The sequence below is a fragment of the Dermacentor silvarum genome, chromosome 4, assembly GCF_013339745.2.
Source record: "Dermacentor silvarum isolate Dsil-2018 chromosome 4, BIME_Dsil_1.4, whole genome shotgun sequence".
In the NCBI taxonomy this organism is placed as follows: domain Eukaryota; kingdom Metazoa; phylum Arthropoda; class Arachnida; order Ixodida; family Ixodidae; genus Dermacentor; species Dermacentor silvarum.
In genome coordinates this window covers 169997983-170069379 of record NC_051157.2, presented here as the reverse complement: position 1 = coordinate 170069379, position 71397 = coordinate 169997983, and the positions used below count along the sequence as shown (strand labels likewise).

The window sequence follows — 71397 nt, the reverse complement described above, 5'->3', positions numbered from 1 at the left end:
CCGTGCTTCTGTCCGGATCGATATACCACTGTGACGTCGTACTCCTGAAGGCGGAGGCTCCAACGAGCGAGGCGGCCTGAAGGGTCCCTAAGACTCGCAAGCCAACACAGTGAGTGGTGGTCACTTATTACGCGAGAAGGGCGGCCGTAAAGGTAGGGTCGGAACTTGCCGATGGCCCAAACGACAGCTAGACACTCCTTTTCAGTCGTGGAATAGTTGACCTCTGCCTTTGTGAGGCTGCGGCTCGCGTAGGCTAGTACTCGTTCGGCGCCGTCTTGCCACTGAACGAGTATAGCACCGAGCCCCACGTTGCTGGCGTCTGTGTGGATTTCTGTGTCGGCCTTGTCGTCGAAATGCGCGAGTACGGGGGCTGTTTGCAGTCGCTTCCGCAATTCTGTAAAGGCTTCCTGTTGTTCTTCCGTCCACTCGAAGGGTACATCTTGGCGTGTGAGTCTCGTTAATGGTTCGGCGATCCTTGAAAACCCCTCGACAAAACGACGGTAGTAGGCGCAGAGACCTAAGAATCGCTGAACTGCCTTCTTGTCTGTTGGACGCGGGAACTCAGCGACGGCAGCTAGCTTCTCGGGGTCTGGCCGAACACCGCGGGGGCTGACTACGTGTCCGAGAAACTTTAGCTCCTGAAAGCCAAAATGACATTTCTCAGGCTTGATAGTCAGATTTGCTTTGCTGATTGCGAGGAGTACACTCTTGAGTCGTTCGAGATGTTCATCAAACGTTCTGGAAAACACCACAACGTCGTCTAAGTAGACTAAGCACGTCTGCCATTTCAGTCCAGAGAGAACAGTGTCCATCATCCGCTGAAATGTGGCAGGTGCGGAACACAGGCCGAATGGGAGGACTTTAAATTCATATAATCCATCAGGAGTCACAAATGCCGTTTTTTCGCGGTCACGCTCATCTACTTCGATCTGCCAGTACCCAGACTTAAGATCCAACGAGGTGAAAAATTGGGCGTGGCGTAGACGGTCCAGAGCGTCATCGATCCGTGGCAGAGGATAAACGTCGCGTTTGGTGACACTGTTAAGCCGTCTGTAGTCTACGCAGAAGCGTAGTGTGTTGTCCTTCTTTTTGACTAAAACGACGGGTGACGCCCATGGACTTATGGATGGCTGAATCACGTCAGCATCTAACATTTCTTGAACCTGGCGCTTTATCAGCTCCCTTTCCGTAGGCGCAACGCGGTAAGGATGCTGACGAACGGGGCGTGCTGACTCGTCCGTAGGAATGCGATGCTTCGTAACGGAGGTGCGCCGTACTTTAGACTCGGTAGAGAAACAGCCAGAGAAGTCGTTGATAAGGTCCAGTAGCTGTTGTTTCTGTCGTTCCGATAAGCCCGGGTTAATCTGAATGCGATCGCTCAGGTTGGCCTCTATCGATGAATTAGGGGAAGCAGTTTCTAGCGAGGCGACATCAGTGAAGGCAGCAATTTGATGGAGGAAGGCGACAGCTGTGCCTTGCGGTAAGTGCTGGTATTCGTTGCTGAAGTTTGTCAGCAGGACTAATGAGCGTCTGTGCTGAAGCTGAACGAGGCCCCGTGCAATGCAGATGTTCCGCTCAAGCATTAACGGAATGTTTGCCTCGGCGATGCCCTCATAGCCGTCGAATGCGTCGCACGTTACCAGGGTCAGTAGGCTGCTTCTTGGCGGTACCGTTATGCTGTCTTCGACGATGCGCAAGGCGTGTTCGGTGGGATTCTCGTCGCCAGCGTCGCTTGCTATAGCTTTTGCCGTAGAGAACGTCACGCTCGATTTTTCCAGGTTAATTATGGCTCCATTCGCCTGTAGAAAGTCCATGCCGAGTATCAAGTCCCTCGAGCAGCTGGGCAGAATAATGAAGACCCCGACGTACGTAAATCCACAAATATTTACCCGAGCGGTGCATCTGCCCACAGGAATTAATAGATGCCCTCCAGCAGTACGGACATGCGACCCAGTCCACTGCGTAAAAACTTTCTTTAACTTTGACGCAAGCTCTCTGCTCATAATCGAGCTGTCCGCACCAGTGTCAATTAAAGCAGTAACTTCTTCGTCGTCTATGGTAACCAGTATGTCTGACGTTACCACTTGCCTTTGGGCACTGGAGTGTGACTGAACGTCGGTGCTTTGTCGTCGTTGTCGTCGTGATGGAGGATATTCGAAGCGCTCGGCGTCAGCGGCCTCACCTCCGGAGGTCGCTGGACTCAGTTTTCCGGGTTTGCAGGGCTGGGTGAACGACGCCTACGAGCGTCTCGATGAAATGAGGGACTTGGCGATCGGTATCGAGCAGGCGATGCAGAACGGGGCTCGTGCCTTCGCTGCTCGAATGAACTGTCGCGACTCGCGATGAAGTTCTCTATCTCCATCGGGCGCTGACCAGGTCGTGGACGAGGTGCACCTGGAGGGAACCCGCGGAGGCCCACTCGTCGATAGGGGCACATCCTGTAGACGTGGCCAGCCTCTCCGCAATGAAAACATAGGGGCCTGAGGTCAGGAGCCCGCCAAACGTCGCTTTTTCGGGGCCTCGACTCCTCGATGGACGATGGACTGCGACGCCTGAACACTACTTCAGTCTGTTCGGAGGGGCGCATGACGTTTGAGGGGCCGTACAGCGACGGTCGTCGTACGGCGTCCGCATAAGTCATTCGGACTGGTTCCCGCTGTTGTGGTACCTCGTAGCGTTCAGGGGCTTGGACGGCTTGCCTAATCTCGTCGCGCACTATCTCCGCCACAGAAATTCGGGCTGTCGGCGCGTCGGTTAGCTGCATTTTGTGGAGCTCTTCTCTTACCACAGCCCTGATCAATTCGCGTAAGTCCTCGAGGTGGTTTTCCGAGGTCATGCTAGAGGGGCTGTGTGAAAGTTCCATCACGTTGCGGTTGTATTGTCTGGCACGCTGTCGAAGGGCCCTTTCCATTGCTGTCGCTTCAGCAAGGAAGTCTGCAAGTGTTGTGGGCGGATTCCGAATAAGTCCAGCAAAGATCTCTTGCTTCACACCTCGCATCAAATGTCGCACCTTCTTGTCTTCGGCCATTGAGGCATCCGCACGTCTGAACAGCCGAGCCATGTCTTCAGTATACGTGGTGACGCTCTCGTTCGGGGCTTGGAATCTTGCCTGTATTGCCAGCTCCGCTCGCTCCTTCCTGTCCATGTTGGAGTATGTGGCGACCAGCTGCTGTCGGAATTCGTGCCACGAAGTCAATGTCGTTTCATGGTTATGGAACCACGTCCTCGCGGAGTCTTGGAGCGCGAAGTACACGTTGCGCAACTTGCGGTCTTCGTTCCATCCGTTGCATTCGGCGACCCGCTCGAAATGGTCTAGCCAATCTTCCACGTCTTCAGTAGCATCTCCGTGGAACGCAATCGGCGTCTGTGGCTGGTTGAAGATGATCTGCGCCGGCGAAACAGCCGCAGCAGCAGGAGGCTGTGGGCTCAGGTTCATCGTCCGGATACGATCGGGCAACAGACCGTGCTCAGGTTGGAGCCCTTGAAGACGGCGGCTGGTGCGTACGTGCACAGGAGTAATCTCTCCCGGACTACTCACTGGGGATGAGTCAGGGGTACGCTGCGTCTCCGGCAATGGTATCATTTACCCAGCACCTCCACCAGTAAAATGTCACGAAGATAATTATAACGAGCTTGCCGAAAGAGAACAGCCTTCTTTTATGATGGCCGACACTCAAGAGAACGCGCGCACACCTGCGCCCTTCGTCGTCTTCTCTCTGGCGATCTTGTGCCTGTAGTGGGCAGCTGACTTATCACGATCGGTGCCTGTAGTGGGCAGCTTACTTCGCGTCAATATGATAAAGAAAACGGAATTGAAAGCGGTCGAAACAACTTGCCTGTAGGTGTGAGCGGAACACATATCTTGCGCAAAAGTTGGGAGGATGCTCAAGCTTCGCCTTTAAAAGTGGAACGCGATAGCATTCAAAGATCACTGACGGATTCTCACGCTTCCCGGCAACTGCAGCTTACGTAACCGTAATGTTTTCCGGGAAGCGCTGGCAGCGAACGCTATGCACGAAGGCGAGATTTCTGGTAGAAACGCGTCTCCTTGCGTGGGCCGATCCCGGAGGTAGTACACAGCCGCGCCAAAATAGATCACATGATTTTCAGGTTTCTGTTATTGTTTCGAACTTTTAATATTTCAGTCTGAGAAGAATTAACACCGAAGGCATGCGCTGTCGGAGTTTTGTTTCAAGATATTTGTTTGTGAGCTGTTATTGTATCAAAATTCTGACGAATAACACATGTCAAGAAAGTAAGACGAGGTATGAACAACTTTAGTAATAGAATGGTGTGGCAATATACCGCATGTCATATAGCAAGGCGTGGCATATACATATACCTAAATATATACGGAAATTTTCGCTCACGACCGGGACGCCGGACGCCGACGCCGGATTTTCTACGACTCGGGGCCCTTAACGCTATCGCGTTAATACGCGTGTGGTGTTCTTCCACTCAGCTACCGCAGGGACCTTCATCCCGTTCATCTCGTAGATGAGTACTTGCTCTGAAAGTACTCATCTACGAGGGCGAAGTCTTTGCCCCTATTTTTATTACCCAAAATAAGGCACATACAGGTAATTACAAATATGCGTACTATTCTATGTACCTTTTATACCCCAGTCACACGGGCATACCGAAGGTCCTTTGATGTTAAGGAGCATAGAGCTTTCAAAGGAACATTAGTTCAAGGGATATGTATCAGTGCTACACGGTCGCCGCTGTAGCTTTTGACAGAAACCGGAACGTACTCTAAAACGCAAAAGGGACGAAAAAAAATGTGGTTGATCCCTCTTATATAGGAATCGGTATAGAACACGAAAGTGAAACGTGTCTTCACAGAAGTAGTGTAATGTTTATTGCACATTGATATATAATGTCTATTGGTGTTTTGTGGCTAAAGCGCCCTTAGGCGTTGATGCACCCACGCTGACACCTGGTGGCACGTCTCCTCCATCACGACTACCAACGTCGATGACCATGAGCAACCGTCGTGCATATGGAAGCTGCACTACGCTGCACACGCTAGCACAACGCGAAAGACGAAGCACGTAACTGACACACTAATACAACGCGCAAGACAAAGCACGTAACTGAATCGTCACCGAGTCAAATCAGCGCGTACAGCGCGTCGTAATTGCAGCCTCCGCGATCAACTTCAGAAACATTTTCAGAGCTAATTGCGGAGGCCACGCTCCGCTGTGCTGAGTACGGTGAACGCCACCTAGGTGGCGTTGGTAGTGCTTCTTGATGCCAGCGTCCCTTCGAATGCTGGCATCGAGGCGTCGTAGTACTGAGACCACCGAAGCGTTCACTGTCGGTGCGCGTTAAGGCCGGAATACATGGAGCGAATAACCGGCGTCCGAGCGAAGAACTTCGTCGGGCGGCGAACGTCCGACGGCCGGCGTCAAGAAATTTGCCGTCCGCAGCCGATCTGCCTGTCCAAACATTTTATTGCGATAGCAATTATATGGACACTCAAAAGCAGATTTCTGCCGTCGGCGTCGCCGTCGCCGTCGCCGTCGCCGTCGCCGTGAGGTTCCGTATGACGTTATTTGGAGATGAAATCGTCGCCGCGCGCCGAACGCTGTATGTGCGAGTGAAAGGGCGCGAGGGGCGCGTCTTTCACGGGGAGTGAACGCACGGCGGAGAACAAACGCGCGTTCTGCGCCGTGCTCGCTTAAGGGCTGCAGAAGTAGGCGTCTCTTTTCTCCTTTACAATCACCATATATGTAGAGCAAACGCGCCTTCTTCGGACGCGCGAGAGGCCGTGGGGGAGGGGGAGGGAAGGGAGGCGACGTTTAGCTGCGGCACCAAGTGCCTATTTATATCAGAGGCTCCAGCAACAGTCACCAACGCCGCACGCATTTTGAGCTAACGCGGGCAAAACGCCGATGGCGTCGACAACAGTTCTGCGTGTTGTTGCTACCAAAGCCGCTCACCTTACTTCGTATGACATTGCTGTGTTGCTATCGCATTCATTGCTTCGCCCTTAGGGCGAAACTGTGACATTTTTCGTCGGGCGAACGCCGCCGCCGGAAGCGTCTAGCGCGCAGCGGTGGACGACAGCCAATCAGGAGGCACTAGTTCCGGTCGCATTGCATGCTGGTGTTTCGCGCGCGCGCGCCTTTTCGCGTCGTCTGCAATCGCGTTGGTGTTGCCGTGTCTGCATGTCTCTGCACCGATTGAGTAGTTCCTAGTATGATCTCTCAGGAATCGCGTTGTATTTGTACATCCCATATCCGCTGATCTGCGAGGAAACAGACAAGCAGTGCAAGCTCTCTACAACAACCTTCAACAGAAATCTTCTGATCTCAGAGGCCACATGCTGTCGTCATGCCTATCTCCCGACTTCCCCGATAGATGGCGTTGGCATCGGATATTTCTTTCGCTAGGCTTAGACGCGTTCGAAACGAGAAGCGATCTCGAAAACTACTCAAGGTTATCCATAATACTCTGTCGTCGAAGCGGCCTGAGACTAAGCGAAAGCCGTTTACGCAGTCATTTGCTTCCAACTAAGTGAATTCTACAAGGACAACGCCAAATTCAGTTCGAAGCGGGCGGCCGGGACCGCCGCCAACACGGCGGCCAACGCGCGGCGGCGTTCGCCGCATGTATTGCAACACAGCAAACATCCTGCGTCGTGTCGCCGCGTCGTTACTTGACGCGTGAAGTTCGTCGAGAAAGTTCGCTCCATGTATCCCGGGCTTTAGTGTCATAATGCAGTACTTCTCTTTTCTGCTCATAGGCGGCGGCACCGCCCCGAGCAAGAGCGCGGGTACACGGAGGAGTGTTAGATATATAAGGCGCGTCTGTGTAGCTCTCTGCGAATGCGTTTGTGGCGCAATGGGTTAAACGCTCGGCGATCTATCGTCGCGGACCGAGAGGTCGTGGGTTCGATTCCCAAATTTTGCATGTTTGTGGAACTTTTTCTTCTGGTTTCTTTCTTTGTATTATGTTCTATGACGTATTTCCGTGACGGAAATACGTCAGTGAAGTCTTGGTGGACCCCGGAATAAAACACTTTCGTGTTAAAAACGGAAAAAAAAAAAACACGAGGACACATCGATGCGTAGCAGCCGATAACCAAATCGCACATGGCACTCATTTTGCTCACGAGGGTTGCAATGTGGGCTTGTTGGTAACGCATCTTGGAGGGTTAACGGCAGCGCGATTAAAAGTATGAACTGAACTTCGATAACAAACACTGTTGGAAGCTATAGCGCCGTGTCTTTTAATCGCGCTACCGTAAACCCTCCACCCGTCGGTGTTGCTGGTTGTGACGGGCCGTGCCGACGCTCTTGTACCGTCGGATTCATCATTGAGACTGCGGGTGTCACGAAAGTGTTTAGTGCTTTTAAACTTCTATAATATAGTGAAACTTCTTTTAACACGTAAAAATTGAACTTTCGTATTTATAGAGAATTTTGTTTTCTTCGGTCGGACACCCTCTAGGCTCAAAAGTATTCCTTTGAGATTTCAAAGGACAAACACGGACTCCCTTGACTCACAGCTCCCTTCAACTAGGCCTCCTTTGATACGCCCATGTGACAGCGCTCGTCTTCCCTTGAAGTAAAGGATCTTTGATTCAAAGGACTTCGAAAATGCCTGTGTGACTGGGGTATTACGCTATTTTTCCACATAGTCCCCACACCGGTTCAGACACTTAATTGTCCCGTCTCATCGGTAAATTTGAGATGCCCCTGTGGTAGAAGTCGTCCGGCTGACTGTGGAACCACCGTCGGACTAGTGGCTTGGCTTCATCGTTGCACGTGAATCGCTGTCCTGCCAGGAACTTCTTCAGCGGAGCGATAACGTGGAAAACGCCTTTCCCCATACGTGGGCTGCATTTCCCTGTGGATTTAGATGGGTGTTCGTCCTTGCTCCATTGAAAACTATTCGCACTTTGTTGCTCGTACGCTGTGAACATGTGAAGCACAACGGCCATCTTCAACAACTGACAACAGCGCCTTGTTTGGAGCTACCGGCAGATCAGGCCGGGCGGGTCCTAAGCTCCACCGCTGGGAATGGATATGTTTACTTCGCATTTACAGCCGTAATTTGGCTAAAAAAATAGGGGCAGGCTCTCTGATTCGCCCTCGTAATTAATAATTAATGAATGTGGCAGTCGCCTGATCCGTTGCGATTCCATGTTATGTTTACGAGCGCTTCGCACGTGCGTAGGCGGGGAAACCTTTAACGGCGCACTAATACTCCTTCCCCGAGTCAGCAGTAAGAAAAATGTCTTGCAGGATACGACCTTGGAGGAAACAAAAACAAGGGCTTCCCTCGGAAGCCGTTGCAGCCAGCCATAACCGGTACTCGTCGGAGTCAACACTTTCCGTAGACACTCAAGACGCCTTGCGACACGCGTGACCTTGGCCGGTTGTCTGCCCGCGTGCTGCCACTGAAACGGAATGAGGATGAATATGCGCAAAGTGACCATCATGATGAGTTCGCATTATTGTTGTATGTAATGAACTGGCGAAGAAAAAAACGAATGACACGTGGGCCCATAATTGCCCAGTGTGAAATGAAGTACTACCTATATTCTTTATCGCTTACTGCGACAACGCGTTGCTTCTGGACTTCACTACTAGCATTGCGATCTCCATTACTTTTTTAACAGCCTAGCTGTTTAAGCCGGCCGTAATGTGTGCCGCCTGCCACTTCGTTGCCTAGCAACCACCTGGCGGAGCGGCGTGTGCTTCGCCTCCTCTCCGTGCCGTGCACATGTTGCCTTGACATGGGACGTTAAGAAGAGGGAAGGAGGGCGTGCGCGCGTCGCGCGCTATGTTCGGGAAAAAGAAAGAGAAAACGAGAGCGAGAGAGAGAGACAAAAACAAATTGTAGCAGCACCAACGAAACAGCGTGCCGACGCCATCCGCGTTTCTCCGTTCGTACGATCCGCACCGCAGTCTCTCGCTTTCTGTCGCACACGGAGCTAAGCGTAGACGAGTTCGTGTCGAACCACAGCCTATCTCACACTCGGCAACTGTGTCCAAACTCAGTGTTCAGAAACTCGCGGGCAAACCATCCATCGGCACCACCTGTGGCTCTCCGCACTTGCCGCTGGAAATTAACCAGGACTCGCAGGCCCGGATCGTTCTGGTTGCTCAAACGGGTTTGCTCCCTATCGCGGACTCGAAACGCTGGATCTTCTGCCATTCGCTGTCGTTTAGTCGCCACTTCGCCGGCGCGATACTCCGGATCGGCCCGAAGTCGTCATTCGCTCTCGAGTAGCGGCGCGCTGTCTTTCGCGCCGCGCTTCCTCTTCCACGGGAGTGACGATCGTCTTCGGTCGCCCCATTCCCTTCCGCAGCGATGTCGACGCGGCATCGACGCGCCGCGGGACCCTGACGTCACGGCGGCGACCAATCCGCACGGCGTGGTGACGTCATGGCTAGGCAGAGCAAATTTCACATGCTGCGACTGGATCGAAAAAAATCGGTGCGGATCGCACGCGTCGCAATGCGATGTTTTCAAGCGATGCGGCGCGCGCAATGACGTCATGGCTCGGCTCCCGCAGCTGTTGCGAGGCTCAGCGCAGCTGGTGCGAGGCGTTGCTAGGCGACGCATGTGACGCAATCGCTAGGCGAGGCTTTTTCGGCGTACACCTAACGGCGCGGCCACCGGCTTAAACAGCTTCGCTGTTAGAAATCCTTTGTATCATCAAAATGGGCCAAAACAGCTCTGGATGCCTCAACTTTCTGTTCACTGTTCAAAGATTTTGGCAACCAGTTCGCTGAAAGCTTGCGCATGTGTAGGATACTGGTAGTATTGAAACCAGCACGCTCCCGAATCAAGTCCAGTAACTGGGCTATCTTTTTGGCGAATAGAATCGGCTCCCGCAGCTGTTGCGAGGCTCGGCGCAGCTGGTGCGAGGCGTTGCTAGGCGACGCATGTGACCCAATCGCTCGCATGCAACAAACAGCATCGTTTGTTGCCGGATCTGTTGAGGACGTGGGGCGCATACTGCGGACTTCATCTTCAAAGGTAAAATGCCCTGTCTTGAAACCAGAAACCTTGGTTTTTATTGTGCTGTAGGAAGGACACTTCTCCCCTAATGTTTGCGATATCTCAGTGTGAATGTCCTTTGCAGACTTTCTCTGGAGAAACAAAAACTTTATGACGCCCGTAACTCCACAGACGTGACACTTGCTTCTGCCTCTGCCATCTCAGATTCTAACTGAAATTAACATAGTTATGAAAATCAAACAAATCTCATATTTTCACCATATTGCTTAACAAGATATCTAGCTTTTATCGACCCTTTTCGCGGAGCAATGTGTTCACGAGAAACGAGGTGGCACTTTCGGCGGTGCGCCATACGTTGCTTCAGCAAAAGCGCACGAATACGAAACCATAACCGCTTCTGCCCTGATTCTGTGCGATCAGCTGCCGGAAATGCAACTGGGTTCGATCACGCACTGTGCTCAGTTCATGCTGCAAAATGTGGAGCGACGAATTGAAGACGTGTGCAGTAGTTGGCTGCAGAAATAGTAACTGGCAGATTAAGGAATGGAATGAGCATGTGTGACCAATTAAGTTCACGGACCGTTGCTACATACGGACAGCCTCTGTTGCCGCCCTTCTCGATGTACGACTTTCCTTGTGGATAAAAAAAAATCACTTATTCGCCAGTGTTGTATCGCTAACCTCCAGAGAAAAGACTTCAACCCCGGAACGCCGGCAATAGTGAGTACCGCTCGTTAAACAATGACAAAAGGATTATACAGCGCCACTTCATGGCATACGTTTCGCGCACGTTATCTATATACACACATCGACCCCAACTCGCACACAAGCTTCCGCACACTCCATCGCCAACGTATTAAGAATATGCGAATGGGCGCACACTTGAATCAGTGCGCCAAAGCATGGGTGACCGCGACCACACCGACAGCACACGAATGGTCGAAGCTGAATGTGTCGTGACGGTCCACAGGAGTAAGCGAGTTATACTAGCGATAATACATCTTTGCTACAAGCTATTAGAGAGAGAGAGAGAGAGAGGAACGTGGTGGGAAAGGCCGGGAGGTTAACCGGAAAAGATTCTGGTTTGCTACCCTGCACTGGGAGAAGGGGAAGGGGAAATGAAAGGTGGGAAGAATAGGGAAGAGAAAAAGCAGTCACGAAAAAAAAATAAAAAATCAAGGAATTTAAAAAAAGAAAAAGAAAAAGAAAAGAAAAGGAGGAGGTTGAAACGTCTGTCAGAACTATAGTCTGTCAGATAGTCCACTCGATCGCAAAAACTTCAAGAGTGCCTTGACTGACTTATTGTGTGACGACTGTATAGGAAGCTATTAGAAAGTACAGAACAGCTACGTTCCAAGCCTTGTGTGCAGCAAGACTAAAGCTATTGCAACTGAGCACACCTGCGAGCGATTAGGCAGAAAATAATCAGGTAGTCACCGGCACCGACGAACTTCAACTGAGTCAAAGACGTGACAAACAACTGCTTCAAAGTGTTTGCCAAATAAAGAACGAAGAGCAAACCACACAGATCCTGATTCAATTCATAATCGGAAAGCTTGGATAGCTTGAAATACATTTTTAGCCTCGTTTTTAGAACAAGCACCATATACGCTGCTCGCGCCGTTTGGGCATAGCTTAATAATGAGCTTCGAAAGCGCTTTTACATGTCCTCTGAAGCTGTCGCCAAAGCTTCGTGTCGACCACCCAGTCAGTGTCTGCGATATCTTCCGAGACAGAGATTTCCCGAGCCACTCCTCCAGGTGTCATGTGCACCCATTGTAAACACGGAGACATTAAGCAAAATAATGGACGCGTCACCACGTGATCTAACATGGCAGCGCCCACGGGATCGCCGCGAAAAGGGTCAATGTGGTACCACGTTTATGTTTGAATTCTAAATTCAAGGTGGCAAAGCTTCCTCCATGTGGCAAAGCCAGGAACTTTTCAGCGCCCCCACGTATACTGAAAGGGTATGGCAAACCAGTTATGCAAAAGCCCACAAGGAATTAAGGTTCACGGAAGAGAAAATTGTCATCCATTACGACTGTAGCATGGACCTACGGACGAAACCAATATGGATTCCTCACTGAGCAAAGAAGCTTCTCACTTCACGAAAGAATCGGACTGGCCCGAGGATCGAACCCGGGCCAACGATTTTCCGGTGGTGATCGCTCTACCATCTGAGCATATAGCAGCAGGCTAGCATATAGGAAAATGAGGCCGAACTCATCGACATCTTCATTATGGCCATTTAATGACATTGTTTCCCTTTCATGATTGTTCCTCAACCTCTCGCGCTTCGGGAAAACTTATGTGCCATATGTCAATGTGTTTATTTGTATCACGTACAGTCCTCATTCATAAAAGTACTTTCCTCGTGTTTATCTGAAGGATGTCTCGTGCTTCCGCACACTTGGGCACTTTGCACTTCACCTACACCACCCACTACTGCGCCTTATTTTCGCCAAATATTAATAAGATGCCTCGATCGTTTGTTTCATTGAAGGCCCCAGGGAAGCCAATAGCTACACTCTACGAGAAGCCTGCAAACTATGGGTGTTAGCTTGTTTCGCAACGATAATCGTCATCTATCTTGCCCGCATTTCCTTTCTTTAACGCTGCGCGCCCATACTTCCATGTCGCGCAGGTCAGGAACGGAATGCGCGTTATCAGCGTGCAGGGGCGTAGCCAGAAATTTTTTCGGCGGGGGGGGGGGGGGGGGGGCAAGCTTCTGCTTTCTTCTACGTCACATGATCGATAATAAATATCGGTAGTTTAAGCAGACTCTATTCATGTATATCAAAGACATGGGACCGCCCCTCCCCCCCCCCCCCCCCCCTCGCGTGTGCGTGTGCTTGTGCAGAAATTAAGTACAAAGTAAAGTATATAAGCTCAGTAAATACCGTAAGTACGGCAGGTACAGTGGGCGTTTGGATCAACGGTCCCTCATCGCGCCACTGAATGGACCAGTCTTCGAAAACGCATCATTGAGACGACCCGCCCGATTGGAGAAGACATCATTAATTGTTAATTTCTGTTAAGCGTAGATGGCGTCGTCCTTGTCGGGGCGAAGTGCGTTTCACAAGTCAAGGACGGCTATACGCAGTGAAAAGTGCATGCGTGACCAGGCTTATACCTCCCATAGCAATAGCTTGTTCGCTGTGTCTTAGCGCTAGAAAACTTAAATACGTGCAAAAACGCGTAAGGCTTTTTTTTTTTTTTTTTCGAAACTTTCGTCGCCCAGCTCCCTCATACGAGAGGGTTGCATTTCCTGCGGCAAGTGCATGGGCCGCTGTGTCTTCCGCTGTGTGCGAACGTGCAGCCGTCATTTGCCTATACGTCAACAGAGCCAGAATTGTAAAGAATATTTCACCGCACAGCATAGATATGGTATGTGTACATATTTTAAGTACTGCGTGCAACTCATTTCTGCTTCACTTCGCCGGTGCAAACAGGAAGCGGCCTTGTACCTCACAGAATCTCGACTGATCGGTGTACTAGTGATGCAGGAATGAACTCTGGTCTTGTTCAGTGCATAGTGCACATAATCAATTTCTCAGGACGCGTGAACTCCGACGAGAACTGTCAGCGCCTGCAACAAGAGTTTACTTACGCTGTACTGCGCACAGCAGTAATTCATGCTTGTCAGCTGTCTGTTTCGTGCATTCTGTTGCGAGTCGGTGGAATTTCACTGCTGTCATCAACCCCTTCGTGTGTACATTGCTGGTTTGGGATTTCACAATAAAACAGCAACTACCAGCCTTCCGTAATTGCTGGTTTGGGATTCAACAACACAACAGTAATTACCAGCCGTCCGTAGGGGCGAAATCGCAAACAAGAGACGTTTCTCGCGCAGACTAAGATCCTGCGCGAGCGCGGCCTAACCGGCACCTGAAGGGAAGCGGCGGAAATGTATATCGGAGATTTCGACCACCTGGGGTCTTTAACCTGCACCTAAATCTAAGTAAACGGGCCTCGAGCGTTTTCGCCATCATCTAAAATGCGGCTGCCGCATTTTTTGCTTCATTTGTTGCGCATTTGTTGCTTCAGAATGCGGCCCGCCACATTCTCGCCCAATTTTCATTCTCGCCCAACTTCACAGAGTGTCAAAGCCTTGACAAACACCGTGACAGTTTTTTCCATATGCAGACATGATTCGCTGTAAATTACTAACCCAAACGGAAGCGCCCAGGAATAAAATTGTGATAGTAGCACCGGTTTCATGAATTATGTCAGCGCGAAGCGACGAGAACAAAGGGTGGGCATAGAATGGGTGGGCATAGAATAAAGACCAACTTGGGTGGGTACGTAAGGGGGGGGACGGGGGAATTCGGGGGGGGGGGGGGGTTGAACCCCCCTGGCTACGCCCCTGTCAGCGTGACATAGCATTTTTGACAGGAAAGTAGCGAGCGCAGAGTTTCCAAGAGATTAAATGCAATTGCAAGACTGATGAGGGATGATTATTTTTGTGGCACAGAGATGCACTCCAAATGGTGCAAGCGTTTACAGAGTATACTAACTTCGTAACGCATAAAACCACGGCCGCTGTAAACAAAAAAAAAAAAAAAAAAAAAAAAGAACGAAAAAAAAAAAAAAAAACATGGAGGGCGCTTAAGCTTCTCTCTTAAGAGTGGAACGCGATAGCATTCAAAGATCCCTGAATGCATGCTCCTCACGCTTCCAGACATCTGCAGCTTATGCAACCGTAATGGTTACCGCATTGGTGCCGTTTACATAGATGCCATGCTCTAGGAAGGCGATACGATGCACTATTTCTCGCATTCATGCAAACGCGACTTGCTTAGCCGCGTTTACATGAAGGATATGTTTACACGAACGATATATGCACGAAGGCGAGCTTTCTGGTAGAAACGCGGCCTCGTGCGTGGGCCGATCCCGGAGATTGTGCACAATCAAAAAAATTACATCATTTTCAGGTTTCCGTTCTTGTTTCACACTTTTAATATTTCAGTCTGAGAAGGTTTAATAGGTTTGTGCACCATGGATTGTAAGACAATGGATTGTAGAATGTAACACAAGGTATGAGCAACATTAGTGATAGAATGGTGTGGCCTCGCATACACCGCACGTCATATAAGAAGGCATGGAATATGCACATACTTGAATATATTCGGAGGGCCTGCGTGGTTGGGGATGATTTTCTTGGACGGTGGACACCGGCGCCGACGCCGGATTTTCTGCGACACGGGGCCCTCAACGCTATCGCGTTAAAACACACCTGTGCTTTAATACACCAGCCGTGAATGTAGTACAAGACATCGCGATTTCTCCTAGCGGCTTTTGACCAGTGCAATGACCGAAATAGACCAAACGTTGCGCAATAACGCATTTTATCTACCACCAACTGCTACGCTGAAGTCGTCGGCGTCGGTGGTTCAGTGGTAGAATACTCGCCTGCCACGCGGGTGGCCCGGGTTCGATTCCCGGCCGACGCATTTTCTTTTCTCCCTTCCCCCTCATCCTTTTCTTTTTTTTTTTTTTTTTCGCCCATATCAACTTTTTTTATCTAACAAAAGCACAGATGTATATATTTAATTACCCGGGGAAATGTAGCACGGCGAATCGTGGCTATCAGAGCGCGCGAAACTGGGAGGCTGCAGTGCGCGCTAGGCCGTTGAAGTGACGTTCTGCGGAGCCTCTCAATCTGTGTGTCGCGCGCAATCGTGGTGTCCGCAGAACCAATAGGAGGCATTGGCAGAACGCAGACGCAGCTCGTCGTGTCCACGACGAGCTGTGTCTCCTCTATAAAGTGCGAAAGATTGGCAATTTATAGAGGAGATCGTGGTCGTGTCACAGTATTTGCATTTCTTTTTCGGAAAAAAAAAAAAAAAGTTCATACGCAGAGCTCGCTTCTCCCAATTACGATGAGCCCACTGAAATAAAAAAGTTCGAAAGTTCATTATTGAATTTTCTTTAATTAGCGATTAATTAACACTTTTCAACCGTCGCCCCGTGGTAGCCACCGCTGACGGTATGTCCTTGCATTCCGAAACGGCGGTTTTTGATTATTACTTGTAGAAACACCTTTGTAGGAGAGGATCGGGGATAAAGCATCAACGGGGAATATCCTATTAAATTGCGCTTCGTAGATGACACTGCCCTGTTCAACAACCCGCAGCGGATGACTTGCAATTAGTGAATGAGCACTTGAACCGGCAAAGATAGGGTTTCGGGATTAATATGCAAATCACCAAGGTAATTTCAACAGCCTAGCAAGTGGGAAAAAAATAATAAGAGTTTGTGACTAGTCGGCGTCTTAGCAGCTAGCAAGAGCACCTTTATCTAGTTATATAGTTACCGTTATCTAGTATATAGTTAGAGAACATACAGGGCACCGTGATGCAGGCGTTACGGATCATGAGAAGGAATTTTCCGAAAGAACGAACGAAAGAAAGACGGCCCTCAAGTCTTGAACGACGGGTATTTTTTTTTTTTTCTTGCAGTGGAATATGGTAAATATATTTCGTAAATAGGTGTTACAGCAGTAACGCTTAAGTACGAACGTGGTAAAATTCTAGGCATTGATGATTGTTGATGGCGGCCTCCTTATAATGCTTCAAACGTGCCACTATCTACTTTCACCCAGTGCTCTCCCTCTCTCTCTCTCTCTCTCTCTCTCATGTACGTTATTCGACGCAAACGCGGGCGTGGAGGTTTTGTTGACAAACAAAGCTCGTGCTTCCTGAAAGTTAACGTTGGTCATACGATGTCAACACAGCTCGATGCGCTACACGCACCGCCTAATCCTGTTAGTAGTCATTGTCGTCGCTTTGTTCTCTTTACGCGTCCTTTACCGACGGACAGACCGCACGGGCTGTGTCTCCGCCTCCATACGGAACTGGTGGGCTGGCGACATCGTGGACTTCGATAATGCCGACAACGTGACAGGCTTCGACTGGCCCATCGTGCCCAACGTCGTGCACTTCGTACGCCTGGGCAACGCGTCGCTCACCTTCACTGAAGCTGTCTGCATCCGAGCCGCGTGGATACAACAGCGGCCCAGCTCGCTCGTCGTGCATTGCGACCGGTGCGACGAGTCGACGCGCTCGAGTCCGCACTGGCCGCTGGTCGCCGGGATCCCCGGCCTGCGGCTCGCGACTGTCAAGAGGCCGCGCCACATATTCGGCAAACGGCTCAGCTCCATCTACCACGCGTCAGACATCGCGAGGCTCCGAATTCTGCGCAAGTACGGAGGCATCTTCCTCGACGGCGACTCGTACCTCGTGCGCTCCTTGGAGCCGTTCCGGCGCTTCGAAATGGCGCTGGGATGGTACCCGAATCAAGCACTCGGCACTCAGGTGGGTGGAATGATGCCAGCGAGACCGACAGCATTCGCATAAAGCAACGTTTCGACAAAGAAATCTGTCTTCGTCACGGCGAATCACGACAACTTCCGACAACGGGCCCACATGCGAAGAAAAGTTTCCTTGTCTAAACGTTGGCTTCCTGCAGTGATGTCCTTTATTCGAACACTGTTGATCACATCCCCGTCTCCTCCTTCCTGTGGGCCTCTGTGGTGTTTGGATTTATGTGCAGGTTTTCGTGAGCAAAGGGCAGCATCACCTTGATACGGATTCTATACGTAACTGTATTGTTGTGAGGAATTTCTGGCCTTTGACAACGTAGGTGATATTTGAAGCAACAGCTAGGTCATTGCTTACTTTACAGAAGAGACCTCGCCAGTCATTGCATAGGAGTGGGGATGCAAGAATAATAAAGACATTGATTTTAAGCTAAGTCGAACCCGGTTACAACGAACAGGCCTTTTTGTCAAAAACAAAAGAAAAGTAGTTTGATATATTGATTAATATTCTACATATCCAAATTAGCTTATCACGAACTTAAGTAACATTTTGTGATGCATTGTGTTAGTCGTCAGTAGTATGAAGAACAACATAGATGTCGAAAAGTATAAAAATTTATTAAAGATTAAACTGGGTTAAAAGTTGTTTACATATGCCCGCTACGAAGTGGAATAGCAATCACCACTGCCATCTACCAGTTGTCTCGTCCTTAACTTGAAATTCCCGCCTCCCTCTCCGCACACCTGTGCTACTCGTGCTCACTATTGCAGTCCATGCTCATTCTCAACTCTGCATGCCGTGCTTCTTCTCTATAACAGATGGCACTAGCATTTCTTGATTACATTATAGATGCGCACAATGCAGAAATTTAACTGTTACCAGTTCTGTATGTAGGATGTTATCTTCTGTGGAGAAGCACAGTTGACCAAGACCGAGCTAACCTCGTGCCTGTTTGTTGTCAGTTCATTGTCCTAGTCACACAGCCACTTCTTGAACAAGAATCCAGTCATCCATGCCTTGCTGTTGAAACTATAGATCACTGGAAAGATACACACCCCCAGAAACACTTTGGCAACTATAGCTCAAACTGCGCTTGTAACAAACGGTCATCTTGCCTTCTCGGAGAACACCAGGCATGCAGCTTCTTTATCTTCATCTTGGAAAAGCTCTGCTTGCCGCACCAAGCGCCACCAAGCTGTGTCGTCAAACAGAACTAACTGCGCTAGTGCGTTTGCACACCCCAGCAGCCCGACTCTCAAATTGGCACATGTGTGAGCGACTTGATAGGTATCCAAGTCGGGCTAGTTGGTTGACATGCATGGTATACCTAAACTGCACTAATCCACACGGACAAAGACGAGGCAGACGTGCACAGACTCGCAACTGAATGTTTAATGGGTGAAAATGACATATATACAGAGGAAAAATAAATACGTCTGATAGGCCATCCAACCATGGATAAGTTGACGTCACAAAGTAGCTTCTAAAAACCCTATCTCGCAATCAGCTAGTGACACCGAAGGTTTGCTTACACACCCACGTGTAGTTTTTATCTTAAATGCCTCAAACAGCTCCCTAGTACTATGGTCCCTATGACGGTACAAAATTCTAGTTTGTTTAAGAAGTGGAAGGCAAGTTTCCTTGTTTAGTTTTTTACTGTCATTGCAATGCTTAGTCACGTGGGAATAACCATCTGAAGTGCTATTTTTTTTATGTTCTTTCAGCCAAACATTAATACACCTAGCCATCTGACCGATGTATACACACCCACAAGAAAAAGGAAATTCGTACACTACTGCGCAGGCGCAGGGGACAAAGGTTGACCCTTGCTTATGCTCAATCTTGCAGACAAAAGGGCTGTGGTTAGATGCCCTGTCAATCGCATTCATTACTCTAGCACATAAACGGAACATTTTCTGAGGGGCTGAGAATCTACGCTGACCCCATACCGCTGCGCTACATTCTTCAAATTGTGTTCAACTTTGCGCTGGTATGGAATCACAGCAAACACTCTTTTTTCTTTATTAGTGCGCGGTGTGTGCACACCGCTACTTTTAACTTTCCTTACTAATTTATCACAGGTTGCTCCAATTACAGATTTTGGGTGTCCAGCATTCATCAGCCTAGTCACTTGGAAACTAACACTTTCCGTTACTACGGGGGAGCATGACTTCTGTAGTGCTGCATCTATGCACAACCAAGGTCCCATAAGTCCCCCTCAATTTTTCCTCGAGGCATTCAAAGATTGTAAACAGTGAAATTGCCTTGTCGTGCATAGATGCAGCAGCCCTTTTGTCTGCAAGATTGAGCATACGCAAGGGTCAACCATTGTCCCCTGCGCCTGCGCAGTAGTGAATGAATTTCCTTTTTCTTGTGGGTGTGTATACATCGGTCAGACGGCTAGGTGTGTTAATGTTCGGCTGAAAGAACATTAAAAAAATAGCAGTTCATATGGTTATTCCCACGTGGCTAAGGATTGCAATGACTGTAAAAAACTAAACAAGGAAACTTGCATTCCACTTTTTAAGCAAACTAGAATTTTGTACCGTCATAGGGACCGTAGTATTATGGAGCTGTTTGAGGCATTTAAGATAAAAACTACACGTGGGTGTGTAAGCGAAGCTTCGGTGTCACTAGCTGATTGCGAGATTGTGTTTTTAGAAGCTACTGTGTGACATCAACTTATCCATGGTTGGATGGCCAATCAGATGTATTAATTTTTCCTCTGTATATATGTCATTTTCACCCATTAAACATTCAGTTGCGAGTCTGCGCACGTCTTGTCTGCCTCGTCTTTGTCCGTGTGGGTTAGCGCAGTTTAAGTATACCATGCAGACTTGATAGGATCTTCCTTTAATATGCTCCAAGTATTCTTGCATGCATGGTCAAGAAAACAGCATGCCAAAAAAAAAACAGAGCTATAAAAATAACTTCCCGGATCACATAGTTCACGGGATGGAAGTGGCTTTGCGGTGCTGGCAGCAGATGCCTTGAGTTTGATGTATCCAGTGTCCAGTTCATTATGAGGGAGTTATGTAACATGAGTATTGGTCACTGAGTTTTGCATGTACTATATAAAAAATTAATTGCTTTATCCTGGTTCGTTATATTCGTGTTTCACAGTGTCGTAAATGTAATCAGTCAAATAGCGTGAATAGAGAATGAAAATTCATGATTGATAGTCAGCCTCTAGAATATGTGCAAGAGTATGTTTATCTACGCCAATTACTCACATGGGACCCAGATGATGTGAGATAAATTTACAGAACAAAATTGGTTGTAGCGCATACTAGAGCACTGCACGGGCCGGATTTTTCGGCCCGAGCCTGGCCCAGGCCCGCTTTACAAGGCCCGAGCCCAGCCCGGGCCCGTAATACAGAGCCCGAGCCCGGCCCGGGCCCGGGCGTACATGACCGAGACCAGCCCGGGCCCGGGCGTTCATTACTAAGCTTAGCTAGGGCCCGCGTGTGCATGACCAGGCCCGGCCTGTAAGAGAAAAAAAATATTTTTTTTACTTGCAGATTGTACCGTATCTTTCAGCCTCACGTTCTCGAGGTTTAATCAGCTGCAGTATATAAGCAATAAAAGGCCGAAATCTTTGTTTATCCCACGGCAACGACAGTAATCCGGCCCATTGCCTGTGCTGCTATTTTTCCGCTGGTGCCCATGCACTTACCTTCATTTGTACGATATGGTTCTATGATGTCATTTAGCATGCAAATATACAGGGCGTTTCATTTTAGCTGAACCAAATTTTCAAAGATTGCCTGTGGCAGATAGCACAGTTATAATCCTTAATCTAAACTACTCGATGAGGCGGCCATTACTTCCACGAGAAAACAGAACGCCTAATTGAAGAATTAACATAATTACGCTAATTAACTTTTTCATTAATTATTTTACGGCACATCTTTCAATCTACGAATTATAGCCGCTGAGTTCGCAGGCGTACCCACTTGGAACGAATTCTCAGGACTGAACCAGTTTCGAGATAATAATTTTCAAAGTGTCCGACGAAATCAATCAAATCAAATCAATTTATTCTCCAATTTACATGCTTGACGGTCATTTTGGAATAAAAGCTACATACGTAGCTTGACGTGACCCAAAACACCAGCCAAGGCAATAGTACGTCAGCAAACAGTGTGCGCACATGTACAATAATTCACATATATTTCCAGCTGTCGCTGGAATTCCTCACGGACGAAATAGTTATGAACGGAAAAACAGAATATTTCCGTCACGGCGAGTTAAGAGAATTGGGAAAAGTTTTAACAGAATGCATTTTAAACCACACTACAATAGCAGTCATCATCATCACCAGCCTATATAAAATATACAATAGCAATACTAGCTATACAAAACAAGGCAACACCAGCTATACAACATAGCATGAGACTGAATTTTACAAGATTAACATTTGCTAATAAAACGAAACAAGATGTACATTATATACTCAGAGCCATACACGAAGGCAGAATAATAATCACATCAGATATATTACAAGCTACCAACGTATGGGCTGAGTTCTTTCTTACTGAAATGATCGACATTTTTGTATTTGTTCAAAGGGAATGGTAGGTTATGTATTAATGACTGATGCTTATAGAGTGTTCTCAGGATTTCTTGTGTTCGCTATAATGCGACGACGCTCTAAGGAGGATAATTGTTTTATGTAGTTCCAAGCTAATTCTGACGCGGCTGGCCTAATGGATGGTCAAATCGTGTAATTTAATATTTAACATAATTACGCTAATTAACTTTTTAATTATTCATTATACGGCACATCTTTCAATCTACGAATTATAGCCGCTGAGTTCGCAAGGCGTATCCACTTGGAATTAATTCTCAGGACTGAACCAGTTTCGACATATTAATTTTCAAAGTGTCCGACGAAATGAATGGGCATTCCAGTTAACTTTTTGAGGAAAAAGCTCTTTTATGCATTGAAGCACAACAGTAACTGGCCTTAACGCTAAAATAATGCAATAGTATCGACACTGGTAATAGTGTAATCGCAAAAGCGGTAACATGGAAATGGTTTAAGGAGTGGTTCTTTGTATAATTTATTTTTCCTTACGCGGAAACAATGTTTGTTTTTGTGGAAAATAAAAATAGCGTAGCACTGCCTGCGCAATGCTAAAGAGACAGCGGACCTGATGGGCACCTAGCAAGTCCTGGCTTTTGGGCTAGGCTAAGCACTACCAAGTCATCCCCAGCATTCCCCATAATTTATTTATAATTGATTGATTATCGATTAGCTATTTACTGGCTTTCGATTTTCTATCGCAAGATATTAGCCACGTATTTGGGCTAGGCTAAGCACTACCAAGTCACCTACAAAAGTTTCCGGAATTTATTGGTTATTGATCAATTATCGACTAGCTATTGATTGGCTATCAATTGCCTATCGATGACTGACTAAGTTTAAGTAGTCCCCACCATTCTTAGCTAGACTTGTCCAGGCTCAGCTTTGCTAGTTCGCAGGTGTATGTGCCATTGCGCTTGGACCCTTTCTACACTGCTACCAGGATCGGCACACTTTTTTTGGGTTCAGCAGACACATTGCGCCCGGCTGAAACAGCTCGGCTGTTAAAATGAGAACATCATCTTTTTTACTATTTTCTTCGATAAGATATACAGTCATCCGATAAGATATACTGTCAAGAGAGCGGTGTGGATCAGAGAACGGGGATAACCGATATTCTAGTTGACATTAAGCGGAAAAAATGAAGCTGGGCAGGCCATGTAATACGTAGTATGGATAACCGATGGACCATTAGAGCTACAGAATGGATACGAAGAGAAGGGAAGCGCAGTCTAGGACGGCAGAAAACTAGGTGGGGTGATAAAGTTACCAAATCTGCAGGAGGAAGTTGGAAGCAGCCAGCGCAAGACAGGGGTAATTGGAGATCGCAGGGTCCTGCAGTGGTCATAAATATAGGCTGATGATGATGATGACAGTCATTTTTCATGTGTGACTTCAGCTTGGCACAGAATGCATTGAACCATGCAATGCATAACAGTTGCTCGAAGGCCTACTTAAATAATTTGATGAGCGGGCCCGAGTCTGGCCCGGGCCCGTGGCTTCAAGCCCGAGTCCGGCCCGGGCCCGCGGCCTCAAGCCCGAGCCCGGCCCGTCCCGAGCCCGCCAAAAAAACGCTTCGGACGGCCCGGCCCGCAAGCCGGGCCGGGCCCGGGCTTTCGGGCCGGCCCGGGCCCGTGCAGAGCTCTAGCGCATACCAGTGCTACCAGTTTTGTTTGCGATTGTATGGGTAACTAAGTCACTTATACCATTGTATACCACTGAACAACTGTATAATAATGACCATGCTGTTTATTGATGCCTTTTGCCTCCCAGCTTATATGGTATATCCTGAACGGGGTCTTTAAGGGACAATAAATGATGATGATACAGCAGGCATCATCAGTTAAATCATTACTGGCAGCTCACTGCTGCCCTTGAAAACAAAAGTGTGCAATCATTCCATTCTACTGGTACTAGCATAAAGAGTAGAAACTTTGAGGTTCACAAAGAAGCTTAAGAATAAGTTGAGGACTGCGCAACGAGTGATGAAACAAAAAACGTTAGGTATGACTAGGAAAACAGTGGTGTGGATTAGAAAGAAAATGGGGTTAGCCAACATTCTAGTGGACATTAAGAGGAAGAAATGGAGTTGGGCAGGCAGTGTAATATGCATAGAGCAGATAACCTGCAGTCTGTGAGCGTTGCAGAATGGGTACCAAAAGAAGGAAAGCAGTGTCGAGCACGACAGAGAATTAGGGGGTGTGAAAAAATGAGGGAATTTACAGGCATAAGATGGGGTCAGCTGGCACAAGACAGGGTAAATTCACTGGGAGAGGCCTTTGTCTTGCATTGCTTATGAATAGACTGACGATGATGGAAATTTATTCTAAAGAAAGCAAAAGCTGTATACGACGTTCAGAGCAGCAAAACCAGCAGCAACAACAGTTTCCAGAAAAACTAATGTTCACACACTGAATAACATTAAATGTGAGTTTTGTTTTTCAACCGAGCTATAGAGGCAGGTACATGAATTTAGGCAAGTTCCATTCATTAACAATTATTTCTGGAAATTCGTTCTGTTCTTTTCTCGCATTAGACAAACATTACTAATTCAAAGAATTTGTTGTAAGAATTTGAAGGGTGGTATCCATTAAATAGGCACAGTCGGACAACTTTGCGGCAACTTGCCAACAAGTTGAAGTTAAGCGATGATGACCTAATGTCACTAACACTGTGATGACAGCTGTACTGGAATGTGGATGATTCCGGCTGCACAGTTTTGTATTCTTTCTGTATTCGGCAACATTTTATGATACATGAGACATCCCCCCCCCCCCCCGGTAATGTTTGATGCTACCTGCCTTTCATCTTTTCACAATTCATCACCTTAGGTGTGTGCCATGTTTAGAGAGAGACCAACCTAAACTGCAATCCGCCTTTTTCATTTTCCTGTGCTGCCCTCTGCCGCGCGCCGCTGGAAACGTTTTGGTAGGGTGCTGGGGCTTTCGCCGGTTGAATTGTGAACCTGCGCCCGTGTTAAGTGCGCATCGGTTGTGCGTTTCGTGGATTGCGAATAATTATTAATGGCTTCTGGGGGGCAGCATGTCGTTCCTGGAAGCCATGTAACGCTCACCAACTATATACATGTAGGCATGTAGGGTGAGCAGGCCTGAGTGTGCTGTTTTGTTTACAGTGCGGCCGATAAAGGCACGCTGAGTTCCCTCGGCCGTAGCGGCTGCTTTGGAGTTTGTTGGCGCTAACTCCTGCACTTGCACCTCGCTTTTTTTTTTAATTCTTTTTACACATTCTTTAGACATTTCGCATAAATAAGATGTTTTGGAGTGCGCAGCCTTCCGCGTCGGATTTAGCAAAGCGATGCACTTGTTTACATCCGCATCTACAGCCACAGATCGTTGTTAGCGTCAAAAAATGGGGGAAAGGTGCATATATGAAAAGGCGCTGATATGAAAGAATGTCGAAAAGTAGAATAAAACACACATATCTGCTCATATGAGCCGCGTTGTTCCATCGTGAGACGAGTCAGTATGAGCGGCTGAGCCACTTAAACAATGGCGGCTGTGATCCAGTTACAAATATTGGGCTGCTAATTTATTACTGATTCTAGCTTTTCTTTAACTTCGCGATAGTTAGTTTGCGCGTGTGATAAAACATTATTAGAGCAAACTGTGCTCGCATAAGCGCTCATTTAAAGGCCGTGTTGTTCTGCAAAAACGCGGATGCCATCGCTGACACCGTTGGTATATAACTGAGCGAGGCGGCTGTTTATGCTGCTGTACCGAATGTACCGTCTCTTGTTTCGGGTTTGACGCAGAGATAAAGAGTACATCTCAGGAATTAAGAAATGTGTCAGCATGCCAACACGTAAAAACCCACCCATCTACGTTGCGAATACGACCGGCAGCCTACGGGAATGGTGACGTACAGATGTTGGCACAGGCGTTGGGCACAGCGCTGTGTCCCCGCTTGCAGCTTATTGTGTACGCGGCGATCGAAGCGAAGGGTAGTTTATTTCAAATCGCTAAGGCTAGAATTGGACTATAAAAGCAGTTTCCTTCATTATAACTTGCTTACTTTTCAGTACAGGTCCTCCGGTAGCGGGTGCGCGAACTCGACGGCGCCAGGCCTAACTTCCGCTGAACAGGATCAACATTGGCTCAAACTTATGTGCACGGATTGAGAGGGTCCAATCTTGTGCATTTCAACTTCGTAGGCATGTCTTGACTCACTTTGAGCGCGATTATTTATATATACCAACGAAGGCGTTGCGGCTATCGCGTTATCGGTTCGACGGCCGATCGCGCGGGGTTCGGTCGAATGATGGTCGGCACGCTGATTTTATCGGTGCCGTCGACAAGAAAGCCCGTCGCAGTACAACTCGCGCTCGTCGGTTACGTCTTGTAGGCCTGGTATGATAAAATGGTCTCCGCGACACAGTGCTGAATGGTCGGCCAATCGTAAGCGTCCGCGTCTTGTCGGTCTCGTATCGACCCAGTGTTACCGCGTCTTGAACGAGTACGTGAAGTCGGGCACACGCTGCCACTACCAGCGAGCGAGGACCGACGCTGCAAGATGTCTTCGTCAGCAACGTGCTTTTAAGTGTGGTCGAAGTGTAACACAGGGGTTTATCGATAAATTTGCTATTACAGCCATCAATGCAAGGCGGCAACTACGTGGTTCCCTGTGCAGTCTGGACGAAGTCCTCGCCGCTTTCTGTTAAAAGTGGAGTTGCAGTCTTACGCTACGCACGTTTTCGGTACCGCACCGACGTCGAGCTACCAGTGAAGTTTCAACGAGGTACACAGCACGAGTTTCCACTTCCAGTAGCGCGCGTGCGAGCGCATTTTTTTTTTTTTTCAGGGGACGTTCCCCCGAGACGGGGCCGCACGGCCGCGCGCGCGACCCTTCCAAAACGTTTCGCGACTAATCCGCCAGGGCAGGGCGCATGCGCCGTAGCACCGTGAAAAAGGCGGATTACTACTTGCTTTGCAAATGGCACTGGCACAAGGAAGAAGCGACTATAAATGCGAGTGAGCGTTGGTGAGCATGACTGGGCGTGACTAGGAACATTAGTGAGTGCTAATGAGTGTGAGTGTCCATGAGGTGAGCACACAGCCTGTGAAAATATTGCAAAGTCATTATGAGTGGTACAGTAAAAGCTCGATGATACGATCACGGCTAATACGAATTTCCGGATGATACGAATTTTTCTGTGGTCCCGGCCGAGCCCCATTACTTTGCAACGTGCTAGAGAACGGTTGTTACGAATCGATTTTCAGCCTGCGTCGGTTGATACGAATAAACGCCGCCCCACCGACGGCCGCGAAAGAGAACAGCGCGCAGTCACGCGCTTTCTCTCCTTCTCTTTTGGTGCGGAGGCGCAGCGCCGGACAGCGCGGACTCCGCGACTGGGCGCGAAGAGTTTGAAGCGGTGGCGCTTTTGGTGCTTTTGTACTTCTCCTTTTCTGCGAGCCGTCAGATGGAGTGGCTGCTGCGCTTCGGGCCGCGTTCTTCGTGTTTGCGCCATTTTGCCTAGTCGCAGCGAGCTATGTCTCGCAAGCGGAAAGCACTCTCCTTCAAAGACAAATTAGACATTCTTCGAAAGGTCGATGAGGATCCCAAGAGGAAGCGGACGGAGTTGGCTAAGGAACTAGGCCTCGCAACGTCAACACTGAGCACAATTGTTGCACAGCGAGACTATCATGAAAAACATGCTTTCGTTCAACGTCAACGCGAAGCAAGCGAATTCGAACGCGCTTATTTCGAACATACCGCGCACCGACAATGCTCTTAGCAGCGCGCCAAATCACGCGGCGGCGCCTCCGACCGGCATTGCTCAGACACCGCCATAGAGCAAAAGCTCAGGAGACCCCTCAATGCCGCGCGCAAGGGAACGGGAAAAAAAAAAAAACCCCGCGGCGGAAATTTCACCCTCTCTCAAATTGCAAGGTCGCCGTTTCTGCATCGCGCCGGAACAAGCGTGTACGTGCCGACTAGAGTGTTCTAGACAACCGTATTCTAGCACACACTAGTGCCGACGTCTCAGTCACGCGGATAAAATGAAGTCACATGTTGACCTTGCACGCTGCGGCAGCAGCGCAGAGGGAAGCAGCGGCGGAGGCACAGTCGGGTCAACGAAACTGCCACGCCCGCAAACGCTCGCTTCTCGATAACGGCAGAAAACGAAACTTCAGGGGGCGGCTAAAATAAGCTGGCGCCAGCACGGCGGCGGGCGCGCACGGACATGTGCGGGAGTCGAAGGTGAGAGAGCTACGAGGGAGTTGAGAGGGAGGGCGAGGGGAGCCACAGAAGCGGCGGAGTTGACGCGGCCAAATCCGCTTTCCTGCCGCCCTCCTCCCTCACCTTCGACGGTCTCCGCGCGCACCCGTGTACCGGCGCCGCCCGCTCGCTCCCTGAATCTTTGTTTTCTGTCGTTATCGGGAAGCGACCGTTAGCCGGCGTGGGCAGTTTCGTGGCCCGCGCTTGCTATGTGCTTGCGCGCCGCGATATTTCACGACTCGCACCGTTCGTGCATCGTACTATGGTGCACGAATACTTCAAAAATACGTCCTTTTAATTCGAACAAATTTTCGGGCCCCTTCGATTTCGAATTTTTGAGATTCGACAGTAGTTTTAATTGTGTTTCGATGATACGAATTTCGGCTAATACGAATATTTTTCGTGACCCCGTGAGATTCGTATCATCGAGCTTTTACTGTATTGTATTATTCTACGGACCTGTGCAGACAGCTGAAATTGCCCTAAGTAGGGACAAGCAGAACAGCTCTCAGCAGAAGCAGCTTGTTTGAATGGAATATTTAGAAATTGATTTTGTTGACCTGTACCAAGTAAAGGGTGTAAAAAAACGACTGCGGTGGGAAAAGATTGTTATGATGATATCCAAGGTAACTGGAAGCAGTCCCACCTGACGTAGGAAAAGATACTGATTACGGTGAATATTCCATCATCACAAATGTGGTCAGCGTGTGCTGGTGATGTAGTAAGAATAATTTTGTGCTGATGTAGTAAGAATAATTTTGTGCTCACAGCTACTTCTGGGTCAGTATTATGTAAGTGTATTTTTTTTTAATTCTGTCCATTTCTTATAACATGTCGTAGCGAGTGGCTAATATTAGCAATACCGAAGGCTTGGTGTCATGCCAGCTAATGACGAAGGGAGAAAGAATGGAAAAAGGAAGAGGATCTTTTTATGTAATGCAGCCCCTGGAGTTATCTTGAAGCACCCAGTAATGACACCAGTACAAAACACTTGCTTGAGGCTGTCTTCGAAAATGTGCATATTGTTGTTTGGCCCGTTTACTTTCAGGTTCTTGTAGCCCACAAGAATGCCAGGTTTCTCCAACTTTGGTACAACTCGTACCGATACTACCGTCCCGAGCTGTGGTACTGGAATGCGGGACGCCTTCCCACAGAAATGATTCTGGTGCCAAGGCCACACCTTGTTCACCGCGTGCCTTATGACTTTGGCGTGCACAACGTGGCACACCTCTTGTACGGTGTCTGCAAGCCCGACTGGAGACAGTACTTTGCCATTCACCTCTTGTTTCGGCACCGGGACTACTTGGTCACCTCAGATACGTTCGGGCCATTGACAGTGTCAAACGTGGGCCGCTACAACAGAACATTTGGCCAGATGGTCAGGCTGGCTCTGTTTGGAACAACAAGGCTCGGAGATCACCACACTCTGAAAGACCCTAAATGGTTTCTCGAAAATGAGCTAGAGTATGCCCTGGATGCTTGCTGATTTAAGCTCAATTTTGATGCACTGGACCGTCGGCAAGTCTTCGGCGTGACTTCTCCTTTATGACCTGACCAGCTGCCCTTGCAAACCTACTGCACCTTTTGTGGAGTTGTCCCAGGCTGTGCTCATCAGGGCATCACTGAAAGCGTTACTACATCCAAGCTGCCCACCGGACAACCAGCTGTAAATATGTTGTGCAGACCATAGATCCCTCCTATAGTTCATTGAATGGACTGAGATCTCTGAGATGTCATATGACATCTGAGGACTGAGATGTCATATGAGTGTGGTGTGTCGATGTGCACCTCCGGACGAAGTGACACTTTCAGTGCTCTCTCTCCTCCCTCTCCCTCTTTTTGGCCTTTATCCCCCTTTCCCCTGTGCAGGGTAGCAAACTGGACATGCGTCTGGTTGACCTCCATGCCTTTCCCGTTTCTATTCTTTTTCTCTCACTGAGCAGGACAAGCTACCGTACTTGCTCAAATATAGGCGGACAGTTTTTCTTTAAAACACGATAAGTATGAAAGTTGGGAGTCAGCTCAGATTTGAGAATGCAGTTCAGCCGCAGCCGCCAGACACTTAGTGCACCTCAGATCCACGATATTCTAGGCACTATATTGCAACACAGCCTCGGAGACCCTGCGGCATGCCACAAAATCTGGGAGGCCAAGATTGCAGCTGACAGGTTGGTGTGCCTCGTTTTCTTTGAACGTAGCTATGTCTCGTTGTTGACAAGGACAGTGCACTGTAGGAAGAGAGAGAGACATAGAGGCTAGGTATATTGACAAAGACGACAAGTGAATACTGTATTGCATATGCTTGCAATGGCTGTCCAAAACCTTAATAACACGCATGTTCTTTGTTGTAGTCAAATGCCTTCTTTTTGCTTAGTTTGTATTTGAGAAAACTTTTAAATTTTCTGACCTTCTGAGTTTTGGGGGTTTGCCTAGAATCGAGGCTGGCCTAGATTGAAGTAGGTGCAGTATGTACTATCGACCAAAAAAGTTTACTGACCACAGGATCTGAGAAAACGCTAAATATCCGAGCAGCCTTTTAAAGTAGCCAGTAAAACCGTACATCACAATGATGTTCGCTTATACCAGTAGAGGCTGGAAATGGGAATACTAGGCTTTGTTTTGAGGCTGCAGAGATATTCAGCTTTTTGTCGGATCCCTTCGTCTCTAAACTTTTTGGGTCAGTAGTACGTGTACATATAAGATGCTTCAGCTGTTTTATGTCACGGGGTAAACTTTCAAATTAAAGAAAGTGTATTGAAGATGGTTTACGCGAGAAAGGGAGGAGCACAGTCTCTCAGTTTGTTGACAAACATGCTTTTTGATTGTCAACCTGGCTGCTAACCATGTGTTCATTAAGACCATGTTCATCATGCTTCTGTTTGTCCTGACCCATATATTGCCAGGTAGGATTTGTAAGCTTGTGCTTGCAAAGCGTTATCACATTCAAGTCATTATGCAAGATGTGCTCGCGATATCAGTGTTTGTGAATCTCAGATGTTGCCACATGTCGCAAGACAAACTCATCTAGAGTGTAAAAATTAATGCAGCATATTCTCGAATTTTTTGACATTGAATTTGGCATTACAAAATTCAGGCTGGGACCTTACCACTGTTGTTGAAAAGTGTACAATCATTGCATTCTTCCAGTGCTAACATACGAGGCAGAAACTTGGAGGTTAGCAAAGAAGCTCGAAAACAAGTTAAGGACAGCGCAAAGAGCGATGGAACGAAACATTTTAGGTAGTAACGGTAAGAGACAGGAAGAGAGCAGTGTGAATGAGAGAGCAAGTGGGTGTAGCTGATATTCTAGTTTGCATGAAGAGAAAAAAATTGAGCTGGGTAGGGCCATCTAATGCATAAAACAGATAACTGGTGGACCATTAGTTACAGAATGGGTGCCAATGGAAGGGAAGCACAGTCGAGGATGGCAGAAAATTAGGTGGGATGAGGAAATTAGGAAATTTGCAGGCACAAGTTGGAATCGGCTAGCGCAAGACAGGGGTAATTGGAGATCGCAGGGAGAGGCCTTTGTCCTGCAGTGGACATAAATATTGTCTGATGACTGATGATTCTCAAACCTGTGTGGTTATCTCAAGATAATAGAATTAGATGATGATGCCTCTATAAACAGGGGACGGCATGATAGCTTTGTCATACACTTCGACAACCACCGACTACGCTTGTTGCTTTTGCTGCCACCGAGTTGTACCTTGGTTTAGAGGGTGCAAGTTGCCCAATAAACAGCTTACTTTCAAGTTCGTCATTTTCTGACCTCCCTGCTGGCCCATCACTATCACGTCACAATATCATGGGTGATGATATGGTTTGTCACACTCATTATCATGATCCACACATTCATTATGACTCATATTATGGTGCTTGTACTGTGTAGATGGCTTGATGGGATTGTACTGTATGTTTTCAGAATTATTGCCCTGAAATTGAAAATCTTTCAGTTCTTTGGTGATTTATCTATATCTTTGTTGAGATGCCTATTATTGGCACACCATTACAATGATGATCATGTTCATGTTACATTGGACGCTCCTCAACACTGTTTCTATGCATTAATTTGCAGTCGCACGCAAAAGTTTTGATTCTATAGGCACCGTGAAAAAACATTTACTTTGCACCCTGAACATGCAGCCCAAAATAAAGTTTTACAGAGCACTCATGCATGTCCAAGCAGTGCAGTGGATGTATAAATTCTAGGCTGTGACGTCGTGTCAGAAGAAAATTCAGATTTCTTGCTGCAGCCTTGGTTTCTTAACTATTGATCACTACTGTGTGTATGAAAACATCTTGACATCTAACATATGAATCAAAATTGCAAAAAAGTTTAGCACTTCCGATTGTCAGCATGAGTACATTGTATATAAACCACACAGGATACATAGTTAAAAAACAGGCTTGTGAGGTTGACAATCCTAGATGAAGTGATTGTTTTAACAACTACTGACACAAAGCCTTTGTTTGTCTTCCTTTATTTGCTCTGTTACTGTATATGGCAACTCCATATAATCACAATACCATAATGTGCCAGTTCCTGGACTGCACAACAAATTACTTTTGGATGTTTTGATGTGACCAGTTCGAAGCATCCCACCAAGAGTAGCGTGGCTTCATGCGGTAGTGTCTCTTGTGCAGGGTTCCTCGTTACACTCTGAAAAGCGGTCTGGTCACATGGTGTTACAAAAGCCAACAATGCGCAAGTCATTCAGCCCAATGCAGTAGGCATAGGCCATGTAAAGACAATGTCGCCAAAAACGTGAAGCCCACACCTTTACATCACCCATTTATTTTTTACAGCGTAAGCTGTTATGGGCTCATTCCAATAGCCGTTTCGGTTCGCGATGATGCCACCGCCGGCGTTTGGCCGTAGCCGCTATCGCTAGAAATGCGAAAAAAAGTACCCGCTCTCCGCCGGGATCGAACCCAGGCCCGCTGAGTGGGAGTCGGATACTTTACCACTGAGATACGCAAGCGCTTGCTATCAGGCAGCAAAAATATTCCCTTTAAACACACGGCGCGCAGGCGCAGATGACCCGAGCCTCCGTCAGTATGGTGGCGCCATCTAGTTAAAGTGCCTGCAACCGCCGCAGGCACAGACGAGATGCGATTCAGACGAGGCGCTCAATCAACACTATCTCGATGTGCGCCCCGTATTCTGGGTACCTCTTCAATACACGTTATGACGTCTCCTCGCAAGGTACAAACCGCTGCTGAAGAAGCGAATCGTAGAGCTACGTGCGCAGCTCCAACCAGGCATCGTCGGGCTCAGCAGACTGCTGTGCAGAGAGCATTACAAGCCGCAGCTCGCTGTCGACGCCGGGTGGACAGTTCAGATTGTTCTCGTGAAAATCGAAGCGAGGACACTTCGCCGCAAAGACCCTGTTGTGCGTGGTGCCGAAATTGGAGCTACTCTTGCACCGCTCAACTAGCTTATGCTGTGACTGTGCTGTGTGTGCCGCGCAGGCCTGTGACTTTTTTCTTTTCACATTTTTCCACATTCAACACCATCTAAGCCTAGTCCACTGTTGCACGGTTCTTTTGGAACGTAGGTTGCCCATCACATCTTTCACATATTATCTCATCAAGTGTGTAGCATGCTCAGGTTTTGCTAAAATGATTGTGGTGTATGGCCTGCTCACTGACATTCATGTCAGTAGTTTGGGATACTATGTGATCGCTGCCTACAATTTTTCTTATGTAATGAAACCTGCGCATGCTCAACCTGCTCAATCAATGCACATGAAGCTACTATCTACGTTGCATGTGTTTTGAACAGGTCGCTTTAACGATTCTATAACTGATTACTTGTTACATGTTGGAGGAATCCAGAATTAAGTTTCATAACATTGAGGTGTGTTACGATGTAGTGTCACTCAGGAGGACCAAAGCCGGATAGTGTAATGGGACGTTGCATACAAAGTATATGTAAGAATGTAAAGGGCAGTTGCAACAAGTAATATGAAAAAAATTAAATGAGGCTCCATAAAGTGATTAGGGAACTTGGGTGTAAAAAAGGGAGACAAATTTTTTGTCGGGACTTGTTCTAGAATTCTGTAATGAAATGGCAGTGGAATTGATTGCTGCTTCTACTAGCATGTAAACATGCAATTGGTGTCAAATGGGGCCGGTTTCAAGCAGACTGAAATGAAAAAGCCTTTGGCACAACAACAGCGTAGAAAGATAGAGTCATCATAATCTGCTCTCTTCAGCACATAGCTGCTTCAGAAATTTCGCATGATAGGAACCTGCACTTTATGCATAAGTGTGAGTGCCTGGAGGCTACTATATTTACACGCAAATATCTTTAAAGGGGCACTAAAGAGCTACAATGTGTCAGTCTAGACTGGCGAAGCGTTCTTTTGATGATTTGGGATTTTAATGGTGCAGCAGCCGTCAAGGCTATAGTGCGCCAATTTTTCTTTTTAAAGTTCATTTTCAGCACAAGGTTGTGGGTTGGATTCCTGACTGCAATGGTCACATTTTGATCTGGGCTGTATATGAAAATGCTTGTGTACCGTCTTTGGGTGTACATTAAAGAACCCCAGGCGGTTTAAATTAACCCAGAGCCTCACACTGCAGTGTTCCTCATAGCCCACGGTATAGTTTCAGGGTTTTAAACCCTACCATTGAATTTTTAATTTTGAAATATTCATTTCATTGTTCTGGTGGAAAATGTTGAGTAACTACTGAGAAATAAAAGTCAAACTTCTCTGTATCTTTATTTTTTCACACTAAAACAACACCACCGGTATGTCAGCACAACGTTGCAGGTTTCAAAGTACTCCCTTGTATTATGTCGTTTTGATTCAAAATGTTTCGGAACTTGGCAGGTTGCATCGTTGGTTCATTGAGAATGCAACATAGCCTTTTCTTTCAGTGGTAAGTTAGACTTCTGTAAAAGACAAGTCCATTTGTCAAAATGCTGGCTCTGCCCTGTCGAACAAGGTTTATCTCTTGCACTCCTGCTACACAATTGTTAGGCTCTATCACACCTGCACAACATAAAAGAAATGTAAACCCACTAACTTACCTAATTGTGATAACGGCATATATAAATACAGTTAGGCCTTTTTACCCATAACTGCTGTAAAGTGTAACCAAGGTGCAGCCACAGGGGCATGCCTGCGTAACAAGGGTATTATAGTCTTAAAAGCAGTACTGGCTGCTGCTTTCTACTGTTGTCATGTGACAGCTTCCATAAATTTAACGTGAATAGGTATGCGGCACGTTTTCTTAAAAGCATCTCGCATATTGCTATGGAGCAGGCATTTGATGTTGTCATTCAGAATGCCTATGTTCTCATTGCATGTGACATCTGGCAGATCAGTTCTGCGGAATCCCACAAGGTGAAGGAAGTATCATGAAAGGGGAGAACTGACACAGAACTTGACGTCTATGCACTCATGGCAGCTGAGCAGGCAATCATGTTCACATGGAGATAGATGCATTTTAAAAGGCAAAAAAAAAAAGTTCTTTAGCTGCTTCTTACTGCACTGCATATAAATCCTTAATGAATCAGCTATACCTCCTGAATGTTCACGACATTGTGTGTTGCATGTACATTCAAGACACCCAAGCAGTATCCTTGATTATGAAACAAACATGCACAGTATGGCGCAGCCTAAACATATGCCAGTGATGCGACACATGGCTGCTGCTCTTGGACCTTCTTGGACACTTTGTGGACCTGAACTTCATCACTCAAGTGGAGGTCAGCACTGCAATGTTCTTATTGCACGTTTAAGAATTACAGGGGAAATAGAACAGGGGCCAGAACCAGCACTTTTGGAGTAGCGCATACTGAAACAAACACCTTGTCTTTCGGGCTGTAACTAAAGTTAGATGCTTACAATTCTGCTCACTAACTCAACTTGTGATGCCTGGTGCTAAAATTAAAACAAGTGATACAGCTCTTATTACTGAAGTTTCTCCATTTCATTCCAATTCTATGAACGGTTTGCTGTCCTAAGTTCGAGCAGTAAAGATGTGCTTTGAGGACAGCAATGAATAGCTCTATTTATTGCCAGAATGTTTTTTACGTGGAAGTTATCGTCCTTTACCACTGAACAATTTATTGTTTGTGGAGAAGCCAGTGATGCCCAGTAGTGGCAAACATCCCTAATTCCAACCAGACACAGCGTCTTGCTTTATTCAGTACTTGCCGACTTGAGAAGGCAGCAAATGATTAAGTACTATATAGTTACATGAGAGCCCTTAACCTGCACCAGAATGTCATGCGAGAAGAAATATTAGCAAACAGCGATATTTACAGAATATATTGATCACAAGATACTTGGTGACAACATGGAAGGCACGTCAGGAAGTATCAACTGTTATCAACTTCAGCAGTGTGTTCAAGGTTTGGTTCCTCAGTCTTGTGCTGGGCATTGTAAAAATGTATTTTAATGCGACCAGTTAAGAACACGTGTCCAGATGAAAATTGGAGGTTAATTTCCAGCTGGGAATGGGATTTCCAGCTGATTTTTTCAATACCAGCTGGAATGACAGTTTTCCTGCTGGAAATGGAGCTCGTAATCACATTATCCAGCTGTGCCAGTTTCTACACAGGGATTTCTACACTGGAACGGCTTCCAGCTGAAGCTGACAACAGCTAAGAAACCTGTTTCCAGCTGTATCAGACGTTCCAATCCCAGCTGGAAAAAGTAATTTCCAACTGGGAAGGATTTCCGGTTTAATAATCCAGCTGGAACTGGAAATTTTTTCCATCTGGAAGATCTCGCATAGTAATATGCGAGATCCAGCACAAAATTGTGCTGGAAAAATTGTGCTGGATCGCTTCACTTGTAAAGCAGGCCTCGGGTTACATCACACAAACTGGAAGGCGGCCGTGCACGTGGTACAACAATTAAAGCACTGACATGGATACCAATCATCCCAGGGCAGTGGTCGCAGGACCACAATTACCATGTAATCAAAGTATGACTGTGCACGTATACGTCGCCACATAAATTCATTTTAGAGGCGTACACATATTTGTTTTGGGTGTCGACTGCAATTTCTCACATGGCCGGTTGAAGGATATATTAAGGGGTCTGCTGTCGCTTCTGAGGAAATGCGCAGTGTGCACTTTCAAGTTTCTCTAAATTGCTTCTTATGCTGTTTCACAATCACTGTCTCCAGCCGCAACGCCCTGTTGTGCACGTGAGCGGGCATGGAGCTAGGTCACCATTTGACCATCGTAAGTTGTTTGCTCTAATTAGCAGTTCTAACAAATTGTTCTTCTCTTTTTATTGTTTTGTGTATGACGGCTGCTGTGCAAAAAATACTGCAATTTATTGTTGTCATCGCGTAATCTAAAATGGCAAAAAGCGTGCTTCGGGCGCTCTTTTTACCTTATGATCTACAATTGTATTCATTGATTTTACTTCATAATTACAATGGCAAAGGCGATACCTGAAACTCCGATCAGCGATCTCTCTGTCAAAGTTCTGGTTTCGGTTTATAAGTAAATACATTAACCTTCGCGAAATGGATTGAAAACGCGGTACTAGTTTGCCAATAAAGCGACGCTAAAGCGCATGTAAATGATTTGCATTTTTACATGCAGTACAAAATCATTTTGCCGGAATCAAACAGAGACCACATGACGCAAAGCGCTGCGTGTCGCTAGTGTAGCCGTCATCCGACTGCTGCTCGGTTGGCGCAGTCGTGTGTGAAAGTGGTTGATCCGTGCGATACCGGCGCGATTGCACGAAAACACTACAACGCGTGATCCGCCTGTGATCGTGCAGAAATATCGCTAACACAAATCATCATGTTTGTGTCATGTGGCGGATTCTTGAACCTAGGCGTCGGCCTGGCTCGCCGCATGTGTCGGACGTACGTCACTGCCAAGGTGAGGATCGAACGATTGGATCAGGCTTTTTTCTTTATAAGTTCGCGAGCTATGGCACGTACCCTAAGCAGTGCTTATTCACCCGTTATTCTTGTTTATATTTGTGTTATTTTGCCGCCTTCCTACGACCAGGCATTAAGAAAGCGACCGGGTTAAAGCGTACTCGATCGTTGCTTTCTCTCCCATCCCCTCCCCCCCCCCCCCCCTTTTTTTTTTTTAAGTTTTAGTGCCCGTCTGCTATGTTATTACCTTTGTTGGCAAACGTCGGATCGACTTGGCAAACGTTACAAACAAAAATTGGTCTTAGTGACTGACCTTGACCCGCAGTGAAACATGAGCCGATCGGCGCCGGTACGCGATGCTACCAGCTGTCTCGTGCTTTGCGTTGTGGACTGTAGGTTGTTCGTGTGTAGGTTTCAGAACAGACCTTTAGGGCTCAAATGTGATTTTTAAACTTTTAGTCGGAAGCGCACTGCTTTTGTAGATTTTGCGACACTGGCGCTGCTAGGTGCACGTACATGTATATCGAGATAGCGTTTCACGGAACTTCGCTTTTCCATGCATAGCCGGGATATATTGATCATATATACACCAGCCGTCGAAGGTCTGTTGCCTGACTGTTGGAAATCTTGCGGAGTATCTGAAAGCAGTTTGTAATTACGGGTACTCTCTCTGACGGCAATTGGGCATACATTTATCCGCTCTCGGAAACTTTCCGTGTTCGAAAGGCGTGTTCGCGCAATTATTTTCCGGCAATACTAATTTCTTTCTGCCTACATTAATTCAGTTGGCATGATGGTACCGTTGCTCAATGAAAATTAATTCATCTGAAATTACGATCGCTGCTCCATCTACTAACTGCACGCTGATGTTCACGGGCACACATTGGTTTCCCGACATCCGTGTGCAGATACTCCTCCGATTGCTTAAACCAGTTCTCCCGGCTCATACTGAATGCCATTGAAACCGAAGAAGGAGGGGAAAAAAATAAATAAAAACGCTCATTTGTTTTTGTTCTTTTCTTTCCGGGAGCCGCAAAGGGAAAAGTCGCGCGACGAGCGTCCGTTGGGCACGTGACTTAATCACCCCAGCGATTGGCTTGAGGATTGGGCTTTACGACTGACGTCAGCGCACGTCAGAGCGAGGGAGAGGATATGGGGTATTTGAGTTCAGACGCGGTTTCTGTGACCGCTCAGAACACGATTGAACCATTTGCGCGAGGAGTTTTTTTGTTTGCCCCCTTCCGATCCGAAAGCAAAACGGTCGCGTCGCGATCGCTCAAACCTGTGTTTTTCGTTCCGTCGGCACGGATTGTTGAGCGGAGAAGCGCACCCTTGGATATAACATGGTTGTTGCGGAGTTCGAACAATACACACATCCAAAGGTTAGTGTTACTGATTCAGCTAAAAGTTCATTGTTGCCCAGGTTTCAATCTGGATTGTGTTTGAAAGTTGTTCATCGGTGTTTGTTCAGAAGGAGGTAGCTTGGAGAGGTGGACCAATAATACTGCAATTTCTTGTGCTTCCTTTTCTGGTGATGTCTTGCATAAAGAAAGGGAAAAAAAAACCTTAAGTAGCTTTTAAATGTGAGTTATTATACTCGTCTGAAAGGAACTCTAGCAAGACATAGGTTGTATGTGCATTGGAATGTTTGCACAGCTGCATGTCCTAGGTAATATTGTCAGTCCAGGCAGAATTGAAGTGTCAAGCTCACACATAGTGATGCCTGCATAGACTTTTCCCGACAGTGTAGATTAGCCTAAAGTAAGTAAGCATCCGTCAGCTTCGTTGCATGCAGCTGTGGGTCATGTGATGTGTGCAGCTGTTGTGAACACTCGTCCCCAGTGCAGCTGCTCTTCACGACATTTTTAGTCGGTGTAGTAGTTTCATTTTGCTTCTTTTTTTGCACTTCACAATGCAGCATTCTTTTGCAGCCCAGTTGTTGCTATTAGGCTACATGCTTTATCGTGTAGTGCTTTGTAAAGATTATTGATAACTTTACAAAGTCGATAGCAAGCGAAATTATGGAGACAGAAAGTATGGAGACATTTGCACTTGATTACATGGCAATAAATTTGTGACATAACTTGATTTTACTGAAACTAGCATTCTTGCTTATTCATCATTAAAAATTTGCAGAAAAGATCAGCGTGTTAGAAATTTCCTCTTGCATGTTTTAGAATGGCCTTCTTCAGTGAGCTTAGGTTCCAGCTGAATTAGGGCATACACATTTGCATCTTCAGGCATCAGAGAAATCTGCATTTCAATACGCAGATAAATATGAAATCGATGCAAACTCCTGGACTCATAGTCAAACTGTGTTATTTTACTTTGATTGCTTGCTGTGCCATTTATAAGACGATGCAAATCACTGCCTCAATAGTGGGGGAGTGTGCATGTTGTACTGCTGTGTCGGCTCTGAGTTTACTTGTAAGCCTTGGAATTTCTGGGTGGGAGTGTGCTTGAAATGGGAGCTAATATGGAAGTTGTGGTTACTGCAGCAATGCTGTGTCAATGAATGTTGGCTGCATAAGCTATACTGCAGTGGCTTTTAGGACACTTTGCCTGTAAGTGCCTCAAGTGTTGTGACAGACGTGGTTTAGAATGCATTTTCCTCTGCAGTCCAGCAGAGAGCATGCTACTTATGTTGCACCAATGCCAAACCGGAATTTGCAACACTGTGTCCCATTACCGTTTACGAATTTGCAGAACATTGGAAGCTTCCCAGACTATGTTAAAGTGGTGGAAGTGGGCGCCAGGGATGGCCTTCAGAATGAGAAGGTACGTGCTGTCGCTTTCCTCTCCTTTTGTTCTTATCTTTCAAGTTTAGGTGCCACTGCTTGTTTACAGCTGTTTAATACAAATTGGGCGACACTATGAATGCTGGATGGACTTCTCTCAGTGCTTGCATTCATGACCAAAATTTAATGAGTCGCGCAGGAAAGAAAGATGTAATCATACATTGTGTAATTCGGTGTAACATCAAGTCCGATGCATTCATGTCCCAAAATTTGACGTACAAAATGTTTAGATGGAAAGTGTCTTCACTGATAAGAACCTACTTAACCACCAAACAAGCAAAGTTACACATTTCTGTGACCAGCAGCCAGGGCACACCCCTTGCACTTGTGACCAAAACATAGTATGTCGCATGGCGGAAACACTGATGCACAAATAATGCGTAGTTTAATGCAGCGTCAGGTCCACAAGTCATAGTTGTAATGTACGAAGTAGTTATTTTGTCAAAGCGTCGAGGGCCAAAACCCAACTGCACTGTGAGACACGAGACCGCTACAATTGCACCACTTGTATGGCTGAAATGAAACGGAGTTAAAGGGTTCAGCAGGCCACAGTAAACAAACAGATAGTTGAGACACACAAGCCATTATCACAATCTGGATGCCACTTGTAGCATTTTGGCTGTTGAATATTTCTTTGGCAGTTATGTGTGTTTAGTATGCTTGTGTATACCTAATGTGTATGCGACCCAGGGAAATGAGGCATTCAGTGCAAACACCACTGTGGCTCTGTCTGTCCCATATTCTGCGGTGACATTGACACATCCTCTTTCATTACCAGGCCTTGGCAGAGTAGGCATAAGTATGCCAAGGGCAGTCAGACAATGGCAGTCACTCATGTCCCTCAGCGTCGTACATTTGTGTTTTGTGACCTACTTGTGGTGCCTTACACTGCACCCTCGGAACCTTCCTCGCTTGTGCACCTGTATCTGTAATTACTACTGTATTTATGCACACATAATCAGCCTCCTCCCCCTCACCACACACTCAGAAAAGAAAAAAAAATTTTTTGTACAACCTGCTCAAAAAGCCATGTAAACAACCCAGCACAATTATCAGCACGTGTGGAAGAAACATAATTTCATTTGACTATTTTACCGTTTAGCAATGCACAATACACTAACTGTGATGTTCTGCACTAGTGGGCCTCATTAGCTTGCGGCGAGCTTGAAGCGCGCACACAGGTAGGAACTTGCAGACGTGGGTCACACCGCGACAAAACGCTGAGTCACCACCCTGACTGCTGTTCTCTGTTCACACCTAGTTCAACTTCACAGCAAGGTAGAAAACAATTACTGGGTGACATAGCACAATAATCACAAAAGGAGGCTGTTAGTGTATTTTATTACATATTGCATACCACTAACGCCTGAAAGATTTAGAAGGTCAACTAGAAAGTAGGGGCGTGGGTTAATGTTGGCTTGGCAGTAATGAGACATTCATTGCTGTGAATGTGCGCTAAAAAATACAGTAATTGCTTTCCTTTGTAATTCTACCTCACATGACGCTCACTTTTTTTTTTTCTTTTTTTCCCATTGTACTAGGACTTGTCATTTACTGGCCTGCATGACATTAGGTGAAAGCTTTTCCTCGGTTGCAGAAATGCTAATTACAATAGATGCGAATTCCCCTTGCTTTAGAGCCATTCAACTCTGCTTTGTCTACTCTTGCTGGGTCTGTATTCTTAATTGGCCGCATTTGGGAAAACTTTTCATTTTTGTGTGATATGACATTCAGTGTGACGATCGTCAGAGGAGGGACAGGCATCCTGTCTGCTTGGTCCGTCAGCCAGTATGCGCTAAATATCTTTCAATTTGGTCAAGTGATAATGCATCACATGATTTCAGACCCGTACCTTGGGCTTCACATGAAGGGGTTTTGACACATACATGTATATTAAAGTTGCAGAAGGTCTACCGCACACTTTAAGCATTTAAAAGGATGGCATTCAGCAGTTGGGAAGCTTGGGATGGTTGGACTTATGAGATGGTTTAATTTCATACTGATGTTGGTCTCAAAGAACCTAAGCTCACTTGGAACGTTGATTCATTAGACAAAGATTGAACAAGTCAGCTTGTTCAATGTGTGTCTTGTAGCCACCTAGACAAGCAGGCACAAGACAAGCCTCCTAAGTTGACACATAGTCTCAGCCAAGCAACATGGTGTCAGATTTTGTATCCAAGAGAAGCAGAGTCCTTTTCATGAATGTTTTGGTGATACATTGATGTCGAAAGGATTTTGCATTGGTTGTATCATATGTTGGAGGCTTTAAATATCAGGATCTTAGCACCTGGTGATCTGCATCAGCTTAGCTAAGCTGCACTTTTGAGTGGTTCTCTCAGTACTCACCCCGGTGACTCAGTGGAGCTGTGGCATTGCACTGCTGAGCACGACATCACTGGTTTGATTCGTAGCCGTGGCAACTGTATTTCAATGGGGGTGGAAAGCAAAGACACTAATGTACTTATTCCACCACTTGGTCCAGAACTCTCCATTATTCAGAGCCCCTCTGTTTGCTTTGGGTGTTTGAACCCCGTAAATCAATCTTCATAATTGGTAATGTCTGTCACAACTACTTCTCTGCATGGGTACTTTGACTGACCATGTGACATCAAATGATGAACTTTGTATCTATGCTGGTGATCTGACAGCTTTATGCTTTTGGATAATCGCTATTTGAGAGAGTAATCACCATAGGTCAGCCAGGCAGATTGAACTCTGCATTATGAGTTGTCGAAAAGGGGTCGTTGTTTCGCTCAAGACGTGACATTGTGCTTTTTTTTACGTGTACTTTAGTTTTGCACTCCCCTCACTTTGTCTGCCTTGTCATCGTTCCTTGTGCCTTTGCATTTTGCAGGAGATAGTGCCAACGAATACGAAGATTGAGCTTATCAACAGGCTGGCGAGTTCGGGTCTCCCCGTTGTGGAAGCGACAAGCTTCGTCTCACCCAAGTGGGTCCCTCAGGTGAGCGAAGATAACGTTGCCCCTTGAGTGTGCTCGAACGATGTCGTCTTCAGCTTGTCTCATTTTCGTTCCTGTTCCATTTCAAGGTCATATGCAAAACGTCTTACATCACCATGTGTGCACCTTGTGAGCTCACTTATGTTCCTTATTAAGAATTTAATGGCCTCGAACTTGTGCTATTTATTGCCCCCAAAAGAGTGGCGGAAGTCGTAGCTTCGTGCTACTCTTGGGTGGATGACAATCTTACTTTTCGTGGAAGATTTTGGTTGACTTATGTTGCTTATTTTTATTGACAAAATGGAGCATGCTTGTCGGATAGTTGAGTGCTTGTTCTAACCACTTTCCTTGAGTATGGTCTGTTTTGGTTTGTTTCCCCACAGAAGTCTCAGTGTCTGGTTTTGCCAAGGGTGGCAACATGGGCTTGTTGATACTTCTTGACTAAAGGTGGTTGAGCACAGGGAAACAAAGGGGGAAAAAAAAGGCACATTGGACGCACAGGTGCCCGTGCGCTCAAAATGCCTTCTTTTGTCCTCGCGTTTTCCTGCACTCAACTGCCTTTAGTCTGGTCTTGCCTCCGTCTACCGAGACTTCAGTTATAATTCACGGCGTATGTCCTCCATGTTTAAGCATCATGACATGGTGTTACTGTGCCATTATTGTGCAGTCATTTCATTTGAGCATTTTTCTCTAGTGGGGCCTGTAATGTTTGGCTTCTCCTTGTTGCGTAAATTGCTTGATGATTCCCTGTTCTCAGTGCTATAGGCGAAGAGAGTCTTAAACGAAAACGAACGTCTGTGCTTTGCTCTGTTCCAGATGGCCGACCATTCGGAGGTGCTGAGAGGCATCGAGAAGCACAAGGGCGTCAGCTACCCGGTTCTTGTGCCGAACATGAAGGGCTTCAAAGAAGCGGTGGGTGCTTTACACTGCCGTTTTCTTTTTTCCATTCTTTTTGTTTCACATGCAAAGGCCATAATGAAGCAAACATTCATGGCAGTAGTCAAGTGGCTTACGGTGTTACGCTGCCGAGTTCGAGGTGTCGTTGGTTTGGGTACCGGCCGTGGCAACACATTTCGATGCGGGGCAGAGGGCATAAAACACTCGTGTACTTACAGGTGCACGTTGAAGAGCTCAAGGTGGTCAAAATTAACCCACAGTGCCCCATTACCGTGTGCCTCGTAATCATATTGTGGTTTTGACACGAACACCAGAATCTAATCTCATATTTCGGACGGGAACAACGAGAACAGTAGCTTCCCGATTCAAGGGTTGGTTTTGTGCAGCCTTGGTAAGTCGGCACATGTCACTGCGTGTCCTCGCAGCTCGTACTGCTTTCACTGGAACAAAGAGTTAGCTCAAAAGCTTATAGCTTTAGTAACGTCTTAGTGAGGGCTAACTAAGCCGAAACAGCACGACTAAGCACGGACAGACAGAGAAACAAGTACCACACACCTGTTTCTTGTGTATCCTTGTTCTAGTCGCGCTGTTTCAGCTAAGTCCTATACCTTTGTGCATAGAAAGTAGCACACGTATTATGAATGGCAGTGCAGTTTTTCTAAAGCTTTTGCAACCACTAAGCTTTTGTTGTTGCTTCCGTCTTCCTCTAGAAAGTCTTCAAGATAACTTGTAACAGTAAAATTTGTTCTTAGTAGAAATTTCAATAATTTGAAATATCGTGTTTAAAGTGCATTGTTGCACGAATAAAACAACTTAGAAAAATAATTGTAGCCATAATAGGGCAGAAGGCTCACATCATCATGAAATGTTGTAGGTGTGTGGGTGTGCCTCTATTCTGTTCCATGGAACCGGACAGTGGCAACTTGCTTACTCTTGTACATGGTCTTGTTAGTATATTTGCTTATATGGTAGTCCAGAATTATGTTTTGTTGTGTGTGTTTTATTCAGCTAGAGAGATATAAATTTTGATAAATCTGTAGTCCCTGAAAGTTTGAATAAGTGGGAATTGACTGTATTGCTCACTGGGAAATTGATATAAGCCACGGGCATGTTCAGAACTGACATGGATGTGATCGTTAGTGCGAAATGTTGACACTTTAGAGCCAACTGTGAGTAAAATGATAATTTGTAGCCAAACTAACGTAGTCGCAAGACCTGCTAAAGTTTTATTACATTTTTTATCTGAAGCCTCTAGAGAGCATTTGAAGTGAATCACCAGAATTTTGAAGCAAAGTTTATTGCGAACGTCTTATCTGTTGCCTTTGTGGAGAAATACAAGTGTCTTATTGGTATTGCTTTATGTTTGGTAAAGTTATAAATTACGGTACCCATAACTGAATGCTACAGCATTATATGCAATGTTCTCATCATTTTATTCACACCTGCAGCTTGCTGCTGGGGCCAAGGAAATTGCCGTGTTTGGAGCTGCATCTGAGACATTCACACAGTGAGTGACTTATGTGTGGTGCATGCCTTCACCAACTGAGTGACTCTCTCAGCCTTGCGCAGCTATTTTGAACATTAGTGATAGTAGTACTGCAGTTAATAAAACTGAATAATTGTAAGCTAGGACATGTATATGTATTGTTGAGCATCTTGAAAGTGAGATTATGCAGCCTTTTGTTATCCTTATTTTAAACTGAGCATGTTGAATCAGTCAGTGTATTTTACAGCATGTGTTATAGCCAACAAGTGTGTTGGGCCTGTAAGCGCTCTCTCTAAAAATAGAATGAAGCTAGCTTTAGGCTAAGGACTGCAGAGGATCACGTGGGGTTGTGTTTATTAGGAAATGTCCAGGCATAGAATAAGGTCAGCTCACACAAGGTGGCAGCAATTGCAGTTTGTAACTCAATCTTATAGCAGTGATCAGTCGTGCTTAGTGTTGCCAGAAGTGGACAAGTTCCCGAAGAGCTGCCTAAACGGAATTTTCTAAAACCTGTCTGCGTAGCCTGTCTTTATTTCGTAGCTCACCGTTTGAAAGCACTTCATTCAAATGTTTTCTCTCTTTCTTTATTGGCTTGCAGGAAGAACATCAACTGCAGCATAGAAGAGAGCATCAAGAAGTTCTACGATGTCATCGAGGCCGCAAAAGCAAACGACATTAAAGTCAGAGGGTAAGCTTTCATTCCTATCTACTTTTGCCAGTGGTAATTTCTGGGAAAAGTTTCACATGATTCAATTTATTCAATATTTACTGCCAGACTATTGTTGCAGCCACAAATATGAACAGTGCATAGGCAGAGACGGAGACCAAAAGTATGGACAGGTGTGCAAGTTGGTACGATTGCATTCTTGAAAACTGCACAGTTGAACATGGGACAAGAGTAAGAAAACTTAACAAGGACTGGCACACAACTGAATTTATTGAAATCAAACGCACAAACTATATATATGCTGGTGGCTTCTCCCACATACACCACCTGGTCAATTGCAAACAGAAAAAAAAAAGAACGAACATTATAATTGTTAATCTTTCGGTCTACACGTGCTTCGCAGATGCACAAATTTTTTGTCTGTTAGGGATAATGGCCGCTGGCTGATGCATATATCTCCAAGTCTTTTGATATGAAAAGCATAGATTTCATGATTTGATTTTTTTCTATTTTCTTGGAAAGAATTTTTAGGTCTGTAGACCGGCTGGTTGCTACATACTCGACAGTTTTCTGCTAGAAGCAAGTAGGTTGCAGTCCCTTGTAGTAACTACTCGTGCTCCCATAGTCCCTTATTTACACAACAACCAGTTTTGCCTTTAACTGGGCAGTTTTCAAGAATGCAGAGACAGTGAACAAAACTTGTTTCGGTAGCATGTTTAGGCATGGGCCGCACTGAAATTCAATTTCAACTGCACTGGCTGTTAACACCCGCCTCTGAAGGGTGGCTCTTAAATGCAAACGGGCTCACATTGCGTTCCTCATCTTCACCTCGTTCTTAATGATGACGTAACTCGTGTCGTCACCCTTGTGTTCACCTGTGTCCATTGTGGACCTGCACAAACTTGCCCATTTACCCCTTATCATCGACTACGTTAATTTGCAGGCCTGCTAAAAAAAGTACCAGACCTTTTGCAGAGGAAATATGGCAGTAGCCCTTTTGCTCATTCACACTGAGCCTAGAACAATGGGCAAGTTTACTTGCACCTTGCTGATCACGTGCAAGCCATTGTAATGAGGTTTGTTCACAAAGAAGATAGAAATGTTTTGCACAGCAGGCCACTTCTTGCTTCTAGCAAGCTGTGGCACCTGTGACGTCTAGTGGCATGCCCCCTAAGTTAGTCGTTACATTCGGCACTCCATTGTGATCTTTAATCACTGAACCACGACTGCAAAAACTTGGCACTCGTGAAGAGCGTTAGGTGAACCTCGCAAACAGTGGGAGTGACAGAAAGGACTGGCGTGAATGTGCTCTGGAACAACAGGTCTGGCAGTGGCTGCATGAATGCTATGCCTAGTGCGGCGCTCTTTTCGATCCACTCATTTGGCACCCATGTCCTATGCGTCGGTAGTGATACTTTCATGGTTCGTACTCGGAATCACAGAACGAGCAGCGTCTATGCACTTGCTGTGATGCAATGTCACCCAGACTGGGAGCGCATCGCTGAGAGTGTGCGCACAAACTGTTGTGCCGCACTCAATTGAGCAGCAACCTAGGAATAGAAAGTTCAGGGTTTGACACCAACTCTGCGTGAGGTTCCTTTCTTATGCCCAGCATAGCTGCTGCTCACTGCAGATTGCACGCACAGTCCGTTTTAAAACAGACCATATAGTAAGAAGTATGTAGTTAATAAGCGACCAAAAGTGAAGGTCTTATTAATCATTATGCCGTATTCATCAAACTGGAATGTGTAACCAACTTGCACTAGCAAAATGTCTGCTATGCATGTAACAGCTGTTGTTGTAAGAGCAGCAGATGATCCCAATGCATTCACCCAGTACCAGAAATCAACCAGAGGCCCGCCATATTTATTTCACCCTCAGAGCATACATTGCATTAGAGAAGTGAAAGGGTTTTAATCACACATACAAGCACAAAAATAGTTGAATCAGCTCCAGAAAACACAAATAAACAATAATGCCATAAAGAAAGTTCTTCATGCATTACACGTACAAACAAAGCAATAGAATACGTAAACTGAACAGATGTGAGCACATAAAGAAAATTGTCGCAGCAGCTCAGGAAAAACTGCATTCTGCAGTGGTGCTGCATGGGACTATCTGAAGATACCAGTCGCCCGCATGAATGCCAGTGTATGTAGAAAGCAGTATAAAATGCCAATCTAAGCCACGGATACATCAAACTTAACGAAGCTGTACAAACGAGCTCTAAGTACGAGTCTGACTGCTGGTTGTTCTTAGTGATGATTCATCACCGATGTCCTGGTCATACGGCCACTTTGGGGGCTCCCCTGCAGGCTGCGTTTTGGACCACAACCTCAATTTCTGCCACCAAAGCTTTAAAAGCTCTTAGCTGACCTCCAAAGTAGAGCCAGTAAGATGCAACGTGAATACAGAAATTATGGATTACTGGTTAATGAAAACCCCGCAAATAAAGTTGTTGTCTATTCAAGTAAGGTACGAACAAGGTAACTTTTATATTGTAACCATTGATAATTACATTTCAAAGCAAAATTCGGAACTGCATACTTGCAGGTTGCATACTTGGCTGATACCAAGCACACCAGCTTTCACCGCCACACGAAAACAGCTGCGTAACTCTCCTTAAAGCTTCGCTATGAAAACCAGCTTACATTCAACACAGTTGCCAACTGCTGCTGGCTGCTTACCTGTTACCTAAACTCAAGGGCTGGACACAGGGGAGACATGCACACTGCCGTGTATTTTGCTTCAGAGTTCGTCCCTCGTTAAATGTGCTAACTACTAGTCCGAATTTCCACTTGAATGTACTTTCCTGCAACGGTTCACATTAGGGCATGCTGTATTTTTCTTTTATTAATAACGACATGAAGTGTCAGTATGCACCGTATTCACTGCAGCTAATAAATCTCATGTGCTTGCTTGTGCCTCTTTTTTCCAGATATGTGTCGTGTGTGGTGGGCTGCCCCTATGAGGGCGCCACGTCGCCCGATGTGGTGGCCAAGGTGGCAGGCATGCTGTACCGGGCAGGCTGCTACGAGATCTCTCTTGGAGACACCATCGGCGTCGGCACGCCAGGAACTATGCGGCCCATGTTGCAGGCCGTGCTCAACGAGGTGAGCTCGGCCGTTTCTGTATGCTTCTACTGTGGGTTAAAAGCCTGCGGGAGATTTTTCATCGCTAAACACACCTTACGCATTCACACATCCTAGCAGACATTGCAATCATCAGATCAGATGGGCAAGGTAGCACCCCTGCATCTTTGGCTAGCTAATTGACTTTAAACCGACTCCAGAGTTGGCTTTAAGCCAAAGCCGATTTCAGTTTAATTCAACTGTAGCAGCGTCCAATGCCGACTGCTTACATCAACTTCTGAAATTCAGGATACTCATTTGTCAAAAAATGCAGCAGTGGGACCTACGTGCGAAATTACTAGTTTTAGTAGCTGCCAGTAGCCACAGCACTGGGATGATGCAATAGCCCTTCTTGCGAGTGCTTCAGTGTTTGTCTCTGCTGGCGTCTGCAGGTCCCAGCAAGCGCTCTTGCCGTCCACTGCCACGACACTTACGGCCAGGCGCTGGCCAACATCCTGACTGCCCTGGCCATGGGTGTGGCCGTGGTGGACAGCTCTGTGGCCGGCCTCGGCGGCTGCCCCTATGCACGTGGCGCCACGGGAAACGTTGCCACTGAGGACGTCCTGTACATGCTGCATGGCATGGGCATACCCACGGTTAGTGAATGTACCCATCCCACTGTGACTGCAGCTTCCTATTAAGTGACAATCACAGTAGACTTACAGTAATTCGACCCTGACAGAACCGATGAAATTGATCTAATTATCCGGCAGGTCGAATTAAACGCGATGCAGAAAGAGTGCCATACCTCAGCACTGATTCGTTTGGCAGTGTTTGCCAGATTCTAACACGCCCGCGAATCAAACGCGCGCCCACTTTTTATGTGTTTAAAGTAGAAAGCTAGCATAGTGATGACATTAAAGCTTCTGCACAACATAGAAATCTAAAGCACACCCAAATTTTTAGCAAGAAAAATGGGCAAGCTTCCAATATGTGTTGCGCAGTGGTTGCCGGTTTCCTATAGTCAGCATTACCGCAATACAGCTGTGTTATGTGGTAAAGCATACGAACACCACTAACAAGGTTTTAATTTCGTATCAGATTGCACTGTGCAGGCAATTTTCTGCCCAATTTTTGGGGGAGAAAAAAAAAGCACACGTTAGAATCAGGTAAATACCGTAATCGGACATTGTGAGCTACCCTTATTGCTCGAAAATCTTCCTAGGGCAGGCCGGAAATAGGTTTTTCCAACAGGAGATTTGACATGTGCCTTGAGTTCAACTGAGACATGCTGCCATTAAAGAGATCGCCATGGGGGTCACTATAGAGTAACTACGGGTGGGCGTGCATGCCAATTGGTCAACTTCAAGTTATCTGGCAAACAGCAATTTCAGGATCAAATTAACGAAAGCTTGAGCCCCTAGAAATGTATGGGCGCCGGCCAGGACCTTCGGTCAGGATTGAATTAACCCAAAAATTGAAATAACCAGAGTTGAATTAACGGAAGTTTACTGTGATTGGCTAATCTGTAGATAACATTAACTGAGCTACTGTTACGTGTTACCACAGAGTACCATTCGATGAAGTGAACGTTCAAATGCTGTCACTCCCACATACCATATTGACTCGCCTAATGATCACACCCCCTCCATTAGCTTTCAGAAGGATTTTTTTTTCCTCAAGTAATCACCGCACCCTTGAAAATTCCTGCAGCAGCTATCATGTTTGCTCCAGCCAGTGATTATGATCGTGCATGACAGGCTTTGACTTTTAGCAATTAATTTAACAAATAAAGAACCTTTGCAATTTTGCCTTGTGTAGAGTCTGTATTCTTTTTACAACAATAACTGCTGTTTGGAAGTAATTTTTTGTTTTACCTTATATTGGTTTGTGTGAGAACCACAATTTACAGTCACTTTAGCACTTAGAACACTCTGAAAAATTTCCTCTTTAATCATTGCACCCCCAAACTTTGCATCGAATTTCAGCGCAAAAAGTGTGAACATTAGGCGATTAAATACTGTACATTGAATTTCAAGAGATTTGGCACACTGCCTAGAGGCTGAAACAACTGCCATATTTGTCACAATTTCTTGTAATTGTGACAGGTCACCAAGATTCCGATCCGAGTCCATTGAGCACCGGTAGATGTAACATTTATGCTAAGTGCACAAGGGTATTGCACGCACAGTGCAAGATGCAGCGTATGAGGAGGCTATTTGCTTCGTTATCACAAAACTGTACCACTCGAAAGTAGGACCAAGATGGTGGCAGATACAAACACATGCAGTATTTGCATATGTCTGCCTTTTGTCATGGTGTCATGCAGTGCGTTTTTGTGATCACGACGTAGCAGCAGGACATGACACTCCGATGGGCATCCAACACTTGTCCAAAAATTAGATTGCACGGACCGCTTTCTCACGCGACGTACAGGGAATTTGTTACACATACCCAGATGCAGTTCATACTGCATGTACTGATAGACGATCGAGACATGAAGTCATTACTGTAAGGTGTGATTTCCGCTGTGTTGGTGGAATGATTGCTGTGACGTACGTGCTTAAATAGTGCGCACAAGACCCAACAATTTGTTTGCCAGCCTCCGCAATCATTCACGTTTTCAATTCTCTGTGCACATTGTTGGTTATAGTGTACACGTTACAATGGCGGTTATTTGTCCCTGACGCATGTTGACAGCACTGCTTAGTGTTTTTCGAAGTTGGGGAATTGCACAGGGACAGGACAAAAAAAAAGAGGTTGAAGTACTGACTAGTGTTAGCAGTCAGTGTTGCCAACCAACGTAGGTTGGTTGGCAACCAACGTAGGATGGCAGTGCGAAACCATCAATAGTGCCATTGATTCTATCAGAATATAGTCTGTCGAACTGGCGATAGTCCAAAAACTGTCAATAGTTCATGGTACCATGAATGGTACCATGGTACCACAAACTATTGACAGCAAATGCTTTCAATGAAAAACACTGCACCAGACAGCGACAAGCTTGGCAGCAAACGTCGAAGCAGCTAGGCGTAGCATTGCCACAGTGAGGGCTACGGCTGCCAGTGGATCTGCGTGCGAGATAATCAGAATGGCAGTAGTGGCGGCTTCGAATAATACCATGTTGGACCTGCAGTCACTGCAAAACGTTGGCAAAATCGTATGGTGAGGGCTTTTTTCATTCGAAATTTCAGACTTTCTTATGCATTGACTCTATGAGGTACTTGGCGGTGCTGCGAAGGCGTCCTAATTATCGGGCATGTCCGAAACAATTGGGATGTCTGGAAAATCGATCACTGACTGTAGGTTTTAAAAAGCTAGCGATATTCAATTTACCGGTAGTTTTGCATCGCTATTAACAGGATTTCGTTTGCCCTCTTGTCTCGCATCGCTGCACTGGCCCTTGCGTTCGAGTGTGTACCAACCGGCCCACATAAAGCACTATAATAACGCTCTTCCCTTCTGTGTGTTCGTTTGCAGGGCGTTGACCTCCAAAAGGTGATCGGCGTGGGTGATTTCATCTGCAAGGCGCTTAACAGGCCGAACAATTCCAAGGTGTCGCGAGCCCTCAGCAGGCTCTGAGTCACTGTGCAGCCAGTCTTCGCCGCTTCATTCCAGAAGCCAAAGCCCCACCACTCTCATTGTCATCGTCACCGCCCAATGTTGGTCACGTTGGCTCCTCCCTAGCTTCTGTTGGCACACTGCCGACTTGGCTTGGAAGGTGGCTCACTACTGTAGTCATTGTTTTTGTACCGACCTCAGCAATATTTTTTGTCCTGATGGCCTTGTATTTAAGAACCTCATTTTGAGCAGTTCATGGAGTCACCGCAGATGCTTTGCGCTTATTTATTTTCATGCAGTACCTTATCATTTAGGTTAACTGTATGTACAATTTGATCGTATACTTCACTTGTGCCATTTTTTTGACACATCTGTATTGCTGCGCTGTTTTGCATATTCAAAACAGCTTTGTGGTATGGGTCAAGACAAGAGTCCCCAGTATAGTTGGAAGACCGCCAAACCATTACTGTTTCTCTCCGTAGTTCATGAAATTTAACTCGAGTTTGGTGCTAGTGAGATGTGTCAGCTTTGCATATTTTACGTGCATACATAGGGAAAACAATAAAGCCTGTTACCAGAATGTTGTACACGTGAACATCGCACTGTAAATCCATAAGTAATTTAAATTTATTTGATGCGACTTGTTTGTTTTGGTACAGCCTGGTGGATTCTTTGATATGTGCGCTGGTAAATCATTGCCTTTGTTCACCAGGCACATGCAATCTGTGCTTTTTTTTTGTGTGTGTCAGTGCAAATGTTAATGGGAATTGCCTGCATCTGGCTTAGTGTTGCGAAAGTTAGCCATTTTCCGGTTGAAGGCCAAAACTTTCTCAGATTGTGCGCTGTGATAGTGGCATAAGGAAACACACATTCCCACAAGGGATATCCTTTTTCATTTCTTAAAAAAATTGTTTCATGGCGTCTTTTTTTACATTTTTTTTTGTGAACATACACATTCAAGGACAGCGTCCATGCTTTGACAATCAAGCTGCCTGTACCTTCTGTATAGATAGCTCAATGTATATAAGCTTCAAAGTGCAGTTGTTGACAAATAAAATTTGTTACTGCAGTGTTTGTTGTCTTGGTGTAGTTACTGGCCAGCACAGCCCACAGGAGTCAAGTACAACGAGACTTTTCATCAATGTTCTGAATACATATCTTAGCAAAATTAGATACAAGAGTCCCAAGCTGTGTGATACTTCGACATAATAGTATTTAACTTTTTGTAACTTCTTGTCCATAGAATGCCATATTTTTTAAATTGCGATACGTATAATGAAGTGTGCTTATATGGCGATTTCAACACAACGAAATTTCACTGCAGCCATGTAGGAATATTGATAATGATACATGCTATCATGGGGATAATGATACATGCATATTGCGTGTTTCTTGTGGACGATGCGCGCGGGCGCCCCCACGAAAAAGACGAACTGCTCATTGCTCTCGAGCTGTCGGCTGAACTGGCCAGCCGTCAGCCGTGAAGTTGCCTTTTGTAAATATACGTTGTAAACAGTCTCCAGTGCTTAATCCTTCGTTCGCGTAACCATATTGAAGCAAAATAAATGGAAACTGCTGCTGATGCAGCTGGTGAAAGGGTTGAATCTCGTACAGCTGCTTGGTAATGCACCTCTCGAATGCCGCGACAGAGAGTGGCCGCTGTAGCCGAGCCGCGTCCAATAAAAATTACTAGCAGTACTAGTAGCTCTAAATGCAAGACTCTCGCTTTCTCGTTCTGTATAAAGTCCAATTGTGGTAAGATCTTATCGTGCCCCGCGTCAGTTGTGCTGTGTGTGTGTGTGGGCCGAGAGGGATGGTGGCTTAATACACGTCGCATTCCCTCGACGTCCCCACGTGGGAGACCTAAGGCCCCATCGGCAAACGCTCTGCAGGACCCTAATAAAGTTGTTACAAACCAACCAATTCCCGCGCGCAAGAGGGGTGGGGTGTGTGCGAGCGTGTTCTGAAAGGGGCGAGGGCGCGTCTCCTCTAACCTGACCGTCACTGCATGTGGCGCATCTGGGCGCATATGCTGTCGGCGTGCACTACCTTGGAGGTAATGCCCTGTTTTCCTGTGCATTTAGTGCAGGAGGTTGCACGTTTCGCAAGTTTCAGAGACACGTTCAAGCGAGAGGTAGACAAAGCGTTCGCTCCCCTCTGCCTGTGCTCTTCTTCACGCCAGCGTTGTGACAGCGAGTGTTCGTGGTCCTCGAGTGAGATCTGTTCATGTTTGTCTGTGCGCACATTCCACCATGCCAGGTAATTTATAAGCGACTGTTTACTGCAAATTTATACAGCCAGCAAGAGCCTCCATTAGCTAATTGTCTAATACTTTGCTATCGTTATCTCTAAAACAAAAGAACACGTTGGCGTGGGGGTCGTGACAGAAAATTGGGAAACAAGTATTAGACAACCACAGCACGCCTCAGTTTACACGGCCGAAGTCTATGCAATATGGACTGTAGTTAAAAAGACCATCGCTGACAAACACGAAAACACAGTCATATACACTGATTCCTTAAGCACTCTGAAGGCTCTACATGTGAAATGTGAATGTGAACCCCTGTTAGGGGATATTTTAAACCTGGTAACATCAAACAAATATGGCAGATCAATCAGGTTTTGCTGGGTACCAAGCCATGTTGGAATACCGGGTAATGAAGAAGCTGATAGATGCGCGTCAATGGCAGCACACCAAGACATAACAAACACAACACTCCCAGATAAAGATTGTATTCACGCAATTCGGAATGCCTTGAGGTCAAAATGGCAACACGAATGGGACCATTGTACAAACAAGTTACATCTCACTAAACCCGTACTTGGCGAATGGAAGTCATGTGGTCATCAGGAACGGTTCTTTGAAGTAGTTTTATGTCGACTACGGATTGGGCACACACACCTCACACACAATTTTTTACTCACAAAAGAAGACCCACCAATATGCGAGAACTGCCAAGAACCGCTCACAGTGATGCACATTTTACTGACATGTAAACATATCGAAACACAGAGACGAAACCTTTTGCAGAACTTATACAAGTTACACATACTGTTACACCCTACCTTAATTTTAGGAGATGATGCACTAGTGCCATTACCAGACCTTTTTAAATTTCTAGGCGATACCGGCTATTTAAACAGGCTATAGACCAACACAACCTTTGCTGTTTTTAAATTTTTATTCATAACACCTTCTGTTTGGCGCAGCATAGCCTTAGCCGCTTTTGCGCCATTAACCCCAATTAACTAACTGATGCTTCGCCTTTCAGGCAAATCTGCAACCTCATTACTCAGAACCAACAGTACTAGAAGCAATACATAATGGCTGCCAAAATTTTAAACGCTGGACATGACACGCATGCACTGTCGTAAAATTACAACAATTTAACATGGCAGCCGAGAACAATGGGTAATTGTCATTCGTCACCTCGATTTTGTGCAATTTTAAAGCGAAGCTTTCTTTGCAGCATTTAACAGATTTTGATGATGCATTGGTTGGACTGTGTGGAGATTGGACCACTGATAGCATCGTCCCACTGCGAGCAACGCTATCTGCCGCGGTTGCGGAATAGATGCGATAGCTACGCAGGTTTCTTCTACATACTACTGATGTGAAGATACTTTAGACACTTTGGTCATTTGGATCTTTGGTCATCAAAAAATTAACAAGGTGAAACTTTTTGGTCGTTGAAATTATTTTTTTCCGATTGCTTGATAATCCGCAAATTTTTACAGCCCTTTCCATATAAGAAAAATCAGTCAGTGACTATTTCTTTGCAGAAAAAGTCAAATTTCAATAAAACCAGAGTTCAATATAACAAAGTAAAGTGAGGATTTTGCCAACTTCATTACAGTGGAACTTCGTTGATACGATTCTGCATGATACGTTTTTCGGGATAATACGTTTCTTTTTCTTTTCCTGATTATACAATTTGGTTGGATAATTTGGTTGGTTGGTTCGATAAGACAATTTTCGGATGGTATACTTTATGTTCCGGTTCCCGTGAAGATCGTCTCAATGAGATTCCTCTGTATATTGAGGTTCAAGTGTATAAGCTAACTAAGCATATAACACCGCATCTCCTCAGTAAAAAATGACTTCTGTTAACATTTTACCTCATATGTTTCTTTTGACATCAGATTGCAGTAATGGAAGTGCTGCTCCAAACTGCTTCAAAACAGAAATGCTGCTACATGCTGCTCCAAACTGTCATGTTTGTTAGTAACTGCTCTGAAACTGCTCCGAAACGGCGCTATGAAATTCAATCTCGTACTGATTACCAACTGCTGCTGTGGCAACTGTGATATGTGATTGATTACTTTTACATTGTGATGCTCAGCCTTATCGGCTATGTTCTCATTTCTGCCACGAGAACTGGCATTTTAAATATATAGCTCATTTAGCTGTATTTTTTAACTTGATATGCAGACTATTTTGGTGAAATGTGAAAGTGACTGCGATTACTTTGATCTCATACCAATTATGAACTGCTGCATTGGCAACGGTTATATGTGATTGTGGTTACCTTTATAATGTGGTGCTCAGCTTTACCAGTTTGATATCATATCTGCCACAAGTACTGCTTTTTTAAATATAGAGCTCATTTTACTGCACGTTCAATAATCATCCATCTTCTTAATTGTTTGTTTCTTTCAATTTGCATGGATTATTGTATGTGCATTGATTATTGTATTTCATGGTAAATATTAATATTTATGAGGCGCCTCACTAATGCTTTTAACTCCAGGAGCCGTATGGCATATTTTGCCATCTGCTCGGAAAATACAAATAGCTGCTCCAAACTAGCAATTTTTTTGCTCCGAAATCTGCTCTAAAAAGTGAGATGTCGCTTCCATCACCGAGATTGCTAATTAGCATATGATTGCCTATTTTCACATTCACACATAATCTTAAGGTCCCGTTTATGCCCATTATTGACAATGGCCAGATTGTGCTATCTACTTGAAGTTATAATTCCTTGTTATAGTCTATAGATATACATATATCGGAAGTTGCCCTAACAAATATGGCCACGTTCCTGCTAGCAGAGCAGTTAATGCTGAGACACAAGTTTTCAAAGCTTGGATGGTGGCAGGAATGATGCCATTATATGTTGGCACATCAGTTAGGATTCTAGCCCGAAGTCCTCCATTTTGACTATGTCCAAGAAAATGTGTGGTGAAGCCTGCTTGCAGGTTTTGCATATCGTCTATTGAAGGTTGCCTAGAAAAGATATTGGCAAATGTCTGAGTGCCCTATATACATTACTTTAGTAGTATTTTAATAGTACTGGTTTTGGTGCTGGGCAGTTGAATGCGTCTTGAAATTTTAGCTTACTCCTTTCCCGCTATTGCTGCAGCTGTCACAACGAGCGACATCGTCGTACCTAGCGATAATGTCGATGACACCAGGTCTGCACTTGGAGACCAGCTTTAGTACCAAAGTATCTTGTGTTTACCAACTGTCACACTTGCACAGTGTCCTCCTTTCGTGTGTGATATGCACTCGAGATACTTTCTACAACTTTGAAAATCTGTGTTGGTACTCTCTTGACACCAGTCGCATGCAATAATGAATCCCTGCGTGTCAGCACAATAATTATAGCATTCAAAAGAACACACGTTGATTGAAAAGACAAAAAATTCACCGAAGATTACGATACTCCCTAATGCGAAATTTGAGCGCTGCTCTGTATGCGTTTTCATTTCGTGATATTGGCTGGCACGGACAATCCATCTCGTGCAGCACATTGCAAATGGAGCGAAGTGTGGCATGACTGCCTCGCTAATCGGGAGATCGCGAGAGGCAGCGCATGGGTAATGCGTGGGCGCAATTCCCAGCAGCTGCCGCAAACCAATGGCTGCCAAGTGACGCACGCTACTCTGGCGCCATCTTGTGGCCATCGTGGCCACAGAGCCTGTCTTGCAGACACTGCGCTTTTTTTCTCACGCTTTCGCCATACCCACCTCCTCCACTTTCCTCCTCGTGCTCTCTTCGCTATCGCCGTCTTTCATCCGCCGCTGCGCTCCGCGTTCGCTCGGTTACACCGACGCTTACCGTAGTAATGGGCACTTAAAAGCTGTGCTCGAAAAGTGCACAGCCATCAACTGTAATACAGGTGGCGCATGAAGCTATTGAAGTTAGCCTCTGGTAATTTGACTATTCGCTTAATTAGAATGCACTGGGAAGGCCCAGGAAAAAAATCATATATTGTTATGGAAGGAAAACTCGTTTAGCTCGAACTGGAAAGCATATGTCACTTCGGTCGATTCGACCTCCGCTGGTGAGCCCTCATGCCCACAGCAGTTGCTAAAAGCTTGAAAACACAAGAAATTCAGCAGGGAGTGTGAATGCTTCCAGCAAGGAGCTGTTTTATCTAAATAAATTTTTATTGTTTAGTGGTCAACACTCCTTCTGCCTGTGAAGCCATTTCCTGCTTGTTTCATCTTGTGTCACACCGAGGCAGCGTCTAAACATGTCTGTGCTCTTAGTCTCATGTTGGTTGAGTTGTGCTTCAAGAGCAAGAAACATAAAGATGTTACAGACTACTTCAAGCCATAAAAAAGATTTCAATTGGTTAATTTTGCTGCCAGTTGTTCATTTGACCTTTTAGATATGATTTGACCAATTGCGTCATGCTGTCGTGCAAGGGTTGAATCAATTGGCGTCGACTATACCGTATAATCTTGACTAGGGCTGCAACTTCGGCACGGCAAGCAATTGAGTTAGCTGGCTGCAACTTTGGCATCGACAACAAGTGCACACTTAGGTATAGTTGAAGCAGAAAGAGGAGCTCGCCTCAATGAACAAATCGAGGAAGGTGTTCAGTAGGAAAGCGTGAGAGTTGCCGGAACTCGGAAGAATAAAACCAAATGGCTCGGTCTAGTGCAAATGCCGCAGCTGGTTAAAATCATGAAAAAAGTGCGGCCCATACACAAGTCTATACGGTATTTACATCTGGTAGATCGACTGCATTCAAAGATTTTTTTCAAAGATGATTCAAAGCTGCGTAACAGCAGCAGTTTTGTTCTACATGTAGGTGGCACTAAAGCAGGTGGTTTGCTTCTTGCTGTAATTGTTGCGACTTTTGGCAAGCGAACATTATTTGGTAAAGCAAACCATGTGGAAATGGTGAATCAATGAACTTTGCAAGTATCGTTGGAAACTTTATTGTAGATGAATTTGAACAGTATAATCAGCAGGTCAAATTTATTATATGCCAAAGATGTAGATCACAGTTACACCCAAATAGAGGAATAGGGGCTTAGATTACTAAATAGATGCTTTATTCTTAGCAGCTGTTTTTTGATACCAAAGGAGTCATATGGGTGTGCAATAACTGCTTCCCCAGGCAGTAATACAATAAATAATGCGTGCCTGAATGAATGCATGGTAATTTAAAGTGAGAAAAGTACAGTAACACTGAACGGACTGCTATGTCAAAACCAATTTTCCTAATGACAGAGAGATACTATATGCATGTCAAATGTTAGATTCGAGTCTGCAGTGACAACATTGCATAATTTGTTTGCTTAATTTCGACTTTACTAACCAGTACCAGAAGGGTCCAAATTCTTAGAAGCCATATGTGTTCTCGGTGAAGACGCGCTTGGATTCTTTCTATATGTTGCAAGTTTCAAATCAAAAGAATTAGCAGTGGCCTATATGTATTTCTCGGTTATCTTTATTTGTATTTATTTTATTTTCCCTGAAATTAAGTTCGTGTCTTACCACTGGCACAAGCAGGAACACGTGCGTGTGAAAGATGCATGAACTGCGCATTGATAAGAAGAATCGGGAAATGTTGCTTTATGCTGGCCGCACCGGCTGGGGGTGTAACGTTACAGCGCTCATTGGGTTCGTGGAGGTACATGGTGCTGAACTTGTAAAATGATGTTGGACAGTTCAAGTATTTAGAAGATGTTCGATGAAACGTAGCTCATTGGTTGTTGCCGCTCGCTTTATGTACTTGCTCGCTCGAGGGGGAGGAGTGGTTACTAGTCGGCGCAGAACCCCCCCTTCCCTCCAAATATATGTCTGACTAGGCCGCTCGTCTTCAGTACATCACGATCTTCCGCGATTCCGTTTATAAGGCGTCCCACTTTATCCTCTTCCCACAATCGAGGGTTTACGGCCTTGCACAGTTTTAGAACTTCCTTAGTGTAGGGGCTGCAAGTCTCTCCGGGGACGAGAGCCCTGTGAGCTAATGTTAATTCCCATCGTTCCTTCTTAGCATCCAAATCGCCAAAGCACTTCTTAATTGAGTCTTGCAAGGTATTTTCCCAGGCTAGTTGGAGCACATCGACAGGTTCGGCCAGCATAACATTACACAAGCGTCCCTGCGTGCGTATGACGTACGATGTATGCTGGGACCCCCGCTTCCGACGGGAGATTTTCGATTATGGAGGGTGGTGTCGAATGGTGAGCCTCATGTCATCGCTGCCCGAGGGAACGTCGACCGATTGCAGCTGATGGTCGCTTGCCGCGAGCGCGTCAGATAGTTCCACTGCATAGTTCTAGTACAACTGCAACGATTTAAATCTACCGCCCTCAAGAACGAGTGGGAAAAACGCGAAGCAAGCCGTGCAGGAGAAAAATAACCGCCGAAAACTTTTGAAGGTAAGTTTTTTTTAAAAAAAACGCATACGAAACATTTTTGTAGATGGACAAAATTGCGTGATTTAAGTTTGCTAACCACTCATAAGGCAGCCGGCGCCGCTTCGCACTTAGCGGCACACTTTTCTTTCTGCCATGTTTCTGTCGGCGCACAAGTTAAAACGCGATACAAAGGAACGTGCGGCAGTTCCAGCATGTTTCATGTCAGCGGTCCTGCATAAAAGCCGAGTGTTATCCTTGACTGCGATTGCAACGTCCTTGGGAAGTTTTCGCGTCGAGGTTCATTAGAACTCGGCCTGACGTGACGAAAGTTCGCGGTGCTGCGCAATTTCTTCGTTGCTGCAAAGCCGGGAACGCCTACTGGAGAAAAGCGTGTTCCAGGGAAAATGTTGGACGGAACAGGAGGTCACCGCGGCAACGCAGTTTCTATATCTACGCGGCTTGCAGTGAGTACACAAGCGCGTGCTGTGCGAGCTCCCTTTTACGCCTGCTTCTTCCTTTTCCCGCATATTTCGCCGAGACTGCGTGCGCGCTCTATCGCCAGCTTCCGCCTTGAGCAACGTGATTGTTCGGATGTTTCATGTTTTTTGCAAAAGTCTGTCGTCCAAAATGTGTCGCAGCCTCTTTCACGAGCGTCTGTGCGAGCTTCTGGCTCGATGTGCAGGCGTGGGCAAGCCCAGTGCCTATTCTGTGGGCCAGACCACTTCGCAAGTTTAGCCGACGCTGATAAGGCTAGCTTCGTGTGTAGGCTGTGGGAAGGATTCAAGGGGGCTGTGCGGTGGATGGAAGGGAAATGGGCAGCTAGTATTAAGGAGCTCAAAGGGGAGCTGAAAGTGAAGCGAGAGCGGAGGGTTGAGCTCGAAGCTCGGATCGGCGAGTTGCTTGACAGGGAGGGGGCCGAGGCCAACCTGATAGAGAGAATAGCTGGCGAGCTTCAAGAAGAACGGGAAAAGCGGGCCGAGCTGGAAGAGCGGGTGGAGGCGCTAATGGCGCTGGCGGCGCGTAATCTCGGGTCGGAGCAGCGTCAGGCGGAGGGCGGGGACAGTGCGGAGTCTGAGGTAGAGGCATGCAATGAGAGCAAAGAGACAGGCAGGAAGGGACACCTAGGGGCCGTAGAACAGGGGGCGGCAGCCGGCGGCAACACAGAGACTCCACAAAGCTACAGCGATGTAGCGCGGCAGGCTTCGGGTGGGGCAGGATGAGCGGCAGGGAGCGCGTCGCCGCGTGGCGGGCCAGCTAGCGCGAACTGGAGGACAGCAATCGCAGGCGGGAGGCGAACGTGTAAAGGGTCCTGGTGGTGGGGGCTCCAATGTAGCTAGTCTTTACAAAAGTGAAGGCAGACAGGCGGGTGAGGGTGGAGGCCGAGTCAGGGAAGTGCATGGTTGACGCAATGGCAAAAGCTCAGAAGGTGGTATGGGACAACATGGAGCACGAAAACCTGGTCATTAATCCATGCTGGTGTCAACGATGTGCTGAAGGGAAGGAGCCAGAACCTAAAGAGACAGAGGTTGGGTTGCATAATCTCGAGAGAGGCCTCTGCGAAGGTGCGTGTGACCATGTGCACAATCCCAGAGGTCCAGGGCCAGGCTAGCAGGATGGAACGGTGTGGTTGAGGCTACCCGGGTTATTAGGGGTCTGAGCCGACGACTTGGGTACGGCGTAATGGAGGTAAACCGGGACATGTACGAGCCTGGCTCCCACCCTTTTGCTCAGGGTGGCATTCGCTACAGTGGTGCCACGGGCAGGAGGTTAGGTAGTAGGATAGGCCGCCAAGCAGCAGCTTTTTTGGGAGGACCCAGAGCCCTGAGGCCACCAGTGTAGACAAAGACGGACCTGAAGAAGTCCCAAGATTCAAGAAATGCAGATTCTGTAGGAGAAGAAATAGACGTAAGCGCCAGTGGCAAGGTTATTCGGACATAGGGTATATTAACATGCAAGGTGGCAGGAATAGGCTGAAGCGGGAGAAGATAGACGAGCAATTAAGACAGGGAAAGCTGATGGTGTACGGGTTTCAGGAGATGCATCTTAGGGACATAGAGCAACCACCCTGTAATCCTAACTATGCATGGGAATATTGCAATAGTACAGAGGGCAGCAAAAAAAGGGGGTGGAATTGGGGCATTCATTAATAAAGTATGAATTGGCAAAGGGTCAAACAGGAATGCAAGGAGCATTTACGGCTAAAAGGGAAAGTGGCAGGAGAGCAGACACTCCGTGGCTTTGTATACCTGTGGACGGGAGCAAATGCCAAAGAGGAAAACAAAAAAATTCTGGAATGCATATAAAGTGACGTTAATGAGCTAGGAGGAGGGCGCGAGATAATTATACTAGAAGACATGAACGCACGCATAGAAGACATGGACCGGTACACAGACTCAACAGGCGACAGGATGCTGGATATGTGTGAAAGGCATGACTTAGTTGTATGTAACAGTACTGAAAAGGGCACATAACATGGGAGGTAGGGAGCCTGCAGTCGACGATAGATTATGCACATAGGGTGCATGATAGTCACATAGGATGCATGATAGGCTAAAGGTAATGAACATAGATGAATATGGCTCGAGAAGTCTAGGTAGTGATCACAAACGTATTAAGCTGAGTTTTAGAAGAGAAATGAAAGTCGGGTAGGAGGCAAGATGAACAACCAGGTGGGGTATTTTACTCGGAAAAGCAGCTTGAAATAGCAACCCAACAAATTGAGGAAGTAATTTCAGAGGATACTAAAACAGAATGGACATATGCAAATTTAACAGGGCTATTTGAGCTAGAGCTTGCTAAGGTACGAGTCAGGTCAAAAGGGAACAGAAGACGTAAACCCAAGAGCTGGTGGGATGAGGAGGTTAAGAAAGCCATAGAGAAATGTCAGGAAGCATCCAGGGGACCACAGATATTCAAAGCAAAGGGGTGAACCAGAAGCTGATGTAGACAGAAAATGGGATAACTTCTTAAACTGCAGAAGGGAAGCACCCCATTTGATTAATGAGATTAGAAGAAAGGGGAATCAATGGGTGTCAGAAGTAAACAAAAAGGATAGAAAAGCAGTGAAGAAATTTTGTAAACATCTCAACTCCTTGAATAATAAGACTAGCCTAGAGCATAGGTTTATAGTTACAGCTCAAGGAGTGTTCGGCTAGAAGGAGATGAAGCAATGGAACATATAAGAACAATGATGACAGAAAAATTTAAAGAATGAAACTTAGCATGGGCTCAACCAGGTGAGGATAGACCGGTTAGTGCAGTGGCTCCACTTAAACAAAACGAGTGGGAAAGGGCAGAGAAGAGGGTTCCTAGTATACTGCACGTCGACAGGTCCTGATGGCATCCCAATTAAGTTAATAAAGACATTGGGCCCAAAATCTAAGAAAGCATTAAGAGAGGTAGTGAGCGAAATGATAATGGACGGTAAAGCCCCTGACGAGGGGAGACTAAGCAGGATGAGCATGATATATAAGGGAAAGGGGGACAAAGCCAACATAAACAACTACCATCCCTTAACAGTGACGTCAGTGGTTTACAGGGTGGTGATGCAGATTATAAAGGACAGACTGCAGGCATGGGTGGAGGGCGAGGAGGTGCTGGGGGAACTACAAAATGGGTTCCGGAAACAAAGGAGGTTAGAAGATAATCTGTTCTCATTGACGCAGTGTATTGAAATAGCAGAGAAGGAACACAGGCTCCTATGGCTCGCATTTCTGGATATCAAGGGAGCCTATGACAGTGTAATCCAAAAGGATTTGTGGGACATACTAGGCACTCTAGATGTTATTGAATCTCTTCGGTCGAAGGTTCATCCTTATCGCTGACACCAGTTATTAGATCTGGTAGGCGTTGGTTGCGGGAGTTGGGGGACGTTGAGGCGGACTTGGGAGAAACAGGAGGTTTATTTACATTATGTACAGTGATTAAAATACAAAGTAATGAACAATCAAACAGTGATCGACGGCCGGCAGCATATCGGACGCTGCGGCCCGTGACAAGAAGAGCTCTCCTCTTCTCCTTGATTTGTCGCTCTTTTAACCCCTTCGGTCTCTCGGGGTCTCGTCATTTTTGGCGAATCGTCGAGCCAGCTCAGGTGTCGTCATTTTCCTCCCCTGGTATTGGCCCGTGCAAGTGCCGTCATCTTCGGCCAATGGGGACGCTCCGAGGGCTTCATTGTCCGATGGCTGATTTACCTCCGGCTTTGCCTCCTCGCCTGGAAGCGCTCGGCTGAAGGAGACGGGATGTTCTCGGAACGGCCCTCCAGAGCTGCAAAACCGCTTTGCACTCGACCAAGGCTTCCTTCCTGGAACCGTGCCAGCCTCCCGTTCCACTTTTGGGAAGAGTCAAGCAGGGGGAGAGACAATAGCTCGACGTGTGGTGCGTGAGGTAGGAGTCGCCAACCTGTCTGACGGGTCCGGTAGCGGGGTTGACGCGCCTCGGTGCACCATAATTGGAATGCGAAGACCTCTTTAAGGTGGTGGGGAAACTTGGGTGATTCCGGGAAAGGGTCCGTATCTAACAATGTGGAAGATGGAGTAACCTTTTAAAAGACATCTATAAAAGTAACAAGATGCTTATAAAATGGGGGAAAAAAGGTATCTGAGCCTATAGAGATACAGCAGGGGCTTAGGCAGGGGTGCCCTCTGTCACCTTTGTTGTTCATGCTGTATTTACAAGGATTAGAGAAAACATTGGAGAGCAGCGGACTTGGCTTCAACCTTTCCTTTTGCAAGCAAGGAGAATGGATTAAACAGTCATTACCAGGGCTGATGTACGCGGATGACATTATACTTATGGCTGACAGCAAGGAAGACTTGCAGGGATTAATGGACATCTGTGGTAAAGAGGCAGATAGCTTAGGTTTGAAGTTTAGTAAAGAAAAATTGGCAGTCATGATTTTTAATGATAATCAGGGCAGCGAGCATAGGATACAGGAGGTTACGCTGGCGATAGTGGATAAGTACAAGTATCTTGGAGTGTGGTTAAATAATGGGGCTGAGTACCTATCAGAACATGAAAAATATGTGACGACTAAAGGTAGCAGGAATGCAGCTGTGATGAAAAATAGGGCACTGTGGAATTACAGTAGGTACGAAGTGGTGAGAGGTATTTGGGAAGGGGTGATGGTCCCTAGTTTGACTTTCGGCAATGCGGTCCTGTGCATGAGATCAGAGGTTCGAGCAAGGTTGGAAGTTAAGCAGCAATGGGGTAGGTAGGCTTGCTTTGGGAGCACGCGGAAATCCACCGAATCAGGTGGTACAGGGTGACATGGGATGGACGTCATTCGAGGGCAGGGAAGCTAGCAGCAAGATAGAACTTGTGCGATTGAGAGAAATGGCAGAAAAGCGGTGGGCAAGGAGAGTTTTCAGTTATTTGTACATGAGGAATGTTGATACAAAATGGAGGAAGCTGACCAGAAAACTGTCAATCAAATATTTGTACTGCAGGAGGGGCGCAAACCAAGAAAGAGCGGTTAAGAAAAAGGTTAAAGAAACAGAGGAGGGGTCTGTGGAAAACAGGGATGCAGATGAAATCAGCACTGGGAACATACAGAACTTTCAAGCAAGAAATTGCAGAAGAAAATATCTATGGTAGTTCTAGGGGAAGCTCTTTGTTGTTTGAAGCGAGGACAAGAGTATTGCGGACTAAGATGTACCGAGTCAAGTACCAAGGCACGGCCACTCTATGGAAACAAGGTGCGACCTGCCGAACGCGCCTCTCCGCCGGTGATTGCGATAGTTGTTGCTCTCTCCGCCGCGCTGGCGGTGGCGCTGCACAGCGGCGAAGAAGAGGGGGCCACCAGGTCTCGGGAGGCCGGGTAGGTAGTAATGAAGAAGGTCCCCGGGGGGAACATCAGACTAGCATCACCGTGAATAACAGAAAAAGGATTAAACGGAGAGCTCATCGTGCAATAGGCTACATAAAAATGCACGGCGGTAGAAGAAACGAAAAGTGGTTAGAGACTGAGGTGCAGCAGTTAAATAGACAACAGGTGTGCATGCGGTTACAGAAACGCACCTTAGAGACTCGGAAGAGCCACCAGTGGTTGAGAACTATGTTTGGGAAGGGTGCAACAGAACTGTGGAAAAGTTTAATGGTTCCAGGACTTACATTTGAAAATGCGGTTGTTTGCTTGAGGTGAGGCAACACGCGCCGGCGTGCGACACGGCGTCGAGATGTTGTGCGTCGATTGCGCGGAAATGCCAAAAAAAAAAAAAAAAACAGGCAGGTACCGCAGAGTCACTTAAGTGCTCTATTCGTGTGTTCGATGACTTCATCAATGCGGCGGCTTAAGGAGTATACTCGGTTGCTGCTGTGTCGTGAGGAAGCCAAGTTGAAAATATTGAAAATATAGCGCTGTGTTGACGTGCAAAACAAATGGTTTTGTTGATGATGAGCACGGGTTAAAAATAGGTTCCCTCGATGGCAACCAAATGTATGTGGGACGAAAAGTGGCCACTGGGCGCTCAGGGGAAGACTACAAATGAAGCTGTACAAGGTGATGTGGACTGGACAAATTTTGAAGTAAGGGAAACTCAGAGTAAAATTGATTTTGAAGAACGGCTGAGGAATATGAAAGAAGGTAAATGGATTGCGAGAGTTTTCAGATATTTATACAGGAAAAACATTGACTCACAGTGGAGGAAAGGAACTAGGAAACTTACCAGCATGTTTCATTAGAATGGGAAAATATCTGCCCAGCTGTCCTCCTTGAAGACCTTAGGTTCAGCAGTAGCAGGGGCACAGTAAACATGTCCGCAATAGAGATGAATAAGAGGTGATTGGAAGTTTGGTGGCAGAAAAATGGGGAGACCACAAACAATGGAGGCATACAACAACAAAGTTCCCAATAGTTGGTTCAGAAAGTTTAATGCTTTGAATTCTTTGTGTGTGTGTTTTTTTTTTTTGTAGGTAGGACATTAGGGAAAATAATAAGACCCAGTGGCACAACCCACCGCCCGTTTTAAATTGAACGCTCAAACCATCCATCCATCGAACGAAACCGGTTTGCACAGCTGGCCTAGGCGCATCGAGTTCACTTCTTGGTGGCGATGGTCGCCTCGCCTTGTGTTGACCTGGCTGTTTATGTACAAGGACGCGTTAAAACGTACCAGAATGGTTGTCTTGGTTGTTATAGCTATTAGAGGCAAGCACGTTTTCTTGTGAAGACAGCAGACAGAGTACATGTGTCGCGTTTTGAGTGTGCGACATAGCAGTAGCCATATTTGTGTTCCATACAAACAAAAATCTGCTAACCCCTCTTTTTTTGCAAGGTTCAGTCACTTAAGTGCTCTATTCGAGTGTGTTTACACCGATGACTTCATCGATGAAGCGGCTTTACGAGTATGTTCGGTTGCTTTCTGTGTCAAGAAGGAAGCCCAGCTTCAGATATGGAACTGAAAATATAGGGCGGTGTTGACATGCAAAACATGGTTTTGTTGATTCTGAGCACAGGTAAAAATAGGGCTTCGTTTAAGATGACGCATGACTCACAGAATGCAAATTTGTTTTATTTGAGCACTACTGTTAAAGGTTTGTGCAGTCTTCTCTACAAACGCAGGACCTTGTGGGAAAGAGGCTTTCTTGAAAGCCTGAGCACACTGTCCAAAGAGCTGGTAAGGTCACCAGCCCAGTTCGCCAGGAGGGGTCTCAGGAACTTTTTTAGAAATGTCTCACATAGCTCTCGACAGTGATAATGGTCTGTTAGACTTTGCACGCCACATGAGTGGGCAAGCCGTGAGGTGTGGTAACACAGCACATGAGAGGAGCTGGCACAGTTTCCCACAGCGATAAACTTCAGCAGACTGCAGAGCTAATTCGACGAAAATACACAGCAGCTTGCATAACCAGACGACTTCAGGTCGCGGGTAGCTCAGTCCACCTTGGTCAAGGCTGAATGTGAATTGATACGCTCCAACCCGCGAAGCATTTCCTTTTAGTCGCACCTTGCATTCACAGCACGCCACCTGCATAATTTCACAGATTCAGATTTCATTAATTCCATAAATTACTTCAACTTGACCATCATTTAAATGGCTAATCATAGAGTAGGCAGGGTCATTGAAAAAAGAAGAGCTCACCTTTTGCTCACAAACGAAAGCCAGGTACCCCGCCATGTATGTGAGCGGTGCGAACTCAAGGTGTGGAGGGACCTCGTCGTGCTTCATCACATGCTGCAACTTCCACAACACTGCCAAGGCTGCGTCCGGTATAGCTGGGTCTTCTCGGTCACCGTCGTGGTTCCAACCTTTCAACGCTGTCTTGCACTCTGAACTTGATGGCGCATTTCCAGTGCTCGCAGCCTGTAAGACCCCGACCTGTGCCCCAGAACGTGGTTGGCGACTGGCACTTTTGCATAAATCAAAACACTAGACACTGCATGAAGCAAACAGCAACCGAACCTTCAGCAACTTCTGCATCAACTCGGTCATTACCGCCATTGAATTGGCAGAAGCAGCTGAACAGACTCTACTGGGTCGCTGTTGAGTCCACGGGTCAGTACATACTTGAAGCTGCAGTTTTTTAAAAGCCAAACAAAAACAAGTATGGTTAACACCTTGAAGTCACGCATCACATTAGCCAAGCTATAATAAGAACGTAAAATGATCAGGCAAATTTTCGCAAAATTTGTGCTTACCCCAGGTCGGTCAGCATGTACTCAACGACGCCAACCGTTGATGTAGTTGTCATTATGGTAGCCTCGTAGGTCTCCTTTGTAAGTGACTGCATACGGGCTTTCATGCTTTCACGTCTCACATTTTCGAGGTAACTGATGAAGTCGACTTCAAGCCAAGCCAACCTATCATCCTCAGTTTTGCTGAATGGCCTTTCCCTCGATTTCCAACCAGAAATGTCATGGAGGTCATACCACAACCCAACATATTTCATAAATGTGATGGTTGACCGACAATCCTGAAATTGCGCAGCCTTCTCATGAGATAGAGGATTTCTCTGAAGGTATTCCAGGATGGAGATTACCGTAGGCGAGAAAAGCAATGTCGCGCGGCGGACCTTCATCTTTTCCAGATTGCTGGGTTCAACATGAGCTCGGCTCAACAGCCGCACTGGCTTTACTAACATATCTCTTTATGGATGTTGTAGAGTGTCTTCAGGAAAACGCCTCCTCTGATTGGCTCAATACTGTCGGACATTTCTCTTTCCAGCAAGTTTGTCCTCAAGTTTTTGATCAGGTGGCTGGGATCAAATGACAAGAACAGAGGCTCGCCTTCGCGCTCTGGATGTGGGACGACATGCTGGAGTGTGTTATCATCGGACAAGTTCCGGAACATAGCTGTGTTGGTTTGGTGGTTGTCAGTGACAATGCGGACAATTCGAAATCCAATTTCTTCAACTG

At 46.3% G+C, this 71397-nt stretch overlaps 3 protein-coding genes and 1 non-coding gene across 5 annotated transcripts in view; 3 read left to right on the top strand and 1 right to left on the bottom strand.

Annotated features, from left to right (window-relative positions):
- The first annotated feature begins 15366 nt into the window (after positions 1-15366).
- Positions 15367-15437, top strand: Trnag-gcc (transfer RNA glycine (anticodon GCC)). Its single transcript has one exon. It is a non-coding gene; the product is annotated as a tRNA-Gly (tRNA).
- Positions 15438-16628: 1191 nt separating this feature from the next.
- LOC119450767 (uncharacterized) lies at positions 16629-31214 on the top strand. The gene is made up of 2 exons (XM_037714272.2): positions 16629-17300; positions 29180-31214. Exons 1-2 carry the CDS (start codon positions 16725-16727, stop codon positions 29615-29617), a joined length of 1014 nt encoding a protein of 337 aa, XP_037570200.1. The 5' UTR covers positions 16629-16724; the 3' UTR covers positions 29618-31214.
- A 6559-nt stretch (positions 31215-37773) lies between these two features.
- On the top strand, positions 37774-54510 carry LOC119450766 (hydroxymethylglutaryl-CoA lyase, mitochondrial). Of its 2 annotated transcripts, none has more exons than XM_037714270.2 (9): positions 37774-37999; positions 40708-40779; positions 43654-43761; positions 44575-44670; positions 46104-46162; positions 46740-46829; positions 49747-49921; positions 50332-50535; positions 53360-54510. In XM_037714270.2, exons 1-9 carry the CDS (start codon positions 37919-37921, stop codon positions 53459-53461), a joined length of 987 nt encoding a protein of 328 aa, XP_037570198.1. In that variant the 5' UTR covers positions 37774-37918; the 3' UTR covers positions 53462-54510. The 2 variants fall into 2 exon arrangements, with proteins under 2 accessions (XP_037570198.1, XP_037570199.1); XM_037714271.2 differs by lacking the exon at positions 37774-37999 and adding an exon at positions 39002-39383.
- A 14817-nt stretch (positions 54511-69327) lies between these two features.
- LOC125944842 (uncharacterized) overlaps positions 69328-71397 on the bottom strand; it is a 2811-nt gene continuing 741 nt past the window's right edge. The window contains exons 1-2 of the mRNA XM_049666209.1: positions 70124-71397; positions 69328-70009 (exon numbers count right to left, since the gene is read on the bottom strand). The exon at positions 70124-71397 is cut by the window's right edge and continues 741 nt beyond it. Coding sequence (XP_049522166.1) covers positions 71117-71397 — 281 coding nt within the window. The 3' untranslated portion in view covers positions 69328-70009; positions 70124-71116. The remainder of the gene's footprint in view (positions 70010-70123) is intronic.

Bases quoted from the DNA above. Each gene is read 5' to 3' on its own strand.
- LOC119450767 (XM_037714272.2), top strand. From the start codon at position 16,725: ATGCGCTACACGCACCGCCTAATCCTGTTAGTAGTCATTGTCGTCGCT. The intron at 17,301-29,179 runs GTGGGTGGAATG...GTTTACTTTCAG, and splicing joins ATCAAGCACTCGGCACTCAG to GTTCTTGTAGCCCACAAGAA.
- LOC119450766 (XM_037714270.2), top strand. From the start codon at position 37,919: ATGTTTGTGTCATGTGGCGGATTCTTGAACCTAGGCGTCGGCCTGGCT. The intron at 46,830-49,746 runs GTAAGCTTTCAT...TCTTTTTTCCAG, and splicing joins AACGACATTAAAGTCAGAGG to ATATGTGTCGTGTGTGGTGG. The intron at 50,536-53,359 runs GTTAGTGAATGT...GTTCGTTTGCAG, and splicing joins ATGGCATGGGCATACCCACG to GGCGTTGACCTCCAAAAGGT.